Source organism: Rhizophagus irregularis, chromosome 15, assembly GCF_026210795.1.
Source record: "Rhizophagus irregularis chromosome 15, complete sequence".
NCBI classification, from domain to species: Eukaryota; Fungi; Glomeromycota; class Glomeromycetes; order Glomerales; family Glomeraceae; genus Rhizophagus; species Rhizophagus irregularis.
In genome coordinates, this window is record NC_089443.1 from 2,076,790 (window position 1) to 2,147,680 (window position 70,891).

The window sequence follows — 70,891 nt, forward strand, 5'->3', positions numbered from 1 at the left end:
TGTAAAAATCTCTTGCACAATCATATCTTTTTTGTCGTAAAAATTCATACGACTTACAGGCCTCATTTAATGAAATCATATGACTGAATGATGCTGTGGAACTGGAACATATCCTTGGATGGGACGGGATGGAACAGTCCAGGACTTGGACAAGATATTATTGACGTCCAGAACAACATTTTATTATAAAAGAATATATGGTTTATATATAGCATTAATAAATTGGAACAATGTCTTGGATAGGAAAACATTTAATACTAAAAAAAGCATAATATAAGGTTCAAATTAATAGAAGAATTGGTTAAATAAGAAGATAATATTAAAATTTTAAAAAATATCATCTATATAAATGGTATAAATATCATAGTATATGATGCTTTAGCATGTGCAAAAGAAATATAGTATTAAGGCTTAAAGGATCATTAGTTTTAAATTAATAATATTACAGATATTCAGAAACTTTCACAAAAACAATTGCAGTAAATATGATTAAAGTAATCATACATAGTAGGTAGGATGTAGATAAATTATTAAAGAATACTGTATTCTCCGGATTATAAGCACCACTTTTTTAAGGGGAAAATCTTACTAAACCTATTTTTTTAACATTACGCGAAGTCGTGAACACTATTTTTCTTCACAACACGCGATGCCAAAAATTCAACATTCATCTATTCTCCAGTGAAAAACTTGCAACATGCAAATCTTCATGGTCAAAGAGCTGCACGTTAATTTTACTATTGATCATTCGATAATTTCTCGTTAGAACAGGAAGAAAAACTCAAATCAGCAAAAGGAAAAAATCGGCATATTGGTGCAGAAAGAAAAGCACGATTTCCTGAAGCTGAAGAAAGTTTAAAGACATGGGTATTAGAATTTCGAATGGATGGTATTGCAGTAACTCTTAACATGGTTAAATTTCACATGAAAGAAATTTTAATAAAACAGTTTGCCCATATCCAAATGGTGAAAATTAAACATTGGTTTTATGGTTTCTTAAAAGGAGTGGGTTATTTATGCGACGTAAAACAAAAATTGGCCAAAACTTCCTGCTCATCTTAATGACAAACTTCTGGAATTTCAACGGTTTATTATTAAAAAACGGAAACAATTTGAATATGAACTCGATCAAATCGGAAACACCGATTTATTTTGATATGGTTGGAAATTTACCAAATTACCACCTAACGTTATTTTTAAAGATAAACAAATGCCAAAGAATTTACCTTCTGAAATTTATTGTATTGATGCATCCAAAAGGATATCTGGAATGAAAACGTGGTTTAATAAAGTTTGGTAAAGGAAGAAATGAAACCAATAAAAGAAAATCACTTCTTGTTATGGATAGTTTTGAGGGCCATAAGACGGATGCTATTAAAATATCTTCCCCAGTATCGCCAGAAAATTTTTTCACCCCTACGTGACCCTAAATAATTTGTCACCCGTGTCACATCCCTCCACTTTCTCATTTTTTATAAGTATTCTGGGGACTTAGATTTTTTTCGGTGTCTAAAATCCTATTCGTCACACGTTATTCGACACATAGTTAATTTCTTAATTCCAGCCAAATCTCATAATGCCGGCCAAAGTCACGTGGGGGTGAAAGGCGATACTGGGGTAGATCTATTAAAATACTGCACTCAATGATAATACTGATTTGGCAGTCAAAGCGCATGCGGACGATCAATATAATGATAAAAAAATTATTAAAATTCGATCCAGTTTCTTTTAAACGAAATCGTAAAATTAGAAAAATATTCCGTTGACGAAACAGGATTAAAAAATTATTCAACAACGAAACTTTTGGAAGATTGTTAGTTGATAATCATAGTTTGACGTTTATCGATATTATTAAGGGAGTTTTCCTTTGAAATTATCTGAATTCTTAATGGAAGTGGTCAAGATGAATGTAAAGGATAAAATTAAAGTATCCACCTCCTTTTTGAATTTTTGTTATGACGAAACGAAATTAATTTGGAATGAAAGATGTGAATTACAGATAAGAAAAGAAAAAAGGTTAATGATAAATAAGAAGATGAAATTTAAAGTAGGAGGAGCTGGTTATAGGTATTCAGTAAATAATAGAAGTATATCTTTGCGTGTAAAAGCTAGTATATATTTTAATAAGAAACCTTTGGATTTTATAATACATGTTATTCAGGTTATTAAGTATAGTTTTTATTACTATTTTTCATTTTTCTTTCGTTTTAAATTTGTGTTCTTTTATTTGCCCTATTAATAGAGTAAGTTTTTGATTTTATTCCGTTTAACCTGGTTTATTGGGAATGTTTTAATTTATTATTACGTTCTAAGTATCTAATTTAGTATTATTGTGTAGTTAATTTTTAGCTTTAACTTAAAATCAAATTTGTTAACCAGTTAATAATACTGATTTGGCGATCATTCCATGTTTGCCTTAATAAGCCGTTCAAGGACAAACTTCGCGAAAAATGGAATATTTGGATGAGTTTGGGTCAATTTACTTACAATAAAGGTGGAAATTTAAGAAAGCCTGGCTATGATGTTATTTGTAAAATGGATACTTGAGACTTTGGCAGAAATTCCAAAAGAAATGATTGTAAAGTCATTTAAAAAGTGCGGTATTAGTAACGCAATGGATGGGTCAGAAGATGATTTATTTGGACAGGATGAGAATGGCGAGGAAATTGATGAAAATGAAAGGGAAATTGTGGGGAAATTGTAGATAAAAATAGCGATTCAGCTGATGAATTAGATGAATTTGAAGATGAAGATATTGTTTTTTTAAAAATAAAATTATAAATGTAATAAAAAAATTTTCAAATTCAAGGTGGAACTTATATTTATTTTTCAAGTTTTTTTCCTTAAGGTCGGGGTGATGCTTAAAATTGGGCGATGCTTATAATCCGGAGAATACGGTATAAGATGTATAGTAGTTAAGCATTTAAATACAATGTTATATTATAACAGAATATATATTTAATAATTTGGAAACTATTATTAAAGTTGTTAACAGAAATAATTTTACAAGAAAAAAATATTTTTGCATAATCACGTCATTAAATTTATTATATGAATGGGATCTAATTATTATAATTTACTATGTGTATACTTAGTATCATTATCTCTATACAATAAATCGCATTATATGAAAATTAACAGCACGGATTTGTGCTACTTTGTCATTAATATATTATTGATAAAGTTGCAAGATTTTAATAATGCGATTAATAAAATTTCTGCCTGTGTATAAATCAATTGCCTTTTTCTAATTTATATTAAGATTTTTTCTTTTTAAAGAATATGACAAAATTTATTTGTTTGATATTGTTTATGAACTAAAGCCAAGTGAAGTTATAAGAATATTATCGAACTAAGATTTTTCTAATCAATTTGCATCTCGATAAGATACATTAATTTATGCATGTTCTATAAAGGATGAAATTGATTTAATAGAGGTAATTATATACTTGAAACAGCTATAAATTGCTTTCATTAACTTATGGCTAAGCCTTCTTTGCTTTCTGTAGTGTGGTTTCGACTTTGAACTTATTCACGTCGTTCTTATTCCCTCCATGATCTATGAAAATCATCCATAATAAATGCTATGCGGTAAATATAATTCCAGACAAAATTAATCAATGGACGAAAACTAGCAAGCTTTTAAATAATGGCTTGGATCTCGCTCGTTTGAAGAGCTTAATTAAGTAAGATATTGTAGCAACAGATATTGATAATTTTGAATTTATGTTGGATTTCACGAGAGGAGTTTATAGTAAGAGTGATAAAACTACTTATTTTTCATACTAGGAATTTATTATATTACTAAATACATCGTATATTTATTTACAAAAGCACACGAATAAAAGTAGAATATTTATAAAATTTTTTGTTTAAGCCTGAGCATCTTTGATCATAGTGCTGGCCAGAATTAGTGTTTTCTCAGATCGTGCGAGTCTATATTCCTAAATTTGTGTTTTGAATGAAAATTTGAACTTTTAAATAGTGTAAAAAATAAATAAAGTATCCAATGTATTAAAAAAATAATTGTTTTAATGTTTTTTAAACATCAAAATAAAAAAAAAGTATAATCTAGAAGCAAGTCTTTTTGTGCGACGCGAAATAATTCCGATTCCGATATAAACTAAGTACCTCGATTATCGAACTAACCGTTTCAATTCACAAGATATACCGATAATCTAAACTTATTTATTGCTCTAGCTCTATTAGCTTTCAGAACACTCTCCATTTCCTTTAAATAGACGTTTCACTATACTTAATTTTCACTAATAAAATGCATTTGTACCACTTGATCGTCACACTTATATATCTCATCTGGATTGATAGAGAATCATGAACAAATAAATCCAACTTGTCCTACAAGAATTATAAATAAAAAAAACAATCTTTTTTTTTTCTTTTTTTAATGTTAAATGATAATTGCACTTCAACGACAACTTCCTAAATTGATAAATTTTCGTCATTTTTCTTATGTAAATAAAAATAATAAATATTTTATTCAAACGATTAGACCTTTTTCTATAATGTCCTCTCAAAAAGATCATAAACTATGCATGATACCTGGTAAAATTTTTTTATCATCTTTTTAATGATATAAAAAATCTTAAAATATTAACATTTTCTTGAATTTAATTATATCAGGCCCCGTAGAGTTTCATGAAGATGTTTTGACGTCGATGTCAACGCTAGCAACTTCTCATGTATCACCAGCTTTTATTCCAGTATTTGGTGAAAGTATTCAACTTTTGCGTAAAGTATTCTTAACAGAAAAAGGTCAACCATTCGTTGTATCTGGATCTGGTACTTTAGGGTGGGATATGGTATCATCAAATTTGGTTGAACCTGGTGAAGATGCTTTAGTATTAAATACTGGATATTTTGGTGATTCTTTCTCTGAGTGGTATGTGTATTTAAAAAAAAAAATTCTCTTTAATTTTTCCTGACTAAAATTTTTCTTAATCAAATTTGATAAAAAATTTAAAAGTCTTAAGGTGTATGGAGCAAAAGTGACTCAGGTTAAATCAGAAATTGGAGAACGTACAACTATTCAAGAAGTATCTGATGCTATATCAGATAAATCGTATAAAATTATTACTATTACTCATGTTGATACTTCAACGGGAGTATTAGCGGATGTTAAAGGAATATCAGAAGTAGTTAAAAAACAATCTCCAAATACTTTAATTATTGTTGATGGAGTTTGTTCTGTTGGTTGTGAAGAACTTCGTTTTGATGAATGGGGTATTGATGTCGTTTTAACCGCAAGTCAAAAAGCTCTTGGTGTTCCTCCTGGTCTGTCAATTTTAGTTGCAAGTGAACGTGCTATTGTAAGTTGGTGTTTAATAGTTTTTGTTTTCTCTCTTTTAAATGATTTAAATTTTTAATTTACATTATTTTTATTTAATAGGAAGTCTTCAAAAATCGTAAAACACCAATTCCAAGTTATTATGCGTCCTGGGCTCATTGGCTTCCAAGTATAAAATTTTACTTTTTTTTTCATATCTTTACATTTCGTTATTCAATTTAATTAACTCTTTTATATTTTAACATTAGTTATGAATGCTTATGAATCTCGTAAGGGAATGTATTTCGCTACTCCTCCAGTACAATTAATTTATGCATTAAATACAAGTTTAAAACAAATAACTTCAATTCCACTTGAAACAAGATTTGAACAACATAAAAAAGCTAGTAATAGGATTAAAGATGCTTTGGATTCTTTGGGATTAAATTTTGTAAATATATAAAACTTTTTTTATTTATTGCATGTTTTCGTCGATTATAATGATTATAATAGTATTAAAAATTTCTTTTAACTTAATTAGCTTCCTAAAAATAGAGAAGCTGCTGCTAATGGAATGACGGCTATTTATTATCCTGAGGGTATTCAACCCGCTGATTTACTTCAAAAAGTCGCTTCACATAATGTTGTTATTGCTGGTGGTTTACATAGAGCTATCGCTACAAAATATTTTAGGGTTGGGTATGTACTGTAATACTGTAATACTGTAATATACTTTTATTTTTTTTAACAACTTAATAAAATTTATTTAATTATTTTTTTTTTGAATTTTTTTAGGCATATGGGAATCAGCGCGACTGAACCAGAACGTAAACATTTGGATACTGTTATCTCAGCTTTAACTGATAGTTTGAAAGAATTAGGTTATTCTGGAAAATAATGATATATGTCATTATTTTGAAGGAAATGTTAAGAGTAGAGACTAAAAAAGTCAACTTTATATTACTGAGAAATTAGAAGATTCTATTTTCTATAAATTATTTAAATTTTACTGCCTTCTAACACTGCATATAATAATAAATCTTTTGAGGATTTCGACCGCCTTTAATTGTTAAGAATCGGTATAATTAATATGTATTACAGTATAAAGCAAGTTTATAATTTTATATAATAAATCTTTTATAATTGCTGCCATTGAGTGTTTGACACGATATCTTGAGTATTGGATTGAACTGCTTTTAATAGATTAATTGATTTACCATTATATGCTCCGGCATAAAGTATGATCCTAATGTAATCATAAAGGTGTATCTGATGGAACAGGGTAATCTCCGCGGATATTAAATAACTTTTTAAGTATTCTTCAGATAGTAAGGTGTTAGATGAAGTTTAGTCTAAGACAACTATTTCTATCATATGATCAATACATTTCCGAAAATCTAGTGATACAGGCACTCCCTTTTCCTTCCCGCAATCGAGACTTAGATAAAAAGACTTAGGTTAGAGTGTTTGGGGTGGTGGATTTGGTTGTCATATAACTGGTATACTGTATCATAAACGACAAATAAAATAATGAATTCTTGCATTCTTGTAGGATAGCATATTACCGACATTTTTATAATTTGTATGTTTTTATGCATGAGTTACGACAATTATGACCATAACCCACTAAAACTATTAATCCCGACCCGATTTAAAATGAGTCAGGCGAGCGTCATGATTGGGTTCTGTTTCTATTTAATTCTCTACAAGCACAATAATTATTGAAAGCACATGTGACTTGGAAATAATGCTCATAATTGGAAGAACCATTTGAATTCTGGATACCTATATTTCTATTTTAGATAAAATCAGACTTGAAATATTGAATAATGAATCAGCGAACTAGTGTAGTATCAATTTTATACACAAATAAAAAATTTTTTTTTAAAAAAATTCAAAAATAAGAATAATAATTTTATTCATCCCTATTAAATACTTAGGATATTATTTTCAATATTTATTTTAAATGCACGATAATTTAGTAATAAATGATAATGTAGAATAAGAATAATAAGAATGTAATTGTCATTAGAAATCAAGATTTATTGGATAAGTAAGAAAATTATGAAAATCATTATTATTAACATTAGGTTCAAATTTGGGAAAGGGAAAAGACACTGACTCATCCGGTGGTTCTACTATTTCAAAATTGCATTTGTCGAGCCAAACAACTCCTTCATCTAAAAAGATGAAATATCGATAATTTTATAACTATTTTGTGTCAAAGAAGCCAAGATAAGGAAATATTTACCATTTAGTATAGCACCAAAACTAATTAAGGAAGTGTCTTCAGGTACATTTACAACATTTTCAAATTTTGTCCAATCACCAGAGCCTGTAAATAAAAGTCCTGATAAATCTTATACAACAAATAATTAGAAAATAATTATCGATCAACTACCATTGACTATGGAGTTTTTATTCAACGTATTATCAAAACCGCCATTTACGCTATGAACTTGTAACAACAAACCTATCGATGATAAGACATTCTGAAAATAAAAAGACAGCATTAGCGTTCTTTTTTTTTTTGAAAAAGCCATTAATTAATTCTTACACTATATTTCATGAAACATGTCAATCGAACTTGTTTTCCTAAATAATCTTTAGGAATAAACCCTTGCGCCAGAGTACTATGCAAATCTGAATTTAAACTACTAATATTTGGATGTGATTTTAAAAAACCACTGGGCTATTAGAAATAAGAGCTCTTGTTAGCATGAAGACTTTAAAACAGGTTTTTTTTTATATTTTTTGATAACAAAAATTTAAAAATTTTCTTACAGCTTTCTCATAAAATGTCGCATAATCGACTCCTATGTCATAATATTGTGTATCTCCGTCGCGAAACCATCCCGCTAATAAGAGAATAAAGGATTTGTTTAGTCTATATGAGATAAAACAAAATTGTAGCTTTCTCAATTTACCAGGTAAATCATAAGAAATCTGACCAAAAATTTGGAAAACGCAGTTTAGGAATACAAATAGCCGAAAAAGAAGAATATTTTTTGACATATTGGATAAGGAAATAATAAACGCTTTAATGAACTTAAGAAATGTTCAAAATTAAACCATTTACAAAAAGCAGGAATGGACGATATGTAAAGTTGCGAGCTTCATTTTATATTGTATACAAAATGTTGATCAGTAACTACGAAAAAATTAACGGTTAATAGTTCTCCTTATTTCCTTATTTAAGTTTTTTTGTGTCCAAGTCGGCGTGCCATATTTTATAAATCTCACGGATGATTCCGATGATACACAGTGATACATTATAAATTAACGATAAGGTGTAAGGGTGTAAGATATTTTCTCATTACAATATTTTAAAATATTAGATAACCAAAAATGATTAAATTTCATAATTATCTTCTAATATTTATTTTATTATATAAAGCATCCTTAACATATACTATGTATAATCCACCGTCAAGATTTCGACATGCATCAATATTAATTGGTTCAAAATGGTACATCACAGGCGGTTTTAATTATAAAGGTAAATCGCTATCAGATTTCTTTTATCTTGACCTCTCTAACCCTTTTTCAACGAAGAATCTGGACACACTTCAATACAAACAATTAAACGATAATGGATTAACACCAAATGCATGGTGTAATACAGTTACAACAAACAACATGATATATCTATTTGGTTGTCTTATGGTTAGTGATAAAACAAGTCTTGTTTATCAATATAGTATTAATTCAGATAAATGGATAAACCCTCCTATAGCCGGAACTACTTCACCAGTACATAGAATACAAAATGGTGTAGTTGCTAATGATTCTACAGGAAGAATTTATTATTTTGGTGGCAGAAATGATACATACAAGCCTCTTAATGACATGTGGATACTTGATACCAATAATAATCAATTAAGTTGGCAACAAATTACATCTGCTCCTCTGCAAATCTGTTGTTTTTCCGCTATTTTATTGCAAGATGGATATATCTTGTATATTGGTGGATTTAGTAATAGTACTGACACTAGAAACAGATTTCTGAGAAATGTATGTGTAATAATCAAGTTGTGCGTGTTTTTGAAGTAATATGCATTGCATTTATTTATTTGATTGTTTTTTTTAAAAAAAAGATAACACGATATAATATAAATTCCAATGAATGGGATTTAAAGGTATATATGATTACAATTACAATTCGTTTTATTTATATTGTTTAATTAAAACTATATTTTTATTTGTTTAGTCAACTAAAGGTGATAGTGTAGTGCATAGACCAGGTTTCTCGGCAATTCTAGGTAAATTTCAATCAACATTATAATCAATATTTTACGTAAAGTAATAAATTAAACCTTTTTATAAATATAATATTCAATTTAATAGTACCAGCAGATGGAAGAATAATTTTATATGGCGGTGTAAAAGACGATGTATTCACGAATGATTTAGCAGTGTTAGATACAACAAAATATGAATGGTCGTTACCAGAAGTTAAGGATAAACCGAAACCGAAGTCCTATCATACTGCTTGTTTTTATGATAATTTCATGATTGTTGCCTTTGGTATATTAAATGATGATAATCAACCTGATTCAGGAATATATTTACTTGATTTAACCGATAAATCAACTTATAAATGGGTAACAGATTTCAAACCAAATAAATCAATCGGAGACGGTAATCGTAATATAATTATTGGCGCTAGTATTGGAGCGGTTATTTTTAGTATATTAGTAAGTTTCTTTAGTTATAGATTTTATAAAAAAAGAAAAAGAAACAGCCAACGAGAATCTTCTAAAATTGCGGTTGATGATTTTAATTAAATTATGAATTCTTTATTTTATTTTCTTTATATTTCCATCTAAATAATTTTCTATACATATAATAAATTAATTGATTATAGCTTATTTAATATTGACCTAAAAAACAAGCCGTCTGAATCAAAGTTCCCATAACCTCCATATAATCGCTTCTTTATACAATCACAATATAAAAATGTGATTATATAGAGTAGAATAAGATCGTCCAATGAATTTGCTTTTTTATTAAATGGCGTAAAACAATATTTGTACACTTCAGATAAACAAAACTAAAGTACTAAAAATAGGATTTTTTTTTAATATGTACTTATGGACAAACCTTGACAAACCACATGATTATTTGTTATTTGTTTTGTTTGTAGCATAACTCTATTAATTATCAATAATAAACTCCACAAAAAAAAAAATTTTTATTTAAGAATTATTATTTTACGTAATAAAATAAAATCTTATTCCGCTATGTCTAGTGATATCGAAATAAACGATACGGAAATTACTAAAAATCAAAATGAATTCGCTAAATGGATTGAAGAAGCTATTGATAAAGGATACTTTAAGCATTATGAATATGAATATTTTAACAATATTCAAGAAATTGGTTCTGGAGGATTCGGAAAGGTTTATCGTGTGAAATGGAAAAATTCGGATAAATTCTTAGCGTTGAAATCTTTTTATAATTTTGATAACGTCACTATAAAAGAAATAGTTCGCGAGGTAAATTATAATAAATATTTTTATATTATAATAAATTTATTATTTATATGAATATAATATAAATAATTGTAGCTAAAACTACAACGAGATATACAATTTCATGATAATGTGATTAAATTTTATGGACTTACGAAACTTGAATCAGGTAAGATACTAAAATATCTAACAATAATATCGTTTAACTTTACACAAAATATTAATAAACTTTTATTCACTAGAAAGTAATGCAGCTCAATTAAAAAATTACATGTTTGTGATGGAATATGCTAATGATGGTTCCCTTCAAAACTATTTGAAGAAAAACTTCAACACTCTTACTTGGGATGACAAATGCAAATTGGCGTACCAATTGGCTTCCGCAGTATCATGTTTGCATAATGAAGAAATTGTGCATCGTGATTTGGTAATTTATTTTAATTAAAATTAATTTTATTATAATTATTATTCTTATAATATTTATCTTAACAGCATTCTGGCAATGTGTTGATTCATCAAAAAACCATCAAATTAGCAGATTTTGGACTGTCTAGAAGAATTGGGGAAACATCTAAAAATCAATCAAAAATATTTGGCATGATTCCTTACGTTGACCCAATAAGATTTGGTAAACAAAAAAATAATAACTCGCTAAATAAAAAGAGTGATGTTTATAGTATCGGTGTATTGCTTTGGGAGATATCTAGCGGTCAACAACCTTTTTATGTCCAAGATGAACATTATGATCTTGATTTAGCTATAGAAATTTTACAAGGACGTAGAGAAAAACCCATTCCTGGTACACCCATCGATTATATAAAAATTTATACTGGTAGGTAAATTATACTGTACAAAAAATTAGTAATACGTTAAAATTAGGAATACGGTTTCTAATTAAAATTTCTATATCTTTAGAGTGTTGGCATGAAAATCCAGATAATCGTCCAACTATAAATCAAGTAGTAGACAGATTAAATGCGATAATTACAAAAACAGGTGTAATGACTGAAATAACTGAACAATATCAAATAGATGATCATGAATCAATCTCAGTCTTTAATTCGAGTGGTTCTCTGACCAAGATTAATTCATTACCTGGAGAATTATCTAATTTTATTGAAAATTTTAATAATTTGGATACAAGAGAAATAGAGACTACGATGCCAACCAGTTTTTCCGAAGATATCAATAAAATAATGGAATTTATCGCTAAAATAATAAATGAAGGAAAAGAACCAAAATTGAGAAAACTATATATTCTTAATTATTTTGATGGATATTATATAAATTCAGGAGAAGCATATAATTTTTTGTTAGATAATCAAAATAATCCGAATTCCATTTTTTTACTTGGATATTTTAATTCTCTAGGAGTTGGAACAAGCGTAAATTATGAAAAAGCATTTAATTGTTTTACCAACGATTTAGTGAAAGATTATATATTAGCATCATATTGTATTGGTTTATGTTATTTACATGGATATGGAACAAACAAAAATGAAAAATTAGCTTTTAAATTTATTGAAAAATCAGCCAATAAAAATTTTGCTGCAGGACAAATGAGTATTGGTTCTTGTTATTTTAACGGAATAGGCGTTAAAAAAAGTTCAAAAATGGCCGTAAATTGGTACACAAAAGCTGCAGATAATGGAAATATTATGGCTAAATATAATCTTGGCCTTTCATATCTAAATGGGAGTGGTGTTGATAAAGATTATATAAAAGCTTTTGAACTGTTTGGGCAATCAGCGGAAGGAGGATATTCAGGCGGAATATTAATGTTAGGATATTGTTATGATAATGGAATTGGAATTAGTATTAGTAAGCAAAAAGCATTCGAATTATATCAAAAAGCTGCAAATTTAGAGAATAATGTGGCTCAATATAATCTTGCAAGAATGTATAAAATTGGGGAAGGAATTACAGAAGATATCGGTAGAGCAATTCATTGGTATAGAAAATCTGTTGAAAATGGAAACAAAAAGGCTCAAAATAAATTAGAAAGAATTTCAAAAATTAAGAACATAAAAAGTGATTCATGTAAAATTAATTAAAATAAAAAGTAATTAATGTTTTAAATAAATAGTGTATTATAACTTTTTAATTAGTGTCCCGACTGTCCGTTGCAAACTGCTGAGCCACAATATGCACGTGACTGCATTCAGAGAAATAACATGCGAGGTATTATCCAAAAAAGAAATAGTGGTAATTTTTGTGGAAGGACGCTTAGCAGGAAATTTAGTTATCTGTGGTGTCTCCGGAGATAGTCCTCTGCTTTTGCTCCGGACTAAAAGTTAATCTGACAGACGTAACTTGCGTGACATTTAACTTAAAATACTAAATTTCTACAAAATGATAATATAATAATTTCTTTATTTATCTTGTGATGATAGTGATTACGATATTTCAAATTGTGATTATCTGAATTTGAACGGAACTCAACAAGTCACACACAATAAATTATCATCAAGGAATATTTTCCTTCCACAATTATTTTTTCATTGACGTTCTTGTGTATTATTTTAATAATAAATATAAATAAAGTGTATAATTTTTTTTAAAAAAAAAGGTATTAATATTGCTTGTTTTGTAAAATAAGTGTTATGAAATAACGATATTTTTAGCGTTGTACCACCACCTGACGGAATTTCCGTCTTACAATAAATAAATAAGACGAATCTTAGATGTATAGGCGCTGATAAGTCAGCATTCGAATTATATCAAAAAGCTGCAGATTTAAGAAAGCTGGTAGAACGTAAAAAATCTGGCTCAAAATAAATTAGAAAGTCTTTCTAAAACTAAAAATAGAAACATAAAACCCAATGTAAATTATTAATTAACATGTTAAAATAAATACTGTAAATAAACGTTATATATTATTTAAATTCTGATTCTTTTTTTTTTAAAAAAAAAAAATTAATCCATAATGCGTGTTGCGTAATCGGAGGACAAGAATTTTCGATCACCACTCACCAGTTAATGAACAATATGTATTATCTTTGAGAATCTGTCTTCCATAATTCTTTTTTTCATTAGCGTTCTTGTATTAACGATAAACAACAAATAAATAAACTATATTAAGTTATATGATATTTAAAGTTGAAGATTGCTTATTTTGTTTATTTGTCATATTATTTCCAATACAAGTTTTTCATTAACGGGATCTCCGCAATGTTTAATATTAGATGGATAATAACGATACTGCAATTAAATAAATAATTGAATAAAAGAGGAGTTTCTATTGGTTAAATTAAAATTCAAGATTTTCATTTATCATATTTTTTGTCGCAACTTTTCGTTTAAAATATCATGAAAAAAAAATCCAATTACATAACCGAGATTTATAAAAAAAAAAATTTTCTACTGTATGGTCAAATTTTTCACTCGGCCGGTGTCACATGACAAAAATAATGAATTTGTCTTTTTTATGATCATGAGAAACGAATAATTTTGAAATCTACAAATATGACTGCACTAATCTATTTCAAATTATTTATAGTCACGACGAGATGAAATTCGATATTTTGAAGCACCATACCCTAATGAGTAATGACAGAACCGTGTTAATCATTTAAAGAAAGCAACAGTGCTAGGGTTATTTGTTATATGAAAGTATGATCCGAAGGTATCAAAGATAGACAAAATTTTGATAATGTTAATGTTGTCACTTCTTCCACGGCCAGAAACTTGAAAATGTACGAACGAGTTCCCGATCTGTACCCAGCTCCGCTGGCACTTTTAGTTATATTGTTATAACGTTGTTTCGACGATAATGCGCCAGACTTCGAGGCATGTGACGAAAATCGGGTGTGTGCCAATAATACACGTATTGGTGGACACAGCTCAATTGATTAACGATCGCAAGTTTTGATTTTCTCGTTTACTTGCACAATGCGAATAAGAGTTCACGAACCAAGGCCTCATCTTTTAATATAATTTGTAATGGGTCTAAGGATCGATTTTGAAATTAATCTTTTAACCCATTGATGTCATAGATCAATAATTTACATAATTCAATTACTTTAATAAATTATTAAGAAAATTTTTTAAAATGGAAATATATAATTTTACTCGATCTACGAGTTTTACTTAAGGTCAAAAAAAGTAAAAATTAAAATGATTATCAACATGAATTAAAAATTCTGTAAACTATCATCTTTCTAGAATTCTTTTTTTTCATTTAATATTTCTTGTTTTGTCAAATAAAAGTGCCTTGCTATTTTTAGCGTTGAACCCCTTATTCGTTTTAGGTAAATAATTGGATGATCAATTTCACGGAGATGGGAAACTACCTACTGTAATTATGGCGATAATTCGTAATTTTATCTTTAAAATCACATGACACGTAAGCAAATGAAAAAATTGCTCTATAGAATAGGTTACTATGAATATAATTTTGTTTGCCGAGGAGGATAATACATGTATGTATACGCAAAATTTTTTTTGAATTCTATCTTTCAAAGTTCTTTTTTCTCATTGGTGTTTCACTATTAAAATAAGTAAACAAACTGTATAAAAATGCTAATAATATTACTTTTTTTGAAAGTATTTCCACCACCTTATGCATTGTAGATCACTAACAATGATATCTATAAACACAAGATTGTACTTTAAGTAAATCGTGTGAATCTTAGATATCTAAATCGGAATCGGACGGGAAAAAAGTAGTAATAAAAAGTAATTCACTACCCTATAAAAAATTTTATCCGTTATTTCCGTAAAAACTTCGTAAAAATGAGCCTTCCACACGGAGATTGTAAATAATTCGATAAATTCCGTGATATAAAGTTATTAATTCAGCCTTTTACGGAAAAAAGATGGAATATAAAAAACGGATAGACTTTTTTTACAGAGCTGTAGTTATGGCCAGAATTAAGTATAATATTTTGGCCGAAAATTATCGGAGAAAATCACATGACAAATAACCTAGTATAAATCGAATCCTGTTTACAAAAAAAATTGATCAGACAATAGACAATAGGTAAAGAGACGGATGTTAAAACTTTTTTTTTATAAAATTTTTTAAATTTTAATTTATTTAAATTGGCGATAATTTTAGAGAATATATTGACCATAGAAATGTTGAAGAATCATCGTCTGCAGCAATCCACTGTACAAGAGTTGTTGTTACTTGTACTTTAACAGGAGCTATTGCTGAGGGCACCTCTGAAGGTTCAGGAGAAATAGGAGTAATGAATGATAGTGCCAAAGTATCTAGTGAAATACCTTCAGTTTTACAAATTCTAAAAATCTTAATTTAAAAATTTGGAATCCAACTGATAGTCGACAGTATCAAATAATAAAACTAAAATTTTAGTAAACGTTCAAAATTAAAAGAAATTCCAAAATTTATAGTATGATTAAATTTGCTAAGATAAATAAATAACTTAATCAAATACTTGAAATAGTTTTCTGTATTTCTATAATGATTATCTATTTAAATTTTTTAGAAAGTAGGCCACAATATATTAAATATTCATTTACTTTAAATAAGGTTAATGGTGCAGTAATTAAATAATGTAAAATGAGACAGATTATTTAAATATTCAAATGGGCTAAATAAAATAAGCGTAAACGCAAAATTTATATACTACAGTTTCCGTTTAATTAACCAGTAAATAAATCGAATAATTAGCCAGATTAATGTACAGTTAAACATTTTTATCTATGAATAATTAAAGCAAGACTATTTATAATTTATAATGCTCCTCAGGCACAATTAATATTCCGGCGTTACTTTAAAATAAAATTATAATTTAATCTTTGAACTATATATTGGTTGATTACGCGGCGTGATATATGGATATCACATGATTTCGATCAAATTTTTGGATACTTTGACTTTAATTCATACTCAATTTATCGCTTTTGAGGCTAAAAGAAAGGTGAAAGCACCGAAAGGAGCGAATAATGACAAGGGGAATAGTTGCATGTCGAAAAAAGTTCTGAGCTTGGACAGTTGCGTATAAGATAAAAAGTTGCATATTGAAACATTAAAATATATTATTACCTTTCTTTTTTTGTTATTTAATTTTTCGTTAGTTTCTCTTTAATATACTAATCAGCTATTTATCAAATTCAAAAATTTTATCTTCACAGTTTTCAAAATCGTTTAGTTTGGTATATTTGAAGAATACGTCAGCTGACTTAGCCAAAGTCTTTTAAAAAAACTTGTTGTCACCTGATCACCAACGTTGAGGTGCAGAAACATTGATCTGGGGGAGGAGAGAAAGGGAGGGGAAGGGAAGAAGAAGCAAGAAAGAGGAAAGGGAAGAATAAGGGAAGGGAAGGGAAGGGCGGAAAGGGAAATAGTTTTTTAAATAAAGAATTTAGTTAATTTAAATTACTGTATATGTAAATATTATATAAATATAATAAATTAGTTACGATCTAAAATATTTGAATAAGGGAAAGAGAGAAAGGGAAAGAAAGAGAGCGAATGAGGGAGAGGAGAGGGAAGGGAATGGAAAGAGGGAAAGCGAGAGAGGGGAAAGAGGAAGAGCAAGGAATAGGGGAAGAAGGGAAAGGAAAGGAAAGGGAAAGAACGAGGGAATAAGGGAAGGAGAAAAGGAAGGAAAAGAGAGAAAGAGGAAAGGGGAAGAATAAGGGAAAGGAAAAGGAGAAAGCGAATGAAAGAAAGGAAAGGGAAGGGAAAGAAAAGGGAAGGGGAAGAGAAAGAGAAAGAGAAAGAGGGAGAGGAGAAAGAGGAAAGAACGAGGGAATGAGGGAAAGGGAAAGAAAAGAGGGAAAGCAAGAGAAGAGCGAGAAAATACACAAAAATAAGCATGCCACCTATCCACACTCCCAACCTACATACTTGTAAAAAAAGGTAGTTTTATCTGATGAGTTACTTATCAAAGAAAAATTCAATCATGTCAAGATTTAATCGAAAAACAAAAGAAGACCTAAAGAAAAAAAAGACCTATCAGTTAAAGATATTCTTGATTTATTAGTTTCATCTTATATCAACCATGTTTAAGATTATTATTTACCACATCAAGATTATGCAATACATGTCATAAGTAATTTTTTACGCATGAATAATTTTTATTCATATGATTGATATGAGTAATTATGTTTATTCCATCGGTATTTGTAAAAAAAAAAGTATAAAAAAGTATAAAATCTACCTTGATTTTACATTTAGGATATTAGGATATTTATTTTTTTAGGTCCTCTTTCTTTTTTCGGACTTTCTTCTTAGGTTTTCTCTTTTTTTTCAGACTTTCTTTCTTCTTAGGTCCTCTCTTTTTTCGGACTTTCTTCCTTTTTTTCGAACTTCCTTCTTAGGTCCTCTCGTTTTTCAGACTTTCTTTTTGGGTTTTCTCTTTTTTTTTGGACTTTCTTACTTTCTTCTTAGGTTTTCTCTTTATTTCCAGTCTTTCTTTTTAGGTCTCTTCTCTTTTTTTTCGGTTTTTTTTAGGTCTTCTCTTTTTTTGGGTCTTCTCTTTTTTTTGATCTTCTCTTTTTTCTTGTCTCTCTTTCTATCTTCTCTTTTTTTTAGGACTCTTTCTTTTCAGGTTTTCTTTTTTTTTTCGGTGGAGATTAAGGGCTTGAAGTGCATTTGTGAGATCATTAAGCACCATGTTTTTATGTTGACGAATTTTTCTGAAATATTTTTTCGAAATCAACAGTTACATCGGAAAGAAATTTTGTGTGAAACCAGCCATTACGAATTATTTCAGCATTGACCTTGTCCCAGGCTTGGATAACAAAACGAATAGCTTGCAACTTTCTTTTTTTTTCTTGTTTTTCAGAACTCGTATTTCTCTTAGGAGCGGTATAGCGGGTGAGTAGGGCCAAAGGTAAGTTTATTGGGTACTTTAAGTTGGGGCAGCATGATGCTATGCATGGGTGGGAGCATAGCGTGCTTACTATGTAAGCCTGTGAGTACCAGCTTTTAGTTGCTGCAGTCTCACAGTAGGGCTGGTTGGGAATTTTCTTGGAGCGGTATAGTACTATGCGAGGGTTGGAGCATAGACGCTTACTTTTAGTAAGCTCGTGGGTACCAGTTTCTGCTGCAGTCCTGCGATAGGACCGGTTGGTTGTGGTACGGCATGGTGCTATGCGTAATTTATGGGAGGAGCATAGTGCGCTTCTTCGGAAGTCCCTTGTGGCAGGGCCGTAGTAGTAATCATTATCAGATTTCTATTAATATGTGACAAGTAACTGTTTATTGAATAATCACAATTTTTTATAGTGTACAATACAAAAATTTTTTTTTTTTAATAATTGTAATCAACTTGAAACTTTTCGACTACTGATAGAAATTTATAAAATTTTTCAAGAATAGAAGTTCAGTTTTTACTATTAAAATTTTGTTTGGTCTCTCTAAAACTACATGTTATGTATTTTTTTTTTACAGTTCTTAATTTTTATTAATTCACTTTATCTGAGCAAGTAATTTTCAAAATTATATTCGTCTAAATAAAATTCTTAAACTCTTATATTATATAATTATCAAGTTGATAAAACTTTTAAATAAATAAAAAATAAGCTGAGCATTAAAGATTCAATAAAGTCAAACCCCTCATATTTTCTATAATAATATTAATAAAAAAATAGAAATTATAATTAACTATTTACTTTGGTCAGTTTGGACAGTCCTTTAAAATTTTGCTATACAATTGTTATAAAACAGTATTGTCTGATATTGTAACGGTTAATGAATGAATAGTCAATTAACGGGCAATGAACGTATATTACAAATTATACGTTAATTTTACGTAAAATCTAAACGCCGATAATTTAGTGATAAATAAAATGGTATAATTATAGTAAAAAAAGTAAGTGATTCTACTACTTAGGAGATAAATAAGTTAAGAGACTATAGAGACCGAACCGAAACCTCATAAAATTGCTGTATAACATAGACTAAAATACCCGGCGGGTATAAATCAATTGGGTATTTTGTATAGAATGCTATTCAGTAGGGATGGTTTCGGTTTAAAACTGCGGTTTTCAATCAAACTGAACCGACCGCAAAACCGACGGATAAAACTGAACCAAATGAACCTTAAAACCAATTACAAAACTGAATAAAATTATATTATATTAGAAAGTTAAATTTATAGCAGCATTATTTAATAATATCCTTTAAATCATAATTTTTTCTTACAATAATAATAGCAATTTCGTGATTTTCGGCGACACGCTATTCACGTGATCAATAAATTTTGAGTACTATACATATAATATATATATAACCAATAAGTCCTTTTTATTAGGAGGTTATTTTATTTTTAACTCTAGAAAAGTTAAGTTTGACTGATATAATACCAAGAGTATTTCGAACACTTAATATAACCACCTGAACGGAAAGTTCGTTATACGCTGCACAAATAGACGGAACGTATATTTTTAATTTCTTTCCACATTCAAAATATTAAAAACGTTCAAAAACTTCTTGGTAAGAAAATATTTGCACATTAATAAAATGTATTATTATATTACTGGGTCATATTCTACCAAATTTTAATATCGTCATCTAAATCTCACTTTTTTTTTTGAGATACAAAATTTTTTAAATTTTTTTTAAATAATTTCTTTGGTAAATTGCCAATATACAATATTGCAAATATCTAGCTGTTTGTTATGTAACCACAAAAATTATGTCAATCATATGTATACTGCGGAAATTATCGATGATTTTTTTCCGATTATAAATCATTTCATTTTGTTTTTTTTATTGTAATTTAATGAATCGTATTTTTTTCTCCTATTTTTTCTTTGTCTATTTCGTTTATTAAAAAAAATCATTTTATTAAAAATTCCGGATCTCCGGTTCGGAGCGGGCCAGTAGCGGGCCGATATGAACCGTTTATGCGAGTTTCAAAATACAAATATCGGAATATTGGCTCTTTATTCTCAATCTAAAACGCATAATTATCTATGATCCAAAGGAGTTACATTTTAGAATTACCGTAAATTGTAACAAACAAGTTAAATAGTGCATATGGCGAAGCATCATTGGCATCATTGATCAGTCATCTGAATCACTGCACTATATTATTACATTAAGCTATAAAAATCAGCTAATAAAAACTGTACAGCTAATGTATAAAACAGTTGTTGGATTTATATATGACTGTATTGAAAAAAAACTTTAGTATTTCAAGTGAAATAATCAATAATATTAATAAAATATTACTCTTAATATTATGTATAAATTAATACTAGCAAGTATAATGTATGAAAATTGATTGTCTTATATATTATTTATAATGCACTATTAATGAGGAACAGTACAGGTGTCACTTCAACTTTCAAATTTTACAAATCATTTCTTTGAAAATATTTCATCCGAGTGATCCAATACTTTATAAAATTAAATATAATCAACAGAAACTTTTTCTCCAGTTGTTGCCAAATTGTATTATAAAACATAATCCCTAATAACAATCAAAAATCGTTACTTATAAAAATCGATAAACTAAACGAAATCAGTAAATAAAACCAAGGACAAGCTGCATTCATATCGAATAATGACAATGTTTAGTTTGTTAGCTTTGTATTTCCTTTACATTTCCGCTACCAAATCGGAATACATAAAGAATTGATTCAATCTTATTTTTAATTTTTTAAATCTCTTACATTCATATAAACACTATTACTCTTCGGAATTAGCGTCAATTGTACGCATATGTTTGATGTCTATTTAAACCTTTACTTCATTATATTACTTACATGATTTCATTTACTTTCTCATTTGCCAGTATATTATTTATTTGTAATTTAGCTTATAAAGCAAATAAATTGATACATTTTACTTCATTATATTACTTTCATAATTTCATTCACTTTCTCATTTGCCAGTACATCCTAACTATATTATTTATTTAAATTGATACATTGAAATAGTTTTGAATAATCATTAGATATCAAATCGTGAAATCGGCAGTCTCCAGTAAAATGAAATCAATTACGTAATTTGAACATTACATGAACCGCAGCACTACCGCAGCGACTATAATACAAACAGTGATGATCATGTTCTACAATAATATTCCATATAGAAAAATCGATGAAAGCACAAAAAAGTATATATATATGTATATATATATATACATTAACTGACAATATTATACTTAAATAAAAGGATAAGTTCATTATAATATTTCTATATTAATTTCTACTTAGAAATGTGATTGAGAATATTCTTAATTAATTTTTTTTGTAGGACCGATCACTTTTTTTTTGTTTATTCGTGTAACCACATTGAAATTCATTTCTCTAGAAAAATAAGCCGTACCGAATTAAGAAATTTCTTTTGGAAATAAAAGTAAATAATTACTATTTGTGTTTCATTTATTGTATATTAAAGTTAAGAATGAATGCACAAAGTAAACATATTATTACTTTTTTTATTCAATGTAATACTTTTCGGTTACAAACTCCGTAATTTTCTATAAATGACCGTAATTTTTTTTTTTAAAAAAAAAAACTCTCTTTTTTTATTTCCTAACTTATCATTATTATTATTAAAAAAAATTATGTCAAATATATCAAAAAATATTAAGTTTTTTAGTAAAGGTAAAAGACGTAACGAAAATGAGATAGAAAATCCTCGTATAGAAATTATTCCTGTAGAGAATGATTCTAATGATTCTGCTATGGCTATTGATTATGCAAGTCCTTTACCTTCACCTTCATCATCCACAACAACAGCACATGAAGTATCAAGAGAATTAAAAAGATTACGTTTAGATAATAGTGTTGAAGATACATGTGTGAGTTCATTAGAATTATCAGTTAATATGGCAACAGCAGCATGTACAATAATAGAAGGAGCATCAAATGTCGCCCAAAATTTCGCAGCATTCGCACCATTAATAAAACAATTTTTTGATATAGCAAAAGAAGTTGTAATATTATATGAAAAAGCTGAACATAATAAAGAAATATGTAGTTTTCTTTTACAAAGATGTAATTGTGCTAGAGTTGCAGTTGAAGATTTAGATATGAGAAAAACTGAAAATGTGAATTTCTTTTCTAAAAAAGAAAATCTTGATTTATTTAAAGATTTTATTAAATGTATGCAAAGAATTAAAAGTTTTATTGGAGATGTTAGTCAATTAAATAGGCTTAAAAAATATTTTTTTGCAAATAATATTGAAGAAACTTTTACTAAACTTATAAATGAATTTGAAGGTTATATGAATAGTTTAAAATTCTCATTTATCGTACAATCTAGAAATGAATTAATGGTAATTAAAAATGAAATTAGACAACTTACAGAATTATTAATAAATATTCATGGAGTTTCTGATACTTTACAATCAAAAGAAGAATTTTTTAACGGAATTGGAATAGTTACTAAAAAGAATAAAGATTTTAGAAAACAAAGTTATAATCAAAATCAAAGTGAATTTGCAAATTCTGTTGAAGAGATAGAACCATTACTTGAAGGTCAATTTCAAAAAGCTAATGTTATCAGATCAAAAAAGATTGAAAAACGTACAGCATTTAATGATTGTTCCGAATATTGTTTTAAAGAGTTTTCTAATAATTCTTCTCCATCTTTAAATTATTCTAATACTCAAATTGAAATTAGAAGACAAGTTAATATTCTTAAAGAATTAAAAAATTCTAATCATATTATAAAATTCTTTGGTGTTGCTCAAGAAAATTCTAAATTTTATTTAGTTACTGAATGGATGGATTTTGGAAATTTATATGAATATTATACTAATTATAGAGAAAATATGAATTGGAAAACTAAAATTAGATTTGCTTTGGATATTTGTCGTGGAGTTTCTTATCTTAATGATTGTCATGTAAGAAAAGATTTACAAATAATAAAAAAAGTTTATTTTTTAATAATAATATTAATAATATTTTTTTTTTATTTAGATTCTTCATCATGATATTCAATCTGCTAATATTTTAGTAAATGAGGATCATAAAGTTAAAATAGCAAATTTTGGTTTAAGTAAAAAATTTTCTGAATTTACAAGAAATATTTCACACAATATTGAAAATGTAAGATATATGGCTCCAGAAAAATTATTAATAGAAGATGAAAGTAATAATTCACAAGTGAATAATGATATTAAAAGAAAAAAAGTTCCTTATGATTCTAAATGTGAAATTTATAGGTAAATAATTAAAAATTTAATTAATAATTAATAATTAATAATAATTAATTTTTATTTATTTTATTTATAGTGTTGGAGCATTATTATGGGAAATTGCTGAATTAAAAAAACCTCATTCGGATATTGTTAATACGGAAATGCTTATAAGAATTAGAGAGCGTGTGCGTAATAAATATCGTGAACCACTTTCGGATGATGTACCTGAAATTTGGAAATATTTAGTTAAAAGATGTAAGTAAAATGATTTTAAAGAATCTCTTATTTTAATTTATTTAGAATATTAATATAATATAATATAATTTTTTTATATTAGCAATGGAACATGAACCAGAATGGCGTCTTAGAATATCTGAAATTTGTTTTAATCTTTATGAATTAAGTAAAAAATATTATGATCCAATCCCTAAATCTCCTTCTTATATATCTGATGAAGATGAAAATTTAATAATAGATCAACCGATAAATTCATTTTCTCCCACAATTCTCTCTGTTGAGGATGCAATTCGAGAACATAAATCAAATGGAAATAAACAATTAGCATGGGAAAGTTTCAAATATCATTCAGAATCAAATAGTGAAGCAAAATATTGGTTAGGTTATTATTATTATTATGCGGAAATTCCTGAATTACAACAATTAGATCAAGATGAAAGACACAAATTTGCTTTGAAAATATTTAGAGAGACTGCTGATAAAGGAAATCCTTCTGCCCAATTAAGATATGGAATGCATTTATGGAAAGTTGCTAATTATTATGAGGCAATTAGGTATTTAGAAATGTCCGCTAACTCAGGGAATTCTACTGCTATGTATAACATTGGAAGTGCTTATTGGAATGGTAATTTCGTTATAAAAGATCAAGATAAAGGTGCTAGATATTTAAAAGAAGCTGCCATGCAAAATCAACCTAAAGCTATAGAAATGTGTAAGGCTTATAACATTGATTACAGATAATATATCTATTTTAAACGTTCAAGTACATAATTAATTATATTTATATTTAAAAATTTTAAAATTAGTGGTTTTCTTTTTATAACAGGATATAAATAAAATATTATTATTTAAATATTATATCCAACAAAAAAAAATTTTTTTGAAACTTTAAGATAAATTTAAACTTATGACCAACATATGATTAAGATGAAATAATAAAGTGAAATTTTACATTGAAAATTTTTTATGATCGGTTCACTCTTAATAAAAATGACATATTATTCAACCAAATTTGCCTTCTTAAAATAAAAATATATGCCAGTGTTCCCTAATTTGCCGTCTTTATTGATATAGTTTCAATTATTCTTTACTAGTAATAACCAATTGAATTCCAATAGGACAACAATTCCTAACATGGTCTGTGGTCTACCAGGCATAGACATAAGCAGTGTTGTACATGGGACATTGTCCGGCGATTTTTTGTGGACACGGACTAAAAAATCCATGTCCGCGTCCATAGTCCGCGGACTCTGCGGACACAGACAAGCTGTTAACCAACCTTAAAAATCTTTTGGCCGGAATTAACAAAGGAAAACGGCTGGCATTAATGCGGGCAAAATGTCCCGGACATGAAAATATAGCGGACATGGACCGGACTGTCCGGTTCGGAACTGTCCAATGTCCGTGTCCGTATCCCATGACAACGCTGGACATAAGGGCAACATGCTAAGATGGTGCGTTCAAACGTCTTAGCCAACATGATCACCCGACAGTGCACATGTGGGGTTCCATAGCGGAATCACGAATGGTTTACAAGTTAATAATATTAGTTTAGTTATATAGTTTTTCACTTTATGTATAATTACTAGCATTATTCTAATAAATTTGTAAATGTACTGCGGTTAGCAAAAAAAAAAAAAATTCCTAACATACTTATATGCTTAAAGTTTTTTGTAATTTTCGCCGATAATCTCACTTGCAAGCAAAATTATTTTAACTGCTTTCTTATAGTAATAATTATAAATATCCCTGCTGCACAATTCATGAAAAACACATTTTCATAATATTCGAAGTTTTAACATAAATTGTGTTATTATTTAACTCAGTTCTTAACCGATCAGGAATATGCCCAATACTTTGAAACATTGATTGTCTGAATTAAATTCCCGCTTATGATTTGAATTATTGTCCGAAGGAGAGCACTTAACGATTTTGTGGTAACCCATGGAATGTTCCTTCCTTCCATCCGCTGACGCCATCTCACTAATTACCCCTGATTATGTATCACTTTTACTTGTTACAAATTCATTAAAAAAAATAAAAAAAAATAAAAAAAACCAATAAACTTAAACTGCTGTCAACTAATAACGCGACAGATTTCAACGGTTTCCGTTTTCCTAGTCTTATAAATTATAAATAAATTTTAAATTACCGTATAGCACTGCCTAAAATACCCCGGGTCTATATCAATTTCGGCAATTTAAAAATTGAATAATAGCCGTGGGTATCTTATGAGGTGAGGATATATTGGGCGGTAGGGTATTTTATCATGGGGGATATTGTTATTACTGTACACAGCCGATCTCAACATTTTTTTACACTTTTTGGTGTTGATATTCTTTTTCTGCACACAAAGCTGATGCAGTTAAGCAACGATTTCGTGAAAAAAGAACCGATTTGGCAGTTATTCCAGGTGGCTAATATCGTTTGATGTGTTCAGATCTTTAAGTCAAAGGTAATTATTTTACCGTAACTTAAATAATTAAATTAACTAATTTCTTAAATTAGGTACGAAACAGTTATCATTTATTAAGTAATGCAATTAAGTAATAAAGTTATTGGTTAAATCCAGTATACTATGAATGATAAAATACCCGGGTCTATATCAATTTGCCTCATTTAAAAAATTGAATTATACCCGGGTCTAAATCAAAAAAAAAATTTTTTTTTTGTCTGATAAAATATCCGGCGGATATATTACTATGGGGATACGCGGAAAAGGGGATCTCTTAGGCAGTGCTACATTGCAGTGATGTGCCATTGGAAGATTGGAAGCACTCTTGGAAGCACCTTTGGAAGATTTGGAAGCATAATTTACTAATAAAACCTTTGGATTGGAAGCTTCCAATCCGAATTTTATTCTATTGGAAGCACAAAATGCACATCACTGTGCTACATGGTATTGTCTAGTTAACAATTCCAAAATTCTTAAAAAAAAATCATTAAAAGAATACTGTATGCTAAATTTTACATAATTTTAGGTGTTTTAAAAATTGGTTTCTCTTTAAGGTCTTATGAAATCAGTTTTTTACGACTAAATCAAATAGAGGTTATCTAATTATGTTAATAGTAAATTTATTTATTTTGGATTAAACATTCAAATGATTTTAATAAATTTGGATTATCTTCTATAATCTCTTGATGGTAAATTAATGCTAATGTTCCAATCCGACGGATATCCGTCATCCGTTTATCCGATCCGATTAAATCCGTCATCCGTTTATCCGATCCGATTGAAATCCGTCATCCGGAATATCCGCATAAGTATCCTTAAGGATTATCCGGATTATCCGTTAATACCATTAAAATTTGTATTAAGCTATAATTCCGGCCGGAATTAACTGATCAGCGCTGGAATTTCCTTTTTTGGAAATTTGTGTAAAGTCACGTGATTTAGCGTTCCGACAAGTACTATATCATTATCCGTCGGATGAATCCGTTATTATCCGTCATCCGACATATCCGATCCGTCAATGTATCCGTCATCCGTTTATCCGCCGGATAACGGAAATCCGTCAAACAATCCGGATAACGTCTTAACGGATTGGAACACTAAATTAATGCTAAAACATGGAACTAGAGTTACGATCCGGATGAATTCGAAAGGGAACATTTTGGCAATTATACACGGATTTTAATTAATAAAGATTAAATTTTTTTTAAATATATCATAAGACTGCATCCAAATACACAATCTAGTAGTTTAAAAAATTACTATTTAATACAAAAAAAAGAGAGAAAATAAGAACGTCATCCGATCCGGCCCTATAAAAAATTTTATCCGTTATTTCTGTAAAAATGAGCCTTTCGCGGATCGATTCACGGAAAACGTAAATAATTCGATAAATTCCGCGATATAAGGTTATTAATTCCAGAAATATGAGCCTTTTACGGAAAAAAGATGGAATATAAAAAACGGATGAATTTCAATCCGTTTTAATTTTTTCTCTACTTTTATTTTTGAAGACAATATTCATAAGATATCTCAAAAAAAAAAAAATTCTCTTAATATTCATAAAATGGCTAAAATGTGTTTATTACGGATTGACGGATCGCAACTCTACGTGGAACAGAATTTTTTTCATAAAAAATGTTATTTAGCACCGGTATATAACACATTCTGCATTTATTATATGGAATAGATTATTATAATTGAAATCTATAGGATTCGTTTAATAATAAAAGTATCATCTATAAAAGTCTCAAAATTACATATACTTTCAAACTTTCATTTTTATTAATTTCGTAATTTTCATATTAAAGATTTCTAAAACATTAAAATTTATCTCCACATAAATGTGAACTCCCAGACTCCCAGTACTTGAATAAATATTTCAAGAATGATTCGTATACGTCAATTTGCATTTACATATTTAATAAGTTAATTGTTCAAGTAATCACTTCCTTAGTACTCAGTGTTGGTGCATTTGTTTCAATTATTATTATTGTTTGGATATGTGTCCAATTGTCCAATTGAATGTCCAAATTGTCTGTCTAATTATGTCAATTGGACATTGTCCAAAATCCAAATCCATCCCTAAACTCCGCGGTCAAAAATAACTCCACAACCAAACATAGAGAGATATATTTTGTACAGGGTGTGTAAAAAACAATTATTAAGATTCAACGCTAAATATTCAAATGGAACCAATAAGGTGTATTTTTTGTAACGGTAATATTTGAATATTCAACAATAGTAAAAACTGCGCTTATACTAAAAATCGACCACGTAAAAATTGTAGTATATGAAAACGTGATTTATTAAAAATTCAGCCAGAAGATTAAAATTTCAGTGGCCAAAATTATACGTGTATCCAACTTTAAATCACGTGATTCAGTTTGATATAGCGACGTTAATTTTGACCACCTTCGAATTTCGATTGCGTTGTGATATAACTGCATATGAAAAATTCATCATATGACTGCGTATGAAAATTTCATACGCAGTCCGAAAAATGAATTAGGCGGTCCGTTATTTTCGCAAATAGCTGTAAATGATGTATTTTGCGCGCGTTAGCTCCTATAGAATTTTCAGGCGGCCTTAATATTCTACTCTAAGTTCTCATTTCGTGGTATAATGCAATCAAAGGTATATAAAGTTTTATTTGTATTTATAAAATAATTTATTAGCCTATATACATATACATCTATCTAATCAAATAAAAACACAAAACTGGATGCGTTGTAAAAAAAAAAAATAAAAATACATACTTTTAAAATACATCAAGATTAAAAAATATATAAATAAAATAAATAGATAAATAAATAAATAAATAAATATAAAATTAATTAATTTTGCATGCATCTGCTCTTCTATTTTTAATTTTCAAAAGCTTCTTTAATTTATTTTGAGCGCTTTGATCTCCTTGTTCTGCGGCTTTTTTGTACCATTCAATTGCTTCATTTTTATCTTCCGTAGTTCCTTCCCCTCTTTCATATAATCTCGCAAGATTACATTGAGCCATAGAAGTTCCCAAATTTGCAGCTATCGAATATAATTCAAACGCTTTGTTTTTATCGATATCAGTTCCTATACCAAAATCATAACAATATCCCAATAATGTTATACCACCAGAATATTCCCCTTCAGCTGATTGTCCAAATAAATCAAAAGCTTTTTTATGATCTTTATCAGTACCATTTCCATTTAAATATAAAAGTCCAAGATTATATTTTGCCATTATATTTCCGTTATTTACAGCCTGTTCATACCAATTAACTGCCATCTTTAAATCCTTTTTAACACCTCTTCCTGTATAATAACAAAATCCCATATTTATCTGTCCTGCTGCACAATTTGTTTTAGCCGATTTTTCAAAATTTTCGAAAGCCAACTTATCATTCTGTTTGGTACCATATTCATGTAAATAACATAATCCAATATAATATGGTGTTAAATCAAAATTTTCTATTAAAGGATTTTTAAAATATTGAAAAGCTTTTTCATGATTTTGATCAATTCCAATTCCGAAACAATTAAAATATCCAAGTAAAAATATTGAATTTGTAATATTTTGATTTTCTATTAACCAATCATAAATTTCTTTTAAATTTATACTATGAGAATTAAAATATTCAAGGATATGTATTTTTCTTAATGTTGGTTCTCTTCCTTCATTTGTTATTTTAAAAATAAATTGTGCTATTCCATCAACTACCGTTTTTAAATCTTTATCTTTTGGTATAACGTTTTTACTCGTCAACACCAAAAGATCTATATCGGCATTCGTGCTAATTAAATCAAAATTGTTTATAAAATCAGATAATTTTCCATGCCGACTTGAAAAGGCATCACTAATATTTTTACTAATATTTTTACTAGAATTATTACTATTCACTTGATCCACTTGATAATCTTCCGATACTATCAAATTTAAGTTTACCGCTTTTAATCTTTCTAATACTTTACTTGCAGTTGGACGCTCTTCTGGTTCATCATTCCAACAATCTGAAAAGCAATGTAAATAATATCAATTTTTTTTTTAAAAAAAAAAATTATTAATAAACATAATTAAATATACCGGTATAAATCTTTACATAAGCTTCGGGTGTACCAGGAACAATGTGTTCTCTCTGACCTTGAACAATTTGAAGAGCCAAAGCAACATCATATTGTTCACCCTCAACATAAAATGGTGGTTTACCACTAGATATCTCCCAGAGAAGTACGCCAATACTATAAACGTCACTTTTTTCGTTTAGTGTATAAATTTCTTCACCCTTCACGAATTTTAATTTTTTTGGATCAATATAAGGAATTACTCCAAAAAAATTTGTTTGACATTTGGATGACGCTTCGATCCTTTTCGATAATCCAAAATCTGCCAACTTGATGGTCTTTTGGTTGATTAATACATTTCCAGAATGCTATATAAATAATATGTATTAATATTCAACTTTAAATTACACACACATATATATCACATATACACTAAAAAAAAGAATTACCAAATCGCGATGTACAATTCCTTCGTTATGTAAAAATGATACAGCACCAACTAATTGGTATGCAAGGCCGTATTTATCATCCCATGTAAGGTAGGTGAAATAATTCTTTAAATAACTTCGAAGGGAACCGCCATCGGCGAATTCCATTACCAACATATATTTTTTCAAATGGCTCTCATCATCTAATGAATTTAATAAATTTAAATAAGCAATCAACTTCATTAAATTTATTATGGTTTTATATAATACACTTATTAAATATTTAACAACACCTGACTCAGATTTCGTAATTCCACAGAAGCTAATAATATTAGGATGATGTTGTACATCTCGATGAAGTTTAAGCTAGATTATAAAAATTATAATAATAATAATAATAAAGTTAAATAACGTATAATAAATGAAACTCAATCATCAAATAATTACCTCATGGACGACTTCTTTTATTGTGGCCTCGCTAAGATCTATAAAAGATTTCAATACTAAACACTGATTATTCCAATTTGCTCGAAATATCTTTCCAAATCCTCCTTGACCAATTGATTTGATATTACTAAAATTTTTGTATTCATAATATCTAAAATATTCTTTAACGATAGCCTCCTCAATCCAATCAATCCATTTTTTCGCATCTTCACTATCTTGTATTTCGGTTTCACCAGGCATAGTGAAATAAGTAAAAATCAAATTTATTCTTTTTGTGAAAGAAAAAAAAGAAAATCAATATACCGTTACTACTTATATTAAATAATGTATGACAAATGCTTGTCAATCGGACTAATAAAACCGATTCCTTGTCCGAATATGTATTGGTAGGTATTTTTAGATTAACAATTAAACAAATACTTATAAAAATGTATCTTACAAAAATTATAAAAATAGCTAAAAGGTATATAAATAAAGAATTAATAATTTTGACGCAGTGCTAAATAATTGTATACATTTAAATTTATTTGTATTTTTATTTATAGATTTAAAATTTTCGCTGTAAAAATAATAAGTTTTACATAGATTCCTTTTTAATTTTAGAATTAACAAAATTTTTTTTCTCTTCTAGAAAGTCAAGATAAGGACAATATTAAATTATCATATCACTCATGAAACTTTAAATCCTAATATTTCTTTAGATTTTTTTTATAAAGTTTCTCATGATAAAGAAAATACAATACAAAAATATACAAGTATTATTTTCTTTTATACTATACAAAATATACAAGTATTATTTCCTTTTATACTATCAAAGAAATCAAAGCAATCAAAGCAAAGAATAAATTGCAAGACTCTCGTTGCTTCCGATCGTTCCCAGAAAAAAAGACAAAATCGCGAATATAAAGGGGAAGTACTAAAAATATATATGTATAGTAAATGAAATAATGCTTACATCAAATAACAAATGACCAATCTAAAAATAATAAAAAAATATTTGAAAAGGTCATTCATAACATTCAGACAAGAATCTATATATTCAATGAACCAATTTATTTTAGCTTTATTCATCAGTTTTATCAAGTTTCAGTCCGGTTTTCGGCAAAATGGCGTCTAACCAAAAAAAATAAATAAATTCCTATTTTAAATTTAGAGAATAACCGGGAAAAATTAACCGGTCAGAATTACATTTCAAAACTTGGGTTGTACAACACTTTTAATGTATAAATTGTGTAACTTTTAAATGCAGTTCAGATGAAGATTTGCAAACATAGTGTTAATCTTTCATCTGGTAAATATATTTCCTGAACCGTTCATAATACTGGCGAAAATCGATTCGCAGGGTGGAGCTTCAATTTATTTAATAGTACATAGTTTAGTGGCTAGGTATACTATCTAAACACAAAACCAAAAATATAGTATGTCCCATTCGGACGGATTGTATAAATATTCCACTAGGTCTACGAAAATCATTTTGAATGTATACTCGTAAATATGAAGAATAATTAGATAATTTAAATGTTTCTTTGAACTTTATTTACTGAAAAAAGAACGCTCTGAAAACATATATTGAACACGTCGTCTTTACGTTTTTTATACCTTTCTGGATGAACCGAGGCGTGTCCGCATATGATATATGCATTTTGAGACTGAAGATTTTACAAGTGAAAACTAGTTTTTGCACATCTAACTTTAATTTATTGTCGGGTAATTTCTGCGGAAAATCCTTTCGTACAATACTATTTTCTAAAGAAGAAAAAATTATATATATATATTCATGTTACTGAAAAAAAATAATACTGAAAAAAAATAATAATGCAAAAAGCAAAATCATTACAAATATTACCGAGAAATTAAAGAAAATCTAAATGCAATAAATTAGAAAATATTATGATTTCAAATAAAAAGAAAATCTGAATTATGATCAAGGTTTACTAAAGACAAAATTTGGGTAACTTTTCACTTCTTTAAATTCTCTAATTTTTATAAATTATTTTGATTTGTGTAGTTTAATAGGACCAGGAACTTGTTATGACTTATGATCAGGAATTTTACTATGATGTTTATCTTTGTTGATAGTTTCAGTTCTTTAGAGCGAGATACAAGATAACCTTTTTTTCAAGTTTTTCAATCGGTTCCTTCTGATGCTTCTGATGCTTCTGATGCTACAGTGAAAGCTTGTCAACATATTTTTTTTCACACCTAAAAAATTTATATAATTTATCAAACGTATATATATATATAGTTATAGGAAAACATTAGTATAAATCAATAGATTTATCATCTTGTTCATATAGATTTTGTCATGTCTTTCGAAAGACTTATATTCAGCCCAAAGACTTGATCATCTCGCGCACTTTTTCGCACATCTCCTGAGAATCTGTGAGCAAGTCTTCGTGTGAAGTAAGCCTAATATTATATATTGAATGAGAGGTGCAGACGCAAGATCGGCACCGCCGGCACCACTGCCGCCGCCAATACCATGAAAGTAAAGGGAACCAGGTGCTCACAGATAATTCTTCATTCTTATTTTACCATATACATCAAATGGATCCTCAAGCTTTCAAGTTCCACAGTAAATTTATCATTTTCGTCTTGAAGTTCGTAACAAGAATTTTATTAGATTTGTATTGATTTTTCGTCATTTTCTTTATCAACATAATATGTAAATAGAGAATTAATGAATGCTTATTAAGTGGGAATCTTTCCAATAGTAACATACCAAATTTAAGTTTCTTTATAATAAGGTACATAACCGTTTTCTCATCCAGAAATAGTAGACCTTATTTAAGAAACTTGTAGTGACATGCGTCGCGAAATCACCTTGCTAACATTGTTTTGTATAAATAAGTCGTTCAGTGATCTCACAAAGGAAACCTAAAGGAGACTTTTGTGGTGTAAATGACCACATTATTCAAACGTTAACCATCCTCGCAACACGTTTTATATAATGAACCTTTTCACTGCGTCAAACAAATCACTCTGGCGATCTCACAAAGAAGCCCTAAAGGAAAAACACGGAAACTATTAGAAAATTCATCTTCATTTTCGCATGCATTGAAGTGTTAAACTAATGAATGCAAAGCGTGGTGAAAATTGAAAGTCTTCTTTTGCTCTTTACCTTTTGCTTCACGAATTATATTTCCTTATGTTGGTGATGGTGGTAGTGATGGTGATGGTGGTGGTGGTGTGAAGAGGATGTATAGTTCTATGTGCAGGTTGGACATAGGCGCTTGATGTCATTTTATAATTTTACGAATAATTTCTAACCTTGTACCAATTCTATACCTAATATACTACTTTAAAATTTGGTCTTATTTCTCTTCCTCTCAGTAAGTTCGTGGGTATCAGCTTTTGCTGCAATTCTGCGATAGGACCAGTTGGTCATGGTACGCCATGGCAATATGCGTAATTTTTATGGATGGAGCATAATGCACTTCTTAAGAAGTACTTTGGTGATGGCCCAAATTAAACAAAAGTTTCAGTATCATATAAAAATATATTATAGAGTTGTAAAATAATTTTCTAATTTTAATTTTGAATAAAATCACAGTAACATCAATTGGATGTTCTGCATCTTTTTTTATTTTATTTTTTTGTATCGCAAGTAATATCACGGGATGAGAAACTAAATTATTGTCACATGGTACATCAATATCTTGATTTATCCCCAAATTCTTCAAATTCTTCTTGAGCACAATTTCAAATAATAAAATAAATTAATTGGTAAAGATGCAAATTCTTGATGATAATATTAATATTGAATTATAATAAGATAGTATACATATAATAATACATAATTATGTTTACATTTTCTACATTATTAATAAATTAATATAAATTAATGGGAAAATATTTATAAGATTAAATGTTATATTAGTTATATAGTTTTTTTTTGTAATATTAATTAAATAACTTTTTTTTTTAATCATCAATAGTCCAACGATCATCATCTTTTTGTTGTTGATTCTTTTTTTGTTCATCACTTAAATTACTAATACTATCACTTAAACTTAATGGAGATGTAGGAGGATGTTGTTGAGACATTAAAGAAGCAGGAGAATATACCGATGAACTTGATGTACCCGGTGGTACATTTAACGTTGGTATATCAATAGTAGTTGGTCTCGGTCTCAATCTATACTTATAATTTTCAACTAGAAAAAAAAAAGAACGAATTAAAATTCATCATAAAATTATAATTAAAAAAACATTTTTATATACTTACTAAGTTCTTTTAATCCTCTACCAAAATTTACTGTTACTATAATAGAAAAAACAAATGTTACCTAAAAAAAGGAAGATCACGTATAGTTAATATCTAAATCCCTTTAATTTTTTTTTTTTTAGAAAAGAATTTCATGTTCACATACCAAAGCAATTACCACAAATACACTTGCTATTAAAACAAATAAATAAATAAAAAATATGTTACATTATTATTAATTTTGTCTAAAAGGAAATATCAAGGTTATACTGTATGTAATTTACTTACTAAATATTATCATAAAGTAAGATCCAAGTATTAATAATCTAACAAATGCGTATATTAATAGACCATAATCAGCAACAATTAATGTCCATAATACAGAGAATGCTATCATTCCTGCCGTTGATTCCCTTTTTATCTATAATAAATTAAACAAGAAAAAAAAAATATTTTTTTTATGAGAAATGTGAAATTGAAAGCAAAGTAAAAGATAAAAAGTTACTTACAGAACTGTACGCTAAAATTTGTAAAATTAAAGCGAGTAGAGTGGCAAAACCATGATATGCTATTAATACCACATCAACTACTTTTCCACCACTAAAGTCAGTTATTTTAAGTGCAACAATTACTGTAGGTATTATATATATTATCCAAAAGAACAGATTCAATTTAAGTAACATTATAAATATCAAATTACTCCTATATATTCCTAAATTTATTAAAGATAGAATTAATAAAAATAATTTAAAAGTTTAAATTATAATTTCGAAAAATACTTACTTTGAATTCGTAAATCACCACCAATCCTTTTATAAACGCTCCATCCAAATTGTCTATATAATTTACTTGCTATGATTGCAGATATAACTGAAATTGTTGTTAATGTTAAAACTTGTGGTAAATCTACTCTTAACCAATCTATATCGAATCCGGTTAATCCTGCATTACAATTATCATTATTTTGTATTCTATCTACACGAATTTTGATTTGAAGTAATTGAACCTTTAAGAAGGAAATAGTGTCAAACATAAATACATAATTTTTTTTAATCGATTATAACAGATAATATGTAACTTACCAAAGAATATGCAGCGCTTCCAAAATTCAAAGCTACGAGTGTAATAATTTGTATTATATGCTCGTGAAATATCTAAAAAAAAAAATTTTTTAACAATTACGTAACATTATTCTCATTCCGAGATAACTTAAATCTTAAATTCTTACCGCATTTAACCCGAAATATACTAAATATAATTGTAAAACCATAAAAACTAAACTTTGTATAGCCGAGAAAGCAAATAAATATTCAACAGAATTGTCTTCATCTTTATCGCATTTATATGCTTCTTTAAAACGATCATCATTGTATATTGAATAATTTCTCACTAAAACTCTCGATTGAAAAAATACCACTAAACCAAATTGAATGGTAAATATTGCGGAGAATAATTTTGTCCATATTGAGGAAGTTACCCGATTCCACTAAAATTATTAAAAAGAAGTTAAAAAGGGAATGATCAAATTTGTTATTCAATGTAAAAAAAAATCATCAATTTCTATTTTATTACATACTTTTTTTTTAATATGTCTCTTACTTTCGTCGGTTAATAAACACATTATTAAAAAATTTTTTTTTTTTCTGTAAAAGAAAGTGATTCGATTTTGTTCACTTTTTATACAAAAATATTATGAATCCAACTCAAGTTAGGCCAAATTTACTATGACTATTATATAACCAGTATAGAAAATGTAATACAGAATATTCACATTACCTTTTTAATCGGCATCTTTATTCCGGTCATTCCTATAATTGGAAATTAAAAAAAGATCATCTGATTCGAGTGAGTTTTTACTACTTGTTTGAGGCACAGTTTTAGGGAACGAAAAAATTCTTATTACAATGAAATTTCGAATTTATGGAAAACTGAGGGAATCAGCGTTATTGTTTAACCGAAAATGAAAATAGAAAAAGAATTCCTTTTCTTTTATTGAATTTCTTTCATAAGTTTCGATTAGAACATTCTCAGTTAATATCTCCGCAACAAAAGGAGTATAACTTGCGAATGCAAATTAGGATTAATCTTAAACATAATGGTCTTATTATTCATTATATGAATACAAAAATTATTTATAGAAAAATGGTAATTTTGTTATAAAACTTATAAAATATAAATGGTTATTTAAATAGTGTATCTTAATAGGCAAGTAAATGACCCATTTATAAGCTTCCAATTATATTCAATCTCGATTGAAATAAAGTATATATCGTGTTTGTGATTTTTCGAAAAATTGCATGCATAGTATAAAGGATGATCGTAACGTCATTTTACATACATGAAAAAAAGTTAGAGTAATTATTTGTGGACGGATTCAGGTTTCACAATGACACCATCAATATAGCTTTCACATTTGTACCATCTTGTAACCATTGCCGGATTGCCCTTTCTTTAATTACGAAAAAAAAAAATATTTCCTTTTTTATCATATCTTTGAAAAAAAAGCCATTATATTGTACTTCGGACTGCTTCCGAGTTTACAGTAATAAATTGTGGAAAACATAACACTTATAATTCTTCGTGTTTTTTTTTGCATTGAAAGTCATAATATGCATGAAGAGGTGATGAGTGGTGTGAACTGGCCAAAATTATTATAAATTTATAATGCGAGCCGGAGGTGTTATTTATCACTACTCTGTATATGGTACACACCAACTCAACTAATTTGACGATTAATTTAACATCATACCAATAAGTTTGGCTTTGGGTTCTTACAACGTTACTCAAAATAAAGATTTTTAACAATAGATTATCAGTGGTGTCAAATATGACGATAATGAAGACGATTCGTTATTGAAGAACATAGCGTCAGTATCTCAGGAAAACATCAATTAGAAGAAATAAATTTATATTAACAACTTCTTTTATGTATAAATTTTATTACATAGCAGGGATTAAAAAGAGAATGGTAACCGGTAATTTCATGGGCCGATTATCCCTAAATATAATATACTATATCTATATCGACTAGAATTTATTAATTTATTATTGGTGTTCTACCTTCTATAATAAGTGATCGTTTCTAAGGACGTACTAGTATATACCGTCTGAAAGTATAAGACATAATCAATTATGTATAGATGGAACTAAATTTTTTTTTTCGATTTAAAATTCTAAATTTTTAAATTTTTTGTTAAAGGAAAATTTTGTCTATTTTCTTTTTAAAGTTTCCTTTTCCTGTTGATAAATATATGAGTTGTCGGGATATATGTAATATGTTGTCGGGATAATATGTGTTGTGCTGGACAATCGTTATCGTTAAAGGTACGCCGAGAACCAGGTTACACTTAACATCATCTACCCCATTTAAATTTATATTTATATTTACATATAGTGTATACATAGGATAAATATTTTTATTTAAAAGTAGCCACTCTAATTTAATGTAAAAGAAAAAGGAATATTAAATACTAAATCTACAGTATAATTTATATAAAATTTGAATATTAAGCTTGAGGGCTTGATATTATTATTGTTATTGTTTTTCATTTAGGGTAACTATAATAATATTTTCGTCATTATCATTTAAAGCATTTAAAGCTGATTGTTCTTTTTTTTAAAAAAAAAAGTTATTAATATATTTAATAAATTAGATTTAAACTTGATTATTTAAATTAATCACTACTTACTAGCTTCTTTTAATCCTTTCCCGAAATCTTCTTTAACTTTTAAAACGTATATATATGAGGTCAATGATACACCAAAATATATGAGATCTTATTAAAAAGGATAAATTTATTGATTATTTAAAAGGCTTTCAAAATTAAAATAAACAAATATAAAAATAAACTTACTGTACGGTAATAAGAAATACCATCTTTCAGATATGAGTAAAGTTCCAACAATACATAATACAATATTATTAAATAAAGTGAAAATCCATAAATATGAGGAATGTGTCATTCCACGGTTGGATTCTTCGTCAATCTAGAAGAAGAAAAAAAATATATATATATTTAATTGAAAATTTTTATGAAATTTCTCTAAACATAAATACTTACGTAAATGAAAGTCACGCGAGCTAACCGAAGTACCAAAATGAAAACAAATAAAAATAATAAAACAACTAAACCCATTGTATAATCCCTAAGAGCGATGTACGTTAATAGATAATAAATACAAAATACAAAATAAATTATTGAAAAGAATACAAAAAACTTTAGAAAAAGTTTTAATATGAGTTGTCTCTTAAGTGATGATACAAGTAATTCATTATTTCCAATTTTCTTTCGAAAATAATGATTAATTCCAATTCGAAAATACATCAAAAGTGATAAATAACCAGCCATTATCACAAATAATGTATATATAATAAATTGAGGCAAATCGTATTCTATTATTTTAGGGTCTGTAAGATTACCATTAAGTCTAAACTTTTCTAATAAATCATTTTCATGCGTCAATGCTGATGTTAAACATTCATCTCTCAGATATTTAATTGAAATAACTATCTCAACCATTTGTATCTATGAATGATCAGGTGATATAATTGTTTTATTAGATTATATGTAATATTATTTAACAAAAAAACAACAAAAAATTAACTTACGATTAAATATACATATCCTCCGATATTCATCAGAAAATACACAAAAATTTGCATCACATATTCTTTAAATAACTATAAAAAAAAAGTTTTAATGATGTTAAAATACGAAATGTTGATATCGTCATTATAAAAAAAATTTTACTTACCGCATCCAATCCCAAATAAGCCAATAATAGTTGATATGCAATAAATAAATAATTTTCAAAAGAGAAATAATTCATATAATTATAATTTAATGCAAATTTATTATTCTTACACCGAGATTTTATAAGATTTAATGGTCCATTTAAATCATAATTACGATACGATAATTTAGATTGAAACAATGATATAACTAGGAATTGTAATAATATTAATATCGCAAAAAGAAATATAAATTTGTCGATCTATTATATAAAATATTTTAAATTAATTAAAGAAAAAAAATAAATAAATAAAGCTTTTTTAAACGAGAATACATAATATTTACCTTTAATTTGTATTTTTTTAACTTTAAAAGCATAGTTTTTGATAATACCATTGTTTATTAATTACTTAGATCTTTGTTTAAATTATTTTTTATTTTACGTATTAGTCTAAAATATTTACCAAAGGTAAAAAAAAAAAGCGAAATTAACGCGTCCAAAAGGAAAAAGAAAGAATAAAAATTATTTTTTTCAGGTCATATCTTTTATATTCAGCTAGAAAATCAATAGATCTCCCAAAAATAAAATAATGAACTAAATAGGTTAAGATAAACGATATATTATTTTGTGATACATTAATGTTTGAAAATCCTTACTTTTGATTATGGTATTAAACTTATTAAACTCCAGAATTTGCAAGTTCGAAACATTGTTCAGTTACTCCGCTAGTATAGAAAAAGCTTAATTCGTGATCCGTGAACCATTGGAGCGTGCTTTTAATTAAATCAAACTATTTATAGTCTCATATAAATTTAGTATGATATCAAATTTCGGGGGGATTTTAATTAAAATTGTATTTAATTAGGATTCAAAAAATTTAAAGAATACACAATAACTTCAATAACTTAAAGAATAACATAATACCTCACTTTTTCGAAAAATACTACAGAAAAAAAAAAAATTCCTTATGGAAATATGGAAATATATTACTTATTATTTTCGAAATTTTATTGGAAAAGCATTCTGTTACATGAAAGAGGTAATTGGTTGGAATATAAAAGAACTATTAAATAGAAAATTCATTTAACAGTTAATACGTCGATCACAAGAAAAAATCATTAATTTAGTATATAAACTATATAACTAGATATGACATAGTTTGTTAAACTATGCTGACAGTGAATCATGCATAAAATAAGAAAAATGGGAATCTGCCGTTACGCCAATTAAATATAAAAAAGCTAAAAGAGAATGTTATTTTAAAATGAAACTTCGCCCGGGATAAATATTATGTATCATAAATGTGTTGACGGTAGCCAAACCAGACTAAGTTCATATAAATAATATTATCTAAAGGCAGTAAATTGGATATCGGAGATATTAGCAGATAATACTCCTTTAAAAAACAATATACTGGTAATAACAACAGCTTCCTGGCAAAAATAAACGACAGTAAATTTTGCTTTCTACGCAGAGAATAAAATCGATAAAAAGAAAAAAATCATTATGTAAATTCTACACGCATATTAAATGTTGTTTATCAGGTAAATGGTTTTATGCTCGCAAAATCATATAATTGTTGAGCATGAAGATATAATGTATTAGAATAATCTATGTCTTGTACTTTATCCTTAAAGAATAATGACGCCGCTGTCAGCTTCAGCTGCTGCAAAAGTAAATCAAATAAAGAAAAAAATGTTTACAGGTTTTTTTGCATAGGATTTATCCAACGCGTTGAACAAAGTAATTTCGAATGTTGATATTGAGAATCCATAATTTGTTCGATATCATTTAAATTGAAATCACCCTAAATTCGTCACTAGTTTCTCCGGGACCTCGGCAAATTTTGATGCCGAATATTTGGCAGGTACTCGGCTAAATCGAACGCGTGGGGTGCGCAGTGATGTGTACTGAAAGATTGGAAGCTATTGGAAACTTCCAATTCATTCAAACCAATAAATTTCTATTGGAAGTTACCAATACCATATGTATGTAAGATAAACATGAATAAAAATTATTGGAATATTGGAAAGGATTGGAATTGGAAGGATTGGAAGGTCCAATTCCAATTGCCTCCACGTTTCACTGAATACACGAGAATCGGTTATGGTATTTTTCCGGACCGTTATTGGAAAGAAATGGAGAAATTGAGAGGTGGACATTATACTTCATGATAATCAAATTTGACTGGTTATCACGGATTATTATTAATTATTTAGTTAATCAGTTTCTGGAAATTTGAGTAGCAATCAAAATTTTCCGTGTGTCCCGTAACCAATCGGCCGATCATTCATCCGAATTTCATTCCAAATATACCATTTATATAGCACGCAATCAAAACCGTATTGTCAAATATACAATAAAGGAATTATTTTTTTGAATTTTTTGTGTAATAACAGATAATATTATAGCCGTATGTTGTGCTATCAATGTCTAATACATGTACATTTAGCTATGAATGGAAAGTATAGTTACCACAACTTATTATTATTTAACTATAAAATCGAATAATAATGAAAATAGTCTATAGGTTCATTTCAGATTAACTCATAATCAAAATTTTGATGAATCGATTAATTCCACTTGCTAACATCAAACAAACTTATACGGTATGTAAAAATTTAATTTAATTTATAAGAAATAATGAATTATATAAATTGAAACTCAAATAAAAGAACGTTTGTTTAAAGATGCAATCACGACACCTATTTCATTTTTATTACTGAAACAAAAATTTTAATATCAATTATTATTACAGTAAGCCCGATAAAAATCAGCAACATAAAAAAAGACTAATATAATAGTTTCTTTTAAATTTAACATCCTAGACGTAGTATTACGATCCGGATGGATTCATCATCCGTTTAATCCGGTCCGTAAATAAATGGATGATTCGGATGACCATCCGAATGAATTTCAATATAAAAATCCGGTTGACTGATCCGTAAATAACAGATGATCCAGATATTCATCCGAATGGATCCGTTACTATAAAATAGTACCAATCAAACGGATGGATCCTGATTTGTATACAGAAATAGCAAATGACGAATCATTCGTGTCTTCATCCGGATCCAATCCGGGGATTGACGGATCAACGGATCTCAATTACTGTCACACAATACTAGATGAGTAAGCTGCAGTAGTTTAATATCGTCAATCACTTTTATCATGAAGTGGTGTGATTTGATACCTCTCGCTGGACGACCTACAAGGAAACAGCGGTGGTGAAAATTATCAAAACTCAAAAGAATGATGAAATTAATTATTTCGACTTGAAAAAACGCCGAACCTGACGTTGTTTGATCCATTAAAGATGGTACGATAGAACAATAATACTTTAATTTCAATATACAAATTATTTTAGAAACTAACGATAGAAAATATCGTTAGATTCAAAAAGCCAAAATTATCCATAACATAGATTGTCTTATAATGTATGCAGTATGACAGTAACAATTAAACGAGATTCATTTATCTCAAGACAAAAATATTTGGAACGACTTATCATATAATTCAAAAATCAAATTTCATTTACTAAAATATTCAAAATTTTGCAATCAACACACTATTTTCACCTTAATAAATATGCCTTTTCCCAAATACCCGTACAAACCCACACAAACATGCTTTATCGGAAAAATTAGGTTAAAATAACGATGTTTTCTTTTAATTTAAATACACGTGATTTATCGACGAGTATTACAAATAAGACCAAACTATTTTGAGCATCTTAGCGGATTTTTTATTGCTTGACTTTAGGGTGTCCAGGATAGAACGATCACACCTTTTTCACACTTTTTGTTATTTTTTCACACTTTTGGTGTGGCCGCATTTTTTGGCAAAGTTTTACATTTTTCACACTATCCGCAGTAAATTGAGTTTTATTGGTCGATTTATGATCACATGATTGGTTTTTATTTATCAAATTTTAAGATAGTGAATTTGAAGTTAAAATTATTATGTTAATTCCAGCCGAAATTACGCTAAATCTGGCCAGAATTAAAAATCGCACCAAACCACACTTTTTGTTTAAATCACACCACACTTTTCGGGCCATCACACCATGAAATCCTGGACACTCTACTTGACTTATATTTTTTCAATTCCATCTCCTTCCTCATATATATTATACTGAGTTAACATATCACCTAAACCTGACGCTTTTTGGTATAATTCAAATGTTTTTTCTTATTAATACTTATTCCAATTCCATTCTTATAACAATATCCTAACATAATTATCCCATCTAGATATTTTACTTCAGCTAATTGTTTAAATAACTCAAAAGCTTTATTATAATTTACATAAGTCCCTTTTCCATTTAAATACATAAAAGCAAGGTTACATTGAGCTACATTATTTCCTGCTTTTTTATATAAATAAGCAGCTCTTCTTAAATCTCTTTTAATTCCTATATCATATTCATAACAATGGCCAATTCCATTTATTCCTATTACACAATTCTCATCAACTACTTTTCCAAATATTCAAAAGCCATCTTTTCATCTTTTATAGTTCCCCTACCAAGTTCTACTTGAGTCCTTTTCAGATGAATTATTTTTATTAATTATTTGTTCAATTGTCGATGTAGGTAAAACATAATTTTGAATAAATTGAGACATTTCCCCATGAGATGAAACATCAATTCAATTAAATTTTTGTTTATCTAATAATAAAGAATCCGAATTTTATACTTGTTTTTATAATATTTGCTTTTAATCTCTCTACCACTTGATTTATAGTTGGACGACAACATTCTATAAGTATAAATCATAATATGTTGAAAAAAGTTTATTTACCGGTATAAAGTTTTAAATAATTTTTAGGTGTATCAGGAATAGGATCTTCTCTAAAGACATTCTTTAATTTCTATAGCCAAATCAAGATCATATTCTTCAGTAGAAAAGAGAGATTGCTAGATATCTTCCATAACAGTACACCATTACTGTAAATATCGCTCTTTACATTGTATGAAATTATTTGTGTTGAATTGTTATTTTTCTTCGTTCATTAATTCTTTTTGGATCTACGTAAGGAATTACTCCAAAAATTTTAGATTTTGTGTTGGATGATTATTTAATTCTTTTTGATAACCCAAAATTGGATAGCTTGACAGTATTTTGATGGATTAATACATTACCAGAGTGCTATTATACATTAAAAAAATCAAAATGAGTAAAAACACTAAATATAAAAACAAATTTTATAATGAATTAAAATAATTTACCAAATCACGATGTACAATTCCTTCGCTATGTAAACATAACACAACAGAAGCCAATTGATATCCCAAGTTATAATTATTATCTCCGGTAAAATTATTGAAATGTTTCTTTAAATAATCTACCAGAATCATCAGCGTATTTTATAACTAATAATTTTTGAATAAAAGGAATAATCAAATTATTATTATTTTTTTTTATAAAATAACATAATTATACAGTATATATATATTGATATATATTAAAATATGATTAATTATATAATACCTGACTCGGATTTTGTAACAAATGATATTATCATGAAATTGTATTTCTAATTGAAGTTTATTCTATATTTTAAATATAATTATTGAAAAGTGTTGTATTTATATTTCATTATAACCTCATGAACGATTTCTTTGATAGTAACGTTATCAAGTTTAGAAAAAGATTTAACGCTAATTGTTGTTCTTGATTTTTCCAATTTGCACGATAAACTTTTCCGAATCCTCCTTCGCCAATTTTTTGAATATTACTAAAATATTTGTATTCATAATATTTAAAATATTCTTTAGCAATAGCTTCTTCAATCCAATTAACTCATTCATCTTTATTTTCAGTGTCTCGAATTTCAACATTATTAAACATCATGGAGTACATGAATTATTTTATTGAGCAGAAATAGAAAGTTTGTACCTTGCTGATCACGCAGCATGATTTAAATTGACATCGTTGAAAAAAAACTTGTAATATAGGTAAGATCGGATTTATCTAGGGTGAAAATGGATTAATCCATATTTCATCCTGGATTTTCCTATATTTCATCCCGGATCTTCCCATATTTTATTCCCATATTTTATCCATCACATCCAATTATCAAACCCTGGATTAATCCATATTTTATCCCAGATTTGATCTATATTTCATCCTGGATTTGATCTATATTTTATCCTGGATTTGATTTTATCTTATATTTATTCTTGGGTTGATTATATCACAGATGTTGTAAGTCATGTGACCAGATTTTTTGTTTATATTTTAGAAACTTCTCTTATAACTTTAAAATAAAGAAAATTTCTGTTTACACGAGATTTGCTCCTGGAATAAAATATGGGATAAAATATGGATTAATCCGGGTTTGATAATTGGACGTGATGTAATTATTGGCGAAATTTAAGTAATTAATCCGTGATAAAATATGGAACAGATCCAGGATAAATATTGGAAGATCCGGGATAAAATATAGGAAAATCTGGATGAAATATGGATTAAATTCATTTTCACCCAGATAAATCTGGGATTTGATCCAGGGTTTAATCCCAGACTTTTGATCAGTATGGCGCTTAAGCCGCTTCATACTAAATAAATAAATAGTCGGTACGACTTAATTGAAATTATCTCGTCAAATATTAAAAGTTAACGAAAATTGTATATGTTATTGCAATAACTATTTATTCTTATAGTGAGCAAAAGTATCTTTTTGATATAAATTCAAATTGCCTTTAGTTTATTAGCACTATATTATCATAATAATATCTTAAGATCTTTATTCCACCTGGATGTTCTCTTTCAGCTGATTGTTTGATAATCTAAAAGCTTCTCTATTAATACCATTGACAACATATATATAATTGATAGTAGTACCTAATTAATCGGCTGCTTTTTCACATAAAATAAGCCGCTTATTTTAAATCTCTATACTTTGATTATAAAAATAACCAATTTAGATATTACTCCTTATTTTAAATCAAAAGCTAGCTTTTCATTTTTTATGATTCGTTCCCAAGATGATAATTACTCCAACATAAAATTATACTAATATATGATCTTGTTTTAACGCAATAGCAAACAAATCAAATACTTGGTTAAGGTCTTTTATTAGCTTCGTTCCGATAATAATTAAAACATCCAGATAAGAAAATGGAATTCGAATAATTAAATCATTTTGATTATTTAACAACTAATTATTAATTTCTTTTGAATTTATATTATAATAATCATTCAAATATGAAAATTAAGCAGTATCATGGAAAATTCTCATATTTGTATACCTTTTTCTTATATTCGCTTGTTTTCGTAATTATGGCTTTTAATCTTTTTACTACCTGGTTTATAGTTGAACGAATATCTAAGCTCACTATCCCAACGATCTAAAAGAATGATTAAGTTTAAATTTTACTCAAGTTCAGGTATTTCTAAGACTAGCCAAATCAACGTTATAATCACAATATATTGGAGAAAAAGGTAAGAATATATATTACATTTATTGATACTGTTTCTTTTATTGTGACATTTTACCTCATGAGCGATTTCTTTTACACAGAGACATTGTTAAGAATTAAAAACGATTTCAACGCTAAATATTGTTCTTGATCTTTTCAATTCGCACGATAAAACTTTTCCGAATGTTCCACCAATTTCATCGAATATTACTAAAATGCTTGTATTCATAATATTTAAACAATAGCCTCTTCAATCAAAATTTAACCCATTCATTTTATTTTCAGGTTCTCAGATTTTGATATTTTTAGATATTTATAGGATATGACAATAAAGATTATTTTATCAGAATTTAACCTACCTAATGTTAATACAACGAGCTAATGAGACAGAAAAAGGATTTTTTGTACCTTGCCGATCATTAAAAATTGTAATTAAAGGTGAGATCGACGTTATTTTTTATCTTTTGTCGTGGCATCATAATTACAAAAAATATATTAGTTATTTTCATTTTTGTAATAGTTCAGATGTGCTGTGCAGTAGCAATAATTATCTTCGATCATCAACTTTTGAGGTGATGTGATTTAATATCTTTTCTGGACAACAAAGGAAACGGTGATGGCGGAGATCTATAAAAAATATTAATATATTGATTATACCAGCTTTGCTGTTTGATTTATTAAAGATGGTGAGATAGAATAATATCATTTTTATGTTAGACTATAGAATTTATAAAAATTCCTTTGAGCAGTTAAAAAATAACATGCACTATTTTAATGATATCTCTTTACTACCATCTATTAGGGTGATCGGCACATACAGTACATCTTTTTCAGGGCCGGATTAACATAATGCCAGTTAAATGTGATAAAACCAGCTGGCATTATCAAAAAAGGGAATGATTTATTACTTTTTTTTTTCAAAGGTTCTTTTCAAAATTATTTCATGTCGAAGACAAAGTTTTTGATAAAGAGATTGATGAATATAAAAATTTATAAATAAAGTATCAAATAATTAATAAATTGTTATGACTCTTATCAAAACAAAAAAATTCTTATGATCATGATACTTCTTCGCAAACGGACTTAGCGGCTGATGTAATTCAAAGGTGGAGCCGTGGGAGAGTTTGTTGAAGGGTTCCAAAACATTTAAATTAACAATAAACTAGTGAAAAAAACAAAAAAAATAAAAAATAAAGAGTTATTTCCTTTCTTATAATATTTTAATAATCAAATTATATTGTATTTTCAAATTAAATAATGAAAAAATACTCACGGAATAAAAATATTGAAACAAAGATATATAAATTATATTTTAATATTTGGGCGTAAATTGATATTCTTCTTTATTATTAAGTAAAATCTTTTAAAATTTTCTTTTCTAAAAATGCATAAAATGCATAAAATGTATAAAAATGTATCTTATGTTAAAATTTGTAAAAATTTTGTTTTTCTTTGTCCCAAAAATTAAACAATGTATTCTTGAAACTCTAATATCACAGTGCAAAATCTAAAAAAAAAAAATCTTCAATTAGAAAAAAAAAAATCAAACCAATAACAAATTAATAAAATTTAACTTAATATTTTTTAGCTCTAATGCATGTACTTATAAAATTTAATCCACAGCAGAAACGTCAAGGGGCTTACAACTGACATACATAATTTTTTTTTAATATGATTTTATATAAATTTCTATCTTCAGTTCATATTGTTACCAATTACATTTTTCTTCATCGTTAAACCTTAATAAATCTAATTAAGTACCTGATTTCAAATTCATGTTACAATTGTTACATGAATATGCACTCACACATGATTTCTCAATTAAAAATTTATAGCAAGTGAATGAATTGGATAATCCTCTTCTTAGAATTACTTACTTCGTTGCGCTTCTGAAATTCCCGAGTTCCGAATGTTCCGAATATATATACAATATATATATACAATATATATATTCGCATATAAAACACAAAAAAGTGAATATTATCCCAAATTATGTCAGGAATAATATTAAATACTTGAATTTCTTGAGTTTACATAATAAATAAATATTTACCTACAAAATTCAATAATTATTTTTACACTCTAATTTTCCTAATAATCTTTAAATATATCAGGAAAAATACCTTCGTCAGACCTATTAGTAATTATTATTATATTACAAAAATGAACCAGAAGGATTTATTAAGCAATCACGTTTTTAGTTAATTCCAAGCCTTTCTCTTATTAGAATACAAATAAAATATTAATAATATCCATTAACAAAATCTTACCTGAATATGTCATCACTACATTATCCAAAGTCTCGATTAACCAGATTAGATTAAATTAAAAAAAATTTTTTTATTGAGATCACGTGATATTATATAAGATCTTATTTTTGAATGTATGTGGCGTAATTTTTTTTATCATTGCCTTTTCTTTTTTTTAAAAAAAAAGATCAATCATCAAATACAACACAAAATTTGAAAAAATTTCTTACAAAAGAAATTGCAAATATGCAAACAACTAAAGTAGATAATGTTAAAAATAATATGGTTACTATCGTAAAACCAATAACTAATCCTATAGTAGAAGATATTCTTCCCACGCAAGTTGAGGATATGAGTGATATACCCGGAATCCGAGTTTCTATGGCAACTATAGTTGACTCTTCTCCTTTCGAAGAACAACAAAAGTTATCTTACGATAATACTCCAAATGATCCTAAAAAAGTTAAAAAAGTAATAAATAAGTTCTTTTCTAGTACTTTCACTTTACCTGAAGAACAGCATCAAATTAAACCATCAAAAGTTTCAACCCAACGAAAGCCACAATCCACTAAACTAACTGAAGCGAGCGTAAGAAATGAGACAAGCGATGCATCACCTGCGATTGATATAACGAACAAGACTAACGAAGATAGCGAGGTTAATGTAAGTAATGAGATCAATCAATGAAATCTTGAAATTGAAACTATTTTAACAAGTGAAACTTGTGTAATAATCTTAGCACAATTGAAAATACTAAAAGATTCATTAAGAAATATTAATAAAGTAAATGAAATTCTCAAATTAAAAATTCTAAAAATTCTTCTATTGTTCAGGACGTAGAGTACATTCAAAATTCTTCAAAATCTCAAAGCTTACAAAACGTACAAGTTACTCAACAACCTGTGATTATGTACCAAAATAATTCTCAACAACTATCTAAACAAAATCCAAACCAAATTACAAATAATCAAACTACTCAAGTTTTTTTACCTGACATGAATGGAACAATACCATCAATTGAAGTTCCACCACCACAATTGCAACAATTATCAATCCCTCTCGTTCAAAATGCATCAGGTGCAATCGGTAATAATGTTCAGTTAATGAACGGTTTAAACACATCTTCCGGTAATTATAAAAATGTACCATCTCCTTCTACACTTACAACATCAAATGGTACACTTGCTGTTAAGTTACTTAACAATAAAAAAGGTTGAGTTACTGTTCAAATTCAATATAATAATAGTATGTTATAATTAAATCAAATTCTTACTTATTGTGTTTTGAATTTTTTTTTTATGAACTTTTCATAGATGCACAACAAGGTGTTAAAAGACCGCACATAAGTTACAATTCATGTGATTATTATCGAGGAAAAGATTTCAAAAGAGTGGCATATGATAGTGGCTCTGCTCGTCCAGAATGTAATTTTATTTATTTTTATTTATATTTATCAATGTTAACTAAATTCTAATATTTTAATTATCAAATAATTAATAGATGATAGTGGTGTTAGCAGTGGTGGTAATAGTGGTAATGGTAGTATTGATAGTAGTGGTGGCGGCAGTAAAAGTAAACATAGTTATGGTTTTGTGAAACGATGAACACAGATCATATCATTGGACATTTCCCGAGGTAGAGGTAGTATTTTATATAATCCATAGTAATAATGGTAATAAAAGTATGTATTGATGTAATAGGTGCGTCTAGTTTTCACTTTTTTTCCTCTAATATATCTAATATATGTTGTTAAGTCATATCTTATTAAGTAGAATAAAATATTCATATTAATAAATATGTGATGGACAGAAATAATATGCTGAAAAAATGCAAGTTTATTATGATTATAAAGATAAAAAATAAGTAATTGTAAACACAAATTAATTATAAAAGAAGTTATTTTCGAATTTTCTATCACTTTTTCATGTATGTGTATGAAAAGAATAAACGCTTTTTTTGATTGAATAACATTAAATCAAACTGCCTGACATAAAAACGTGATTTATTGATATTTTCACATTTGATCTTGTTTAGATAATGAATTGTTATAAGATTTCAAGGTTGTATTTATTAAATTTATTTGGTCGATATTTAAATTATAACTAAAATTTTAAGAATTTAAAGAGGCTAGGAGACTAATTAAATATAACAATATAAAATAATAATAATAAAATTATTATAAAATTAGATTAGATTAAATTAAAATTAAATTAAAATTATATTAAATTAAATAAATATAGTATATATATAATAAACGCACAAAATAAATAAATAAATAAATAAAATATATATTTAAACATTAACAAGAAATTAATTATTTGTAAATTACTATTTTGTAATAATAATAAAATTATAGTCCGAAGTGTAACTTCTATGCGAAGGTCTCACAAAAATGTCCGTCCGTCCTTCCGGCACGTGAAATAAAACCTTTAAAGGGTTTCCGACTTTCCGTTCCTAGTGTATAAAGAAATAATTAAAATATTAGTCGTCGTGATCTTTACGATTTCCTGCAAATACGATAATTTTATAATAAATGATAATTTATAAGTGAGGACTTTATTTATACTTACTAAGTTTGTAATTCATATCCTCCATATCCACCCATGATGATGACCATTGGGAGAGCGTCTATTTATAATTTTTCATCTTTTATGGCTGTTCCGAAAGAGATAAGACCAAAGAGAAGGGTACAAGATCGAATTGTGTCTTTGAGTTATTTATTTTTTTTTTGTGGATCTTATTTATTTTCTTTTTCCTCGAAGTGAAGAGCATTTTTGGAGGTTGAAATACCGCATCCCCCTTTGAAATACGTCTCATATTTTAAAAGCTTTTTATATAGATGGTGTACCCGGGGTACAATATAACTTCTGAGGCCAAGTATTTCATATCATACCCAGGGTATCTTGTGAAGTGCGGTACGGTAGTATTTATATATTGTCGCGAACTTACAAACTTTTAATAATACATAATGAACACAGCCTCGGCCCTTAAGTTAATCTTAAACCTTTTGTTTTTGTATTAAAAAAATTGCTTAGCTTACTCGCAAAGGCTTTGTAAAAGTGGCTAAGTAAATGCTCGATTCAAATGCAATTTATTTCTAAACCGAGTAAATAATTCGAATCAATTTAATTTCCATAAAAAGAAAAGATGTAATAAAGAATTTATGGAATACCGAGAGGCTTCGATTTCACGATTTTAATGATAACTTCATCTTGCATTTTATCTCACTATAATAATCTTGTGGCCGTGTGGGAAATGAGAGGTAAGAATTAATTTGTAATTTTGCTTGTTTTATTTTATTTTATTTTATTTTTTTACGCGTTTTTGAAATATCAATCGATTATCTTTTTCTTTTTTAAGAATGGTATATCTTTACTTATGGATTTCGTCAGTTACTTCTGTTTCAAATAGTATTTCAAGGTGTAAGTCTTCGTCCGTATAAAATAATTCAAATAATCCGTGTGAATGAATGATCGAAGGATTAATCATTTAATCTTGGCTTAAAATACGTATGCTATAAGATTATGTTCGATATATCTTATTAGAATAAATTATTCATACTAAGAAAGTATGAGACATAATCACATAAATTATATTAATGCATAAAATGCTTTAACGCTTTTAACGCTTAAGTTTATTAATATTACGAAAATAAAAAAAAAAATTGTTTGCATGAGTTACTTCCATATTTTCTCATTATTTTTTATGTATAGAAGGAATAATAACATAATTTATGATTTGACAACAAAGTTGCCCTTTAATTAAAATTCATTAATTAAATTTATTTTTTATTTTTCGTAATTAAAAATTATTTTTATCATGAAAAAAAAAATAAAAAAATCTTTTAAATTACCGGTAAAAAAATTGATTTTATTTCATTTCAATAAAAAAAACTAATATTTTTTAGAATTTAAGAAACTAGTTTAAAAAATTATATATATAATATATAAATTTAAAAATAAATAAATAATAAACGCGTAAAATAAGTAAGTGAAAAATATATATATTTAAACATTTACAAATAATTACTATTTTATAATAATAATATAATTTCTTTTGATAAAGAAATAATAAAATATGGAATCAAATTAGTAATCATTATCGTCGTAACCTCCGTAACTTCCGTAGCCTCCGTAGTCTCCGCGTTTTCCTGTAAATACGGTAATTTTATTGTAAGTATTAAATACATAATATATTTAAATTATGACTTTATTATACTTACTAAGTTTGTAATCACTACTATAACTATCATAACTATCATAACTATCATAACTATCATAACCACTGGGAGAGCGTCTGTTTATAGTTCTTCTTTCATTTCTTACAGCTGCTCCCAAAGAGATTACAGTAAATAAGACCAAAAAGAAGGCAACAAGATTGATTTGCATTTTTGATTTATTTGTCTTTGTTTTTATTAGATTTTATTTATTTTCTTTTTTCTTTGTTTCAAAGTGAAGTGAAGAGCATTTTCTGGAGGATTGAAGCAGTGTTTATATATTTGTCGCGAACCTTATTAACTTATGATTATATCTAATCCTTTTACAAAAAGGCTTTGCAAATAAAAATAAAGGTGGCTAAGCATATGTTCGATCTAAATGCAATTTATTTTTAAACAAGTAAATATCTTGAATCAATTTAATCTCAATACAATAGATGGGAATATCGAGAGGCTTCAATTTCACGATTCTTACGATAACTAATCTTGCATTTTATCAACATGAAGCCTCATAATTAATACTGTAATTCTGTGGCCGTGCCGCGTGGGAAATGGTATTTAAAAAATTATTCGTATTAATTTGTAATTTTGCTTAGTCCCGAATTTGTTTTTATTTTCCCTTCCCGAAAAATTAATCAGTTGTTTTTTTTTGTTTACTTTTTAATAATGATTTATCCTAATTATGGTTTAATTTTGGCTTAGTATGAAATTTTTATTGGTATTTATAGAAATATCTAATACATGTATTTTGATATTCTCGTTTTTTTTTTAATTAAATTATTCCGAGGGAAAACATAATAATTTAATAACCAAATTTAGGAAATTTATTGTGGGGCTTGAGCTTTGGCTTATTATTTGAAACTTGATATTTTAACTATAAATAGTAATATATTAAATATAATGTTTTTTTCTAAATTTTCGCAATTAAATTAATTAAATTAAGATCGTTCACCTCAGCTGAGCTTTGATTTATGTAAGCCACAATGAATATAAAATCGGAAAAATTAATTAAAAGGAACTTTTTGTAAAAAATGTTAAACCATAAATGGAAATTTCGAATTTTAAATAAGCATTTTTTAAACCTAAACCTTAAATTGATTAAATTGCCTTATATAAATTTTTTTTTTTAAATTTTTGCCAAGAGATCTATCATCTGTTTTCCGATTGACAACCAACTTCGCCTCAACATTATCAAATTACGGAAATTCAGTAAAGCGGAGATTTAATTCCATGAATGGTAAAATGGTATAATGGTATAATGGTATGATCTTTAAAATCATTACGCGTAAAATTTGTGGCTTACACTTTTTCTTGGCATTCATGCGCGATGACGATCACGTGCAGTATTCTACACATTATTTCACATGACTATGTTTATACGTATACCAAATACCGAATAGATAACTGAATAAGGAAAGAACATTACGATGATGCAATTTATGTTTGTTTTAAAATTTTATTAGCTAGATAGACAAAAATTTTTTTTCTTAATACAATTTTTATAATCTTTATATTAATAATTTTATTTGTTAGATTTTTCATCAAGTTGTTTAATTTCTTCGGTTAATTTTGTAAGGGGATCTTTGGAATTAACTTCAATTTTTTTTTTCCCTTCACCTTTAACCACTAATATATATATATATATTTTTAAATAATAATAATAATAATTAATAATAATAATAATAATAATAATAATAATAATAATAATAATAATAATAATAATACACATATTCAAATTAATTAGTTAATTAAAAATATATAATAATAATAATAATGAAAACTAATAATATTAAAATTCAAATTACCTCGTTTAAATAATACAAAACTTGTAACTGCAAATAAAGGAATGCTTACCATCATAATTGTATACCTCCTAATTTATTATCAATAATTAATAATCATAATAAAAAGAAAAAAAATATATAATAATTTTTTTTAGGCTAATTACATTCTCAAATTTCGTACGCTCATTGAATGTTCGATTTTTGGATTCGTCATATTTGTACAAAGAAATATGGAAAAAAGAAAATTAAATTAAAAAAAAATTTTTTTTTTTTTCGAGAAAAAACCTTTAAGTGTCACAAAAAATGCATGAATAATTTTTACGTCACTGTGGAACCAAAAAAGTTCCACGAGGAATAAATTGCCAATTTTCCAAGCATTGTTCATTGTGATTTTCTTTTCCGTTTATTACCATAATAATTATATATATACATATATATTTTAAACAAAAAAAAAAACTTCATAATCAATCTATTCTTAAAATGTCATCCTACTTGTTATTTGAAATTCTCGAGAATATATTTGATCTTTTAAAAAATGATATGGGAACATTATTTTCCTGCATGTTAGTCAAGAGATCATGGTGTCGAATTATTGTACCAATCTTATGGGGTAATTCATTTAAATATGTCAAAGGAGAAAATACTAGAAAATTAATAGTTCTCTATTTGAAATTCTTACCATCTGAAATGGGTACTCATTATTTAGAAGATCGAATGTTACTAAAAGATGGAAGGAATTTATTATCATTTATTGGGGGAGAATCAAATTTTATGTTTGATTATCCCATTTATTTAAAAGAATTGGATTGTTCTCATATTAGTCAAATTATTGATGAATGGTCTTATTTAATTGTATCACAGGAAAATATTTCATATCCACATCAAAGAGGATTTTGTTCGAAATGGTTTTCAAATAAGCTTATAAGATTATTCATGAAAAAGAGTGTCATGATTAGAACCATGATATCAAATTCGGATGAATATCATTTTAATGAAGTGTTTGCTTTTAATAATGGAGGAGAAATTGGTGGATTTAAATTTCTTCAAACGCTTCATCTTGATTATTGTTGTGATGGACATTCATTAAGGAATATTACTGATGTATGTCATTCTATTGAAGAATTATGGATTTCATTAACTGAAACAAGTGTTAATATTGATACATTGAATAAGTTGATTTTATCTCAAAGGAGGTTAAAAGATTTCAGACTTCGAAGTGCGGTATTCGTTATGGAATACTTCTTTGGAATATCTTATGATCTTTTGGAAGCTTTGATGGTACAGAAAGGAACATTACATACCGTTCAATTCTTTTGTTGTCAATTTTTTAAATGTGAATCGTTAAAACCTTTAGCTGAATGTACAAATATTAAACGATTAGGTTTTTTCAATTGTGAAGGTTTATGTGAAGAAAAGATCGAACCTTTAGCTTCAGGTTCTTTCTCAAATTTACAAATATTAGCAATGGCTGTATATAAGGGATTTTCTACAGATGTAATCGTTAATATGGTCAAGAATTCACAAGAAAATCTTAAAAGAATTTCTTTACCAATGGCAACACCAAATAATCATATGATAAAAGTATTTTGTGATATGATACCTTATACAAAAAATTTAATAGGTATTACAGTTTGTTTCATAGCAGGTGATAATAAAAGTTTTGAATCTTTTTTATCACTTTTAGACGCTTGTCCAAATTTAGAATATTTATGTATAGAAGGTGGTGATACTGAAGGAATTCCATTGGATTTTGATGATGATGATATGATCATAGAATTTAAAAAATTAATTAAAATTATGCCTCAATCAGTTTATCGTTTAATATTTTATAATATTTCAATATCTTCAATATTATTACAAACTTTTTTTGATAATTGTGTTGCAAAAATTAAATATTTGGGTTTTTATGAATGTCCTTTATTAATTGATGAACATATTAATATTATTACGGAATATGTTAAAAAGTCTGATGGTGAATTAAAAAATTTAATAATTAATTGGTGTTATCTTGTAAGTTATTATGCTATTAATAATGCAAGAAAAGTTATTGAAAATGTTCAATTTAGTGATGTTGAACCTCAAGATATGGAATTTACCGCTTGGTTAGAATAAGGGGTATTAAATCATAGAAGGTTTTTTACCATACATTGTTTGACTTGATGGCCAAAGATAATATTTATAATATATATTTCATATTGATATTCTAATATCAAAGTATATTTGTATATAGAAGTTATACATATTATAGCAAGAATTACATGTTTTAATAATAAAAGGATTAAATATATCTGCTATTTTCTAAGATTTAAATCTAATATTATAAAATTTTAGAATAATTTATTTAAATAAAATATAATTTATAATAAAATATTTATTTATTTTTTTTTTTGAACTTGTAATATACTTTAATAAGTTATACAATTCCCTGTAATTATCTTACACCATGCAATATGAGATGTATTCCATAAAGTATTTATAACATGTGATTTTTTATTTTATTATTTACAGCATATAGTTTTATAAATCATGTCATTAGAGTTTGAATTATTAAGACAACAGGTCTCCATTAGTAAGAGAACTAGAATAAACAAATATTTAAGAAATGATTGTATATAATAGTCCATCAAATGCATAAATGCCATGTATCACAGGCAAAATCCTGACTCTTGTATTTATTTTTACATATTACATTATATAATTTATATTAATAAAAATTTTTTAAAATGTTCAAAAATAAAAGTACTAATATTATTAAAGAAAATTTCTTTTAGAGATTCTAAAGTGATAGTTGTTTCAGAACCTAATTTACCATCATCTATAAGTTTATATACCAGAAAGACTTCTTCTTGATGAAGAATTTTATATAATACTAATTTGAATAACCATTTATAGAGAGATCCTATTTCTAGTATATTTCTTGCACTCTCAATAAAACTATGAAAATGCTCTTTATAATTTTCTTTCAACTTTTTTAAGTATCAGTTTGCAACATTATCTGATGCAAAAAAGCAGAAGGATTCAGTATATAATTTAGCTTTATCTGTTTTTTTAAGGTTGATATTTATATGAATTAGTTTGTGAGTATATTCACCACTTGAGAACTATTGCCAAATAACTTCAAATTTCAGTAAAGAAGGTGATACATTACTTTTGTGATTTTTATATTTTCAATTTTAATAAATTGTGTTGTATTTGAAAAATTAATAAATCAATCTACATTAAATTTAATACATTTTGGTAATTTACATAATAAATAATTTATATTTAAAATTTTATTTTGATTGGCTTTAATTTGATATCAATACATAAGATTAAAATTATTAAAATTAAATATTCAAGGTGATGCATTACTTTTATAAGCTACTGTATAAAAATATATCTATATCGGTAAGACTATAAATTATTTAATATTTAAATTAACTTAATATTTCTTAAATTTTTTTTTTTATTATTTTAACTGTAAATAAATGTTTTTAACATCAATAATATGCAAAAATTTAACTAGGAAAAATCAGAAAAAAATCCTTTAGATATAAAATAGACATAATTTTTACATTAATAATGTAAAATATTTTTAATGCAGAAATATATATTAATAAAAATCCTCAAAATTCAAAACCAATCTTATATAAATACAAATTATTTAAAGAAATAAAGGATCAGCTAGACAGATTTTTAAAAAAGTTGGAATTTATAAAGAAATAAAAAATATTTTTGTATATAAAATATTATGTGAAGATAATTATTAGAAATAATAAAAAAAATTTATTATATTAGTTATTATACATTGATTAAAATAATTTATCATTTAATAGGCCTCAATCAGTGTTGTCATAGGGACGGGACATGTCCATGGATGGGATGGAACGGGACAGTTCAGGACACGTCCAAAGATTTTAGCAATGTCTGGGACATTGGAACATTAAAATCATGTAATTTTAATTATAAATTATAGCCCATTAGGTGTCAGTTTCGATAAGACAAATTGTAAACTTGGACAATTTTTGGATGGGATGCGTACAGGACATGACAGAACAACGTCTCGGGATATTAAAATTTTTGGGCAGGACACGTCCCTATGCACAAATATCAGCTCAATAGTAAAATATATTATAATATCAATCTTAAATATATGAAATATACAAATATCAAATAAAAATAAATAAATAATATAGTCAAATGTTCCAGATAGTTATATGATCTTAAAAAAAATACTTTATTTAAATATATATTTCTTCATATATCAAAAAACAATCATTAATTAAAAAAGCAAAATATAACAATTTAAGAATTCTTATAAAAATGAGTTCAAAGGAGTTTCAAATATGGTTTAGATAATAAAACTAATTTATTGTAGCAGTCTTAATATAATAAAGTAAAAGAAATAAGAACTAATTAAATAAGAGATTTAAATCACAATTTTTCAGCAAATTGGTATATCCAATATGTTTCATAATGCTTTATACTAAAGGAATAAGTTTCACCAAATAGAATGAATAGCACAGGTCAAAATCAATGCTATCAGATATATATCGGGTATCTTGAGTTCTTTTACTATAAACTCGCCACAAGTAATCATCAAGGATGACATATTGGGAACTAATTAGGTATATATCGGGTATTTTTATATATCAGGTACCCGATTTGTCACATCTCAAAATATGTAAATTATCAAGACCCCGATATCTAAACAATTAGTCGCCGATATTTTGTCTAATATATATCGGGTACTGATATTTGTACAAAATCTTTTAATGAAATTATTACTAAAGATTTTGATGGTAAATTAAATAAACAAAAATCGATTACGCAAGTAACTGCGATTTTGGCATCGATCATGTGACTTATCGATCTGATTTAGTGATCGATAATCTCTTTTTAATTAAAAATTTTGAAAATTTGAATTTTATAAAAGAAAATTCAGTTAAGTCATGATCCGTGAAAGATCGACACAAAATTACTATTAAATTTTGGGGTAAAAATTTGTCGATCATTTATTAAATAAAAATAACTGCTATCATTCGCAATAAGGCAAGTATTACTAAAACAAATTCACAGCTCAACCAGATCACATGACAAGCTGCGCAATAATGTAAAATATGGTTTCGACAAAAAAAATTTCATTTAACCGACTTGACGAAAAATTTTTTCTTTGTAGCAGCTGTAGATTTTAGAGGTACACGTATATATAATACATAAATTTCACCTTTTCAATTTACGAATTTTTAACATTTATTAAACATTATTTACATTTCTCTCTTTATAAGTACTTGCTACAAGTATTTATTATGAATTTTCAAAGTCCATATTTTCTTCCAAAGTACGCAAAGCCATAGCCTCTTTCCATTTGCGTGAAAAAGTTGAAATCCAGTTTGTTATTGTAGTTACTTTAGGTATGTCATTTTCTTCAATTTCTCCAAGTTCTGCACGCTTTAAAAGTTCTTCATGCATCTGTTGTGCATTTAATTTTTGACGAGGATTTGCTGTTCCAGTATGGAACATTGATTCTAAAAGATACTTTACTTGGGGAGATATTCTTTTTACTGGTCCACGCTGACGAGTTTTTTCATTTTCTTTTAGAGTCCATCCACTGGTAAACGTTTGTTGACTACGCAAAAAAAAATAAATAAATAATACAATCAACAAATAAAGATGTGATTGTATAATATTTATACCTTTTGGTTTCCAATGATCTATTGTTTTCCAGGTTAGTCAGATCAGAAAGTATTTGGTTCACATATTCTTGGCGCTTATTATTGGTAATACAAATACATAATAGCAAATAGGATTATAATAAGAATATAACGAAAATTCTAGAATTGAATATCACCTACCGATTCACTCTGTGTTGGATCTTGTTTGTCTAACAAGCAAATATGTTACTTTTATTTAGGAATAATATGGAAACAGGTAAACTCACTTTCTTTATTTAAAATTGGTATATTCCATTGCTTAATTGATTGTGTATGAGATGTAAAAGTAGGATTTGGTTTTTCAATTTTTCGCTTTTTAACAATCTTTTCTATTTTTTCAAGTGACCATTCTTTCCACTCTCCAATTCCTAGTAGTGCACGTGCATGAATATATCCTACTTTTTCTTCGTCCGTGGGCCAAGTCCATTCTTGCAGGTTGGATATTCCTGTAATTGTGCCCAATTTTGCTTTATCTAAATTGAAAATAAATATTAGATTTATTTCAAGTTTTACAGCATGCTAATTAGAACTACAATTTACCATTATCTCTGTTAGGATTCAAATTAGAAACTCGGACGCCTACTATACCTTTTACTGCTAATTCGATATCATCTCCAGAAATAACATCATATCCAAGCTTTACGTATCTTTTCATTGCTTGAGAAACCTTATTATTATCAATGAATTGATCAATCACTCAATCAGTATTATCTTTGACTCTCAATATAATAATATAGCAGAATGCACCTGTGCATGATGTGAATCAATCGAAGTTTTGGCTTCTCCTGCTTCAAGAAAGATCCATTTGCGAGGAATTATATTATACCACTCCTTCCAATGTGCAATAATCAACATTAACTCTGTACAGTGGTAATGCATGCCGTAATCTGACATTATTGTTACCCATTTGGGTTTTGGATTCAATGTTTCAATTACAGTATGAAGGGAAGATGCAGTAAACCATGCATCTTGGCGCGTATCGTTAGACCAGTGATCAAATACTTGAACATCCAGTTGATTTTGTTCCATATTTTTGGTATATACAAGTACAGAATGAAAACTCCAACCACGTTTTCCAAAAAACTCTGTTTTGGTCTCACGTGCACTTTGAGGTAATATCCTCATTTTGTAATCTACAATCATTACAGCACCTTCTTCATCCAATTCTTCTAAATTTGTTCGTACATGAATATTCAAGTATGTTTTACGGGCATGATGTTGCCATCCATGCTATGAGTTTTTGCCTGATATTCATCAAGAATTTCAAAATACTCTTCACTTATTGCTGCTTTTAATTCTTCAAAAAAACTAAAAATACTTTCACATTTTGAACAGGTAACTGGATGATTAAGATTACAGTCTCCAAAGGCATGTCGTATACAATGACTAATACAGGAATTATGAACCGCGATACCAGCTGCTGTAACCTCCAGTTCTTTTGAATATTCTCGACGTATGTATCGACGCAATTCTTGTGATTTTGTTAATAAACGTTTCTAATAAGATAAAATATATTAGAATTCATACTTGCAAATTTTAATAAAATTTATTTTTACCTTTAGAGGTTCATCCATAATATGGGCAGAAATAATTACTCCAATATCTCCAAATACCATATAACCACAGTCATTACATGTAGAACATAATCCACCTAAATTTTCTCGGTACACATATTGACCACCTTCAAGACATGTCATAAAAGATGTACGACGCATACCATTAGGATACTCTTCTGCAAATCTTTCCCATAATGCTTTTTTCGTGTCTTGTAAGTATTTGATTGGTTTTCCTGATTTTGCATTAGTTTTGTATGAACTCATATTGACAAATTCTTTATCATTTAAAAATCTGTCAATTTGTTCAAGCATTTCAGGTGTAAACCTTCTTCGGCAAATTATTGGTTTTACAAGTGGAGGGGATCCATAACCATTGATACGTGCATGCTTGCGAGATTCTACAATAGTATGTGAACCAACCTGTATATATTTATTATAAAAACAATATAAAATTTTACATTATTGTATCAGTAATAATTTTTTGCAAATTTTTCATTGTCTTTTTTACGTCTAGTTTATTTACATAATTTTAAAAATAAAAGAATAAATAATTCAAGAACGTGTACATTAAAATTTTACATATAAAGCAAAACTATAAAATATTACATTCAAATTTTGTTTTAGTTCTCCATAAGTAAATTCATTGGAAATTATAGAAAGTATACGTCTTTTTCCATCAGGAGTTTTTTTGTTGTTAGCAAGTGCACGTTCAAAACACATCCAAAATGTATGTGTTGCGTTTGGCATATTCTTTGGAATACTAGTAAGAAAACCACTTTTATATAAAGCAGCAAATGCTACCTTGTCTGCTTCTCCATTTGGTGATTTTGTCCATAATTGACGCTAATAAAAAAATATTTATTTTAGTGTTTGAAGATAAAAAAAATAACAATAAAAATATCACAAATTTACCGACCTTTGATTCTTCAGATAACCAAGGAGTTATATTTGTTGCACCAACTGCTTTTAGCATGGTTTGCCACGCACTTAATTCACGTTCACTAAATTCATATCCTTTTGGATATATAGCATGCAAAGCAGGTTCTAATTCAATTATTGGATTTTCAGTTTTAACCCAACTTGTAAAAAAATATTTCCAATTAGCATTTGCCAGAGTTCTTCTTTTTACATGATAATCAAATAACCTTTCTAAAATATATTCATCATTCCAGTCATTAAGAGTGCATTGAGTTCGATGCTGCTGAATTAGATTTTTTGTAATTGGATTATCAAGACCATAAAGTTGTGTGCCGGTAAATTTTTTCAGTTGTCCTGTTTTTTCCCACACTTCATCTGGCGTTGCGCCTTTAAATTGTTTTATTAAAGCAGATTCTCAGTAAATTTCAACAATGCATTTTTTTTCCTCAATCCGTGATACAAAAATTGACTGCTTTCTTTCATACATATGAAGAAGGGATGATTGAAAACCTGAACCTGCATAACGCCATTTTTCGCGTGAAGAAGTCCCTATACCATAAATAAAAATTATACAATTTTCTACATTAACAGTAACGGGAATATGTTGAATATCTTGTTTTAAAGTTTCAAGGATATTTTTGTCATTCCAACCCATTGCTTGATACCCTGAATAGCGTGTTGAAGTATTGAAACGGTTTTTATAAGCTGTAGAAATAGCCTTTGTAGAACTTGGCTCTGTAACAACATGTAAACCACTTTGACAACAATACATTGGCATTAATTTGTTATTACCAGAACCAGTTTGTATAGTTAAAATGAAATCTACTTTGTTAAGACAAACTTTAGTCTGTTGTCCCAGCCTAATCGGAAATAAAGTTTCATTTTCGTTTGAAATTATCCACCAATAAAAAGAATAAGGTCCATAGTGAAGTTCAGGAACTATAGTTCCTGGTTTTATTAAAGTAACGCGTAAAGTTGGAGCCATTATGACAGTTTTTAAAGGTTGTCAACGAGAGATTTAAATTTATTACAACTGGTTATAATGTATCTTATCCCCAAATTTACTATACACAACTCATATGATCTGATGCCGATCATTCGCGGATCATGACTTAATTAAGTTTTTAAACCGAATATATAAAATTTATTTTTTTTATTTCAGCTTTTTAAACTGAATTGTTTAAAATTTATTAAAAACTTTTTTACACATCCCTTATAAATTACGCCTCACTACTTTAATGCCATTTTTTTTCTTCTTTTTTATAAATATTTCTTTTGCCTGAGTACAAACCACCAAACAGACTCAATAGGATCATAAATTAATGTCTTTGGAACAACCTCTTCCTAAAATTGGTACAAATAATACAAATAATGGCGTTGAACGTCATTCACCCCCTTTTATAAATAATTTGACCTGGAACTTTAAAATGGTAAGTACAGAAAGGATTCATGTTTTTTTTTATTTTTGGAATATTACTAATGTTTCTTTTCGCTTTTTTACTTTAGGGACGGACTCCTGGATTTCAATTTCAGTCTGAAACTCTGGAATGGTGAGTACAGGAGGGGGGATTCATTTTTTTTTTATTTTTAGAACATTACTAACGTTCCTTTTCACTTTTTTACTTTAGTGACGGACTCCTGGACTTCAATTTCAGCCTGAATCTCTGGAATGGTAGATATAGCACTAGTCGAAATAAGGCAAATCGGAAATAAGGCAAATCGTCCTTATTTCGGCTAAATTTCGGCTAATAATTGACGATCGTCTGTACATCAGGTGACATTCGGCATAGCCGATTTCCGATTTCACTAGTCGAAAAAGGCCGGCCTATATTCAATTAAAAATTCGACCATGATCTACGATTAGACATTGGTCGAATAGTCTAATTAAACGTCACGCGTTACGCGTATCAAAGTTTAAAAAAGGATCTTTTTTAAACTTTCCCCTTTCATCCCTTCCTTTCACTTCACTTCGTCCCTACTTTTCCCTGTACTTTCGTCCTTCCCCTCCCTTCCCCTATTGTCTTTTCCTTTCCCTTTCGTCCTTTCCTTGCTTCCCCTTTCGCTCTCCCCCTTTTCTCATACCTTTCTTCCGCCTCTTTTTCTTGGAAGTAATGTAAGTTTCGTTTCAAAACTTACATATTTTTTTTTAAATTTTTTTTTAATTTATCTTTTTAATTTTAATTAAGAAACGAATTTTCATTATTTTTTTATAGGACATGTAGAAGGACGCTAGCTTATTCACGAAACTGGACTTTAAGGTAAAAAACAGGAAAGTGAAGTTTGTTAATTTAAGAAACGAACTAACGTTTCTTTTCATTATTTTTTTTTGTAGGACGCATAGGAGGATGCCGGCTTTAACACGAAACCGGACTTTAAGGTAAAAAATGGGGAAAGGGGAAGGGGAAGGGGATTTAGAACCAAGATTCTTAAGAATCTTGGTTTTTATTTTTTTAATATTTCGGAACGGTTACTAACCGTTCCTTTCTTTTTTATAGGTTTCGGGCGGGCTTCCTAGTTCTGAAGAATGGAAAAGAACCAAGATTCGTAAGTAAACGAATCTTGGTTTAATTTTTTTTGTTTTTTTTTTGTAATATTAACGAACAGTTACTAATAACCGTTTTTTTCTTTATTATTTTAGGATTGGGTTGGCTTCTGAGTTCCGAAGAATGGAAAAGAACCAAGATTCGTAAGTAAACGAATCTTGGTTTAATTTTTTTTGTTTTTTTTTTGTAATATTAACGAACGGTTACTAATAACCGTTTTTTCTTTATTATTTTAGGATTGGGTTGGCTTCCGAGTTCCGAAGAATGGAAAGAACCAAGTTTTGTAAGTACGAGTACGAAACTTGGTTTATTTTTTATTTTATTTTTTTTCCTATTATATGAACGGTTACTAACCGTTCCTTTCTTTTTCTTATAGGTTCGGCCGTTTGGGTGAGTTTCCGAAGAATGGAAAAAAACTAAGATTCTGTACTACGAATCTTAGTTTTTTTTTCTTTTTTTAATATTTGGAACGGTTATTACTAACCGTTCTTTTTCTTTTATTTTTTATAGGTTCGGTGTCTCAGGAGGGGCTTCCGAGTTCTGAAAAATGAAAAAAAAACCAAGATTCGTAAGTATATACGAATCATGGTTTTAATTTTGTTTTTTTTTAATTTTATTAATGAACGGTTACTAATAACCGTTCTTTCTTTTTTTAAGTTCGCGAGTTCCGAAGAACGGAAAAGAACCAAGATTCGTAAGTATATACGAATCTTGGTTTTAATTTTTTTGTTTTGTTTAATTTTATTAATGAACGGTTACTAATAACCATTCTTTTCTTTTTTTAGGTTCGGGTGGGCTTTCGATCTTTGGAAAAAGTGGAACCAAGATTCGTAAGTAAGTACGAATCTTGGTTTAATTTTTTTTATTATTATTATTACGAACGGTTACTAATAACCGTTCTTCTCTTTTTTTTTAGGATCGGGTGGATTTCCGAATTCCGAAGTACGGAAAAGAACCAAGATTCGTAAGTATATACGAATCTTGGTTTTGTTTTTGTTTTTTTTTTATTATTTGGAATGGTTTACTAACCGTTCTTTTCTTTTTTTTAGGATCGGGTGGATTTCTGAATTCCGAAGTACGGAAAAGAACCAAGATTCGTAAGTATATACGAATCTTAGTTTTGTTTTTGTTTTTTTTTATTATTTGGAACGGTTTACTAACCGTTCCTTTCTTTTATTTTTTAGGTTTCGGGTTGACTTCCGAATTCCGAAGAACGGAAAATCAAGATTCGTAAGTAACTACTAATTACGAATCTTGATTTTTTTTCTTTTTTTTTAATATTATTAATAAACGGTTACTAATAACCGTTCTTTTCTTTTTTTAGGTTCGGGTGGGCTTCTGATCTTTGGAAAAAGTGGAACCAAGATTCGTAAGTAAGTATGAATCTTGGTTTAATTTTTTTATTATTATTATTATGAACAGTTACTAATAACCGTTCTTTTCTTTTTTTTAGGATCGGGTGGATTTCCGAATTCCGAAGTACGGAAAAGAACCAAGATTCGTAAGTATATACGAATCTTGGTTTTGTTTTTGTTTTTTTTTATTATTTGGAACGGTTTACTAACCGTTCTTTCTTTTATTTTTTAGGTTTCGGGTTGACTTCCAAAGATCGGAAGAAAAGGAACCAAGATTTGTAAGTAAGTACGAATCTTGGTTTATTTTTTATTTTTATTTTTTATTATTTTGGAACGGGTACTAACTGTTCCTTTCTTTTATTTTATAGGTTCGGGTGGGCTTCCAAGTTCTGGAGAACGGAAAAAGATCAAGATTCGTAGGTATATACGAATCTTGTTTAAATTTTTTTCATTAATATTAATGAACGGTTACTAATAACCGTTCTTTTCTTTTTTTTATAGGTTTGGGTGGTTTTCCGACGAATGGATGAACCAAAACCAAGATTCGTAAGTACGAATCATGGTTTATTTTATTATTATTATTTTATTATAATTTTGAATTAGCAATATTTATTTGTAATTTAGATAGATGCTAATAATAATAATATAATTATAAAGTTTTTAAGCATTTAATTAATAAATACATTTAATAAATTTGATAATAAAAATTGAAATAAATTCAGAAAAAAATAGTCCGATTTTTGTCCGATTTAAGTTCTGAAGTATATCTAATTGACTGTCCGAATTTAGTATGATTTAGTTCTGATTTATGTCCAATTTAAGTTCCGAAGTACATCTGATTGGCAGTCAATCGGATAACAATCGGAATATATTTTTTTTGTAAAAATCGGACATATTTCAGCCGTAATTCGACCTAAAATCGGATATCTGATTTTTAGCCGATTTGCCTTATTTCGACTAGTGAATATTCCCTTTCTTTTTTATCTTTAAGGACTCTCGTTTACAGTTATTGGATACTGGATTTTAGAATAGGGCTGATAGTAAATAGAATAGAAGGAAGTTTTTTTAAATTAGGAACGTTATTAACGTTTCCTTCTTTTTTTCTTTAGGAACGTGGCTTCTTGGATAATAATATGAACTGTAAGTTAAATGGGTGAAGAAGGAAGATTCTAAATGAATATTTGTTATTTTAATATTATAAAAATCAGCGAAAAATTAGGATTTAACATGTTGACCAGGTATATGCATGATAAGTGGCCAATAGGTTACTAATAGGTAACCTATTTGTGACTAATTGGTATACAGTATATACAGTAAGTAGAAATAGACAGTTTTGTATTATTTAAAGTGATAAAGAGTTTAACTTGCAATGTAATTCTAATATAAATAGTATAAATGCATTTTTATTAAATACTGGCCAGTTTAAAATTGATAATTACTTAAATAGCCAATAAAATTAATAATTATTGTTAATCACGTGGTAATACGATTTTTTTTATTTATTTATCTTTCGCGTATTTTTTTTTCCTCTTAACCCTTTTCTCTTAAAATTTTATTTTATTGATTTGTGTAAAATAAATACAAAGGTACATTTTTCTTCTTTTTTTATTATATTATTAATATTTTTAATACTTCTTTTCTTCTCTTCTTACTAATATGTTTTTCTAATATGTTTCCTTCTACTAATAACATTTTTTTATTAATATTTTATTAATATTACATTCATACTAATATTTTCTATTACTAACCATTTCTTTTACTAACATTTTTATTACCGTTTATACTAATATTTTCTTTTACTTTTACTAATACTTCATACTAATATTTCTTTTACTTTAATACACTACTAATATTTCTATTTCTTTCTTTTAAATATCAATAAATGATCGTTATTTGTTGATAACAGGCTAACATATAAAAGGAGGTTTATTTGTGTTTTACACACATAATTTTAATTGTTTATAATAATTATTGTTTTACATTTTTTTGGTTATTTGTAAATTTAATTTTATCTAATAAAATTTTTGGTATAATTAAATAATAAATTTGACCTAAATTATCTATAAAATAAATAAATTAAAATTATAAAAATTTATAAATTTGACCTAAATTAAAAATTATAAATTTATAAAATGACATATTTAGGATACTTATTAGCATGTCTGATAAGTAGGTGATATCTGTCTGATATTTATTAAAATCTATTGGGTATCTGATATGTTTGTTATATATAACTGATATTTTACTACCCAATATGTATCTGATATGTATCTGATATATATAATATGTGTGCCCAAATTTCTGCATTTGTACTACACATATTGGGTATTTGATATGTGTAGTATTATTAAATATCGCACACATATCATATATATATCAGATACATATCAGGTACCCAATATGTATCTGATAACTTTTATTTTGACCAGTGTAGAAGTAGAAATTTATTTTGTAAGTTATTATGGATATCACTCTAAAATATAGTAAAAAAGTGGTAAAAATATAAAAAAAATTATTGTGATAAATCCTTAAAAACCTATATCTTCAATTAGTTTATTGATATATTTGGTTGCATTATTTATGACAAACTTCCAATAATGATCATACTAATATTGCAGTCTTTCTATTTGTAAAATTGTAGCTTACTCTCTAAACATAATTTCTACTTAATAGTATACATATGGAGTATTTTCTGTAATATAACAAATGGTTTATTAGTTAATTATATTAGGTTTTTGTATATAGTGTTTTACATTTATGTATTTCTG

At 27.5% G+C, this 70,891-nt stretch overlaps 15 protein-coding genes across 16 annotated transcripts; 8 read left to right on the forward strand and 7 right to left on the reverse strand.

Moving 5' to 3' along the window:
- Positions 1–485: 485 nt before the first annotated feature.
- Positions 486–1,062, forward strand: OCT59_007176 (uncharacterized protein; the record flags this gene model as incomplete). The annotated part of the gene is made up of 2 exons (XM_066146916.1): positions 486–507; positions 767–1,062. 2 exons carry the CDS (start codon positions 486–488, stop codon positions 1,060–1,062), a joined length of 318 nt encoding a protein of 105 aa, XP_065998531.1.
- Positions 1,063–4,523: 3,461 nt separating this feature from the next.
- OCT59_007177 (uncharacterized protein) lies at positions 4,524–6,504 on the forward strand (the record flags this gene model as incomplete). The annotated part of the gene is made up of 7 exons (XM_025319070.2): positions 4,524–4,563; positions 4,642–4,900; positions 4,985–5,327; positions 5,408–5,474; positions 5,554–5,735; positions 5,826–5,983; positions 6,080–6,504. 7 exons carry the CDS (start codon positions 4,524–4,526, stop codon positions 6,180–6,182), a joined length of 1,152 nt encoding a protein of 383 aa, XP_025174690.1. The 3' UTR covers positions 6,183–6,504.
- Positions 6,505–7,308: 804 nt separating this feature from the next.
- OCT59_007178 (uncharacterized protein) lies at positions 7,309–8,375 on the reverse strand. The gene is made up of 6 exons (XM_066146931.1): positions 8,212–8,375; positions 8,069–8,142; positions 7,842–7,976; positions 7,686–7,776; positions 7,536–7,619; positions 7,309–7,464 (listed from the first exon to the last, which is right to left on the reverse strand). The coding sequence occupies exons 1-6, from the start codon at positions 8,297–8,299 to the stop codon at positions 7,313–7,315; spliced, it is 624 nt and encodes a 207-aa protein (XP_065998532.1). The 5' UTR covers positions 8,300–8,375; the 3' UTR covers positions 7,309–7,312.
- A 323-nt stretch (positions 8,376–8,698) lies between these two features.
- Positions 8,699–10,071, forward strand: OCT59_007179 (uncharacterized protein; the record flags this gene model as incomplete). Its single annotated transcript, XM_025326733.1, has 4 exons — positions 8,699–9,298; positions 9,382–9,423; positions 9,495–9,546; positions 9,632–10,071. The coding sequence occupies 4 exons, from the start codon at positions 8,699–8,701 to the stop codon at positions 10,069–10,071; spliced, it is 1,134 nt and encodes a 377-aa protein (XP_025174692.1).
- A 456-nt stretch (positions 10,072–10,527) lies between these two features.
- Positions 10,528–12,812, forward strand: OCT59_007180 (uncharacterized protein; the record flags this gene model as incomplete). Its single annotated transcript, XM_025333191.2, has 5 exons — positions 10,528–10,782; positions 10,855–10,927; positions 11,001–11,185; positions 11,251–11,590; positions 11,674–12,812. 5 exons carry the CDS (start codon positions 10,528–10,530, stop codon positions 12,810–12,812), a joined length of 1,992 nt encoding a protein of 663 aa, XP_025174693.1.
- Positions 12,813–21,963: 9,151 nt separating this feature from the next.
- On the forward strand, positions 21,964–25,024 carry OCT59_007181 (uncharacterized protein). The gene is made up of 4 exons (XM_025326734.2): positions 21,964–23,534; positions 23,611–23,855; positions 23,926–24,086; positions 24,169–25,024. The coding sequence occupies exons 1-4, from the start codon at positions 22,170–22,172 to the stop codon at positions 24,807–24,809; spliced, it is 2,412 nt and encodes an 803-aa protein (XP_025174694.2). The 5' UTR covers positions 21,964–22,169; the 3' UTR covers positions 24,810–25,024.
- Positions 25,025–29,353: 4,329 nt separating this feature from the next.
- Positions 29,354–31,682, reverse strand: OCT59_007182 (uncharacterized protein; the record flags this gene model as incomplete). The annotated part of the gene is made up of 5 exons (XM_025319071.2): positions 29,354–30,516; positions 30,590–30,935; positions 31,017–31,198; positions 31,289–31,361; positions 31,443–31,682. 5 exons carry the CDS (start codon positions 31,680–31,682, stop codon positions 29,354–29,356), a joined length of 2,004 nt encoding a protein of 667 aa, XP_025174695.2.
- A 3,478-nt stretch (positions 31,683–35,160) lies between these two features.
- On the reverse strand, positions 35,161–37,294 carry OCT59_007183 (uncharacterized protein). Its single transcript, XM_025332258.2, has 9 exons — positions 37,226–37,294; positions 36,878–37,135; positions 36,732–36,803; positions 36,433–36,655; positions 36,159–36,361; positions 35,938–36,070; positions 35,816–35,841; positions 35,671–35,731; positions 35,161–35,599 (listed from the first exon to the last, which is right to left on the reverse strand). Exons 1-9 carry the CDS (start codon positions 37,268–37,270, stop codon positions 35,367–35,369), a joined length of 1,254 nt encoding a protein of 417 aa, XP_025174696.1. The 5' UTR covers positions 37,271–37,294; the 3' UTR covers positions 35,161–35,366.
- A 1,890-nt stretch (positions 37,295–39,184) lies between these two features.
- OCT59_007184 (uncharacterized protein) lies at positions 39,185–40,778 on the reverse strand (the record flags this gene model as incomplete). The annotated part of the gene is made up of 8 exons (XM_025319072.2): positions 39,185–39,258; positions 39,339–39,425; positions 39,504–39,636; positions 39,711–39,795; positions 39,868–40,175; positions 40,259–40,330; positions 40,405–40,644; positions 40,728–40,778. 8 exons carry the CDS (start codon positions 40,776–40,778, stop codon positions 39,185–39,187), a joined length of 1,050 nt encoding a protein of 349 aa, XP_025174697.2.
- Positions 40,779–49,675: 8,897 nt separating this feature from the next.
- On the forward strand, positions 49,676–51,862 carry OCT59_007185 (uncharacterized protein). Its single transcript, XM_025319073.2, has 4 exons — positions 49,676–50,721; positions 50,892–51,270; positions 51,372–51,482; positions 51,559–51,862. Exons 1-4 carry the CDS (start codon positions 50,305–50,307, stop codon positions 51,660–51,662), a joined length of 1,011 nt encoding a protein of 336 aa, XP_025174698.1. The 5' UTR covers positions 49,676–50,304; the 3' UTR covers positions 51,663–51,862.
- Positions 51,863–53,669: 1,807 nt separating this feature from the next.
- Positions 53,670–54,543, reverse strand: OCT59_007186 (uncharacterized protein). Its single transcript, XM_025319074.2, has 2 exons — positions 54,281–54,543; positions 53,670–54,208 (listed from the first exon to the last, which is right to left on the reverse strand). The coding sequence occupies exons 1-2, from the start codon at positions 54,444–54,446 to the stop codon at positions 54,147–54,149; spliced, it is 228 nt and encodes a 75-aa protein (XP_025174699.1). The 5' UTR covers positions 54,447–54,543; the 3' UTR covers positions 53,670–54,146.
- A 1,164-nt stretch (positions 54,544–55,707) lies between these two features.
- Positions 55,708–56,325, reverse strand: OCT59_007187 (uncharacterized protein). Its single transcript, XM_066146982.1, has 3 exons — positions 56,223–56,325; positions 56,080–56,147; positions 55,708–55,900 (listed from the first exon to the last, which is right to left on the reverse strand). Exons 1-3 carry the CDS (start codon positions 56,270–56,272, stop codon positions 55,797–55,799), a joined length of 222 nt encoding a protein of 73 aa, XP_065998533.1. The 5' UTR covers positions 56,273–56,325; the 3' UTR covers positions 55,708–55,796.
- Positions 56,326–56,444: 119 nt separating this feature from the next.
- OCT59_007188 (uncharacterized protein) lies at positions 56,445–58,422 on the forward strand. Its single transcript, XM_025319075.2, has one exon. The coding sequence runs from the start codon at positions 56,539–56,541 to the stop codon at positions 58,168–58,170; it is 1,632 nt and encodes a 543-aa protein (XP_025174700.1). The 5' UTR covers positions 56,445–56,538; the 3' UTR covers positions 58,171–58,422.
- A 2,922-nt stretch (positions 58,423–61,344) lies between these two features.
- On the reverse strand, positions 61,345–65,210 carry OCT59_007189 (uncharacterized protein; the record flags this gene model as incomplete). 2 transcript variants are annotated; one of them, XM_066146996.1, is made up of 11 exons in its annotated part: positions 61,345–61,666; positions 61,734–61,807; positions 61,893–61,921; positions 61,979–62,224; positions 62,292–62,418; positions 62,499–62,920; positions 63,070–63,247; positions 63,308–63,727; positions 63,914–64,150; positions 64,224–64,612; positions 64,736–65,210. In XM_066146996.1, the coding sequence occupies 11 exons, from the start codon at positions 65,208–65,210 to the stop codon at positions 61,345–61,347; spliced, it is 2,919 nt and encodes a 972-aa protein (XP_065998535.1). The 2 variants fall into 2 exon arrangements, with proteins under 2 accessions (XP_065998535.1, XP_065998534.1); XM_066146995.1 differs by lacking the exons at positions 61,345–61,666; positions 61,734–61,807; positions 61,893–61,921; ... (2 more) ...; positions 62,499–62,920; positions 63,070–63,247 and having other exon boundaries at positions 63,266–63,727.
- Positions 65,211–67,315: 2,105 nt separating this feature from the next.
- On the forward strand, positions 67,316–68,751 carry OCT59_007190 (uncharacterized protein; the record flags this gene model as incomplete). Its single annotated transcript, XM_066147002.1, has 11 exons — positions 67,316–67,336; positions 67,554–67,602; positions 67,685–67,732; positions 67,818–67,865; positions 67,953–67,998; positions 68,093–68,137; positions 68,222–68,269; positions 68,356–68,405; positions 68,492–68,543; positions 68,625–68,669; positions 68,748–68,751. 11 exons carry the CDS (start codon positions 67,316–67,318, stop codon positions 68,749–68,751), a joined length of 456 nt encoding a protein of 151 aa, XP_065998536.1.
- Between the last annotated feature and the right edge of the window lie 2,140 nt (positions 68,752–70,891).

Coding starts and splice junctions, on each gene's coding strand:
- OCT59_007188 (XM_025319075.2), top strand. CDS start 56,539: ATGTCATCCTACTTGTTATTTGAAATTCTCGAGAATATATTTGATCTT.
- OCT59_007178 (XM_066146931.1), bottom strand. CDS start 8,299: ATGTCAAAAAATATTCTTCTTTTTCGGCTATTTGTATTCCTAAACTGC. Junction 7,977..8,068: donor CGACATTTTATGAGAAAGCT/GTAAGAAAATTT, acceptor TATTTCTAATAG/CCCAGTGGTTTTTTAAAATC. Junction 7,465..7,535: donor TTTTGGTGCTATACTAAATG/GTAAATATTTCC, acceptor TCATCTTTTTAG/ATGAAGGAGTTGTTTGGCTC.
- OCT59_007185 (XM_025319073.2), top strand. CDS start 50,305: ATGCAAACAACTAAAGTAGATAATGTTAAAAATAATATGGTTACTATC. Junction 50,722..50,891: donor ACGAAGATAGCGAGGTTAAT/GTAAGTAATGAG, acceptor TCTATTGTTCAG/GACGTAGAGTACATTCAAAA. Junction 51,271..51,371: donor GTTACTTAACAATAAAAAAG/GTTGAGTTACTG, acceptor AACTTTTCATAG/ATGCACAACAAGGTGTTAAA.
- OCT59_007186 (XM_025319074.2), bottom strand. CDS start 54,446: ATGCAAATCAATCTTGTTGCCTTCTTTTTGGTCTTATTTACTGTAATC. Junction 54,209..54,280: donor TAGTAGTGATTACAAACTTA/GTAAGTATAATA, acceptor CCGTATTTACAG/GAAAACGCGGAGACTACGGA.
- OCT59_007181 (XM_025326734.2), top strand. CDS start 22,170: ATGACCGTAATTTTTTTTTTTAAAAAAAAAAACTCTCTTTTTTTATTT. Junction 23,535..23,610: donor CTTATCTTAATGATTGTCAT/GTAAGAAAAGAT, acceptor TTTTTTATTTAG/ATTCTTCATCATGATATTCA. Junction 24,087..24,168: donor GAAATATTTAGTTAAAAGAT/GTAAGTAAAATG, acceptor TTTTTATATTAG/CAATGGAACATGAACCAGAA.
- OCT59_007183 (XM_025332258.2), bottom strand. CDS start 37,270: ATGTGTTTATTAACCGACGAAAGTAAGAGACATATTAAAAAAAAA. Junction 36,071..36,158: donor AAATTTTAGCGTACAGTTCT/GTAAGTAACTTT, acceptor AATTTATTATAG/ATAAAAAGGGAATCAACGGC. Junction 35,842..35,937: donor TTACTTTATGATAATATTTA/GTAAGTAAATTA, acceptor TTGTTTTAATAG/CAAGTGTATTTGTGGTAATT.
- OCT59_007187 (XM_066146982.1), bottom strand. CDS start 56,272: ATGACGAATCCAAAAATCGAACATTCAATGAGCGTACGAAATTTGAGA. Junction 56,148..56,222: donor AGCGTACGAAATTTGAGAAT/GTAATTAGCCTA, acceptor ATAATAAATTAG/GAGGTATACAATTATGATGG. Junction 55,901..56,079: donor TTTTGTATTATTTAAACGAG/GTAATTTGAATT, acceptor TATATATATTAG/TGGTTAAAGGTGAAGGGAAA.